At 33.7% G+C, this 70,030-nt stretch overlaps 9 protein-coding genes and 1 pseudogene across 12 annotated transcripts; 7 read left to right on the forward strand and 3 right to left on the reverse strand.

The window, feature by feature from the left end:
- The first annotated feature begins 1,030 nt into the window (after positions 1-1,030).
- On the forward strand, positions 1,031-4,314 carry LOC114724182 (acyl-protein thioesterase 2-like). The gene is made up of 9 exons (XM_028910489.1): positions 1,031-1,305; positions 1,503-1,617; positions 2,604-2,640; positions 2,783-2,852; positions 2,968-3,072; positions 3,275-3,425; positions 3,506-3,588; positions 3,708-3,801; positions 3,892-4,314. The coding sequence occupies exons 1-9, from the start codon at positions 1,275-1,277 to the stop codon at positions 3,974-3,976; spliced, it is 771 nt and encodes a 256-aa protein (XP_028766322.1). The 5' UTR covers positions 1,031-1,274; the 3' UTR covers positions 3,977-4,314.
- Positions 4,315-5,399: 1,085 nt separating this feature from the next.
- LOC114724191 (late embryogenesis abundant protein 2-like) lies at positions 5,400-6,033 on the reverse strand. The gene is made up of 2 exons (XM_028910501.1): positions 5,924-6,033; positions 5,400-5,778 (listed from the first exon to the last, which is right to left on the reverse strand). Exons 1-2 carry the CDS (start codon positions 5,975-5,977, stop codon positions 5,458-5,460), a joined length of 375 nt encoding a protein of 124 aa, XP_028766334.1. The 5' UTR covers positions 5,978-6,033; the 3' UTR covers positions 5,400-5,457.
- Positions 6,034-15,084: 9,051 nt separating this feature from the next.
- Positions 15,085-21,807, forward strand: LOC114724190 (uncharacterized). Its single transcript, XM_028910500.1, has 10 exons — positions 15,085-15,337; positions 17,047-17,172; positions 17,456-17,543; positions 18,285-18,370; positions 18,462-18,674; positions 19,393-19,580; positions 20,278-20,436; positions 20,525-20,605; positions 20,709-20,763; positions 21,551-21,807. Exons 1-10 carry the CDS (start codon positions 15,227-15,229, stop codon positions 21,695-21,697), a joined length of 1,254 nt encoding a protein of 417 aa, XP_028766333.1. The 5' UTR covers positions 15,085-15,226; the 3' UTR covers positions 21,698-21,807.
- A 1,435-nt stretch (positions 21,808-23,242) lies between these two features.
- Positions 23,243-24,778, forward strand: LOC114724189 (protein kinase PINOID 2-like; annotated as a pseudogene).
- Positions 24,779-36,035: 11,257 nt separating this feature from the next.
- On the forward strand, positions 36,036-37,261 carry LOC114724192 (uncharacterized RNA-binding protein C17H9.04c-like). Of its 2 annotated transcripts, none has more exons than XM_028910503.1 (4): positions 36,036-36,115; positions 36,224-36,627; positions 36,865-36,966; positions 37,089-37,261. In XM_028910503.1, the coding sequence occupies exons 2-3, from the start codon at positions 36,245-36,247 to the stop codon at positions 36,938-36,940; spliced, it is 459 nt and encodes a 152-aa protein (XP_028766336.1). In that variant the 5' UTR covers positions 36,036-36,115; positions 36,224-36,244; the 3' UTR covers positions 36,941-36,966; positions 37,089-37,261. The 2 variants fall into 2 exon arrangements, with proteins under 2 accessions (XP_028766336.1, XP_028766337.1); XM_028910504.1 differs by having other exon boundaries at positions 36,059-36,115; positions 36,214-36,627.
- A 4,245-nt stretch (positions 37,262-41,506) lies between these two features.
- Positions 41,507-46,403, forward strand: LOC114724188 (biotin carboxyl carrier protein of acetyl-CoA carboxylase). 2 transcript variants are annotated; one of them, XM_028910498.1, is made up of 9 exons: positions 41,507-41,789; positions 43,537-43,725; positions 43,856-43,935; positions 44,812-44,871; positions 45,040-45,270; positions 45,350-45,412; positions 45,768-45,836; positions 45,938-45,983; positions 46,076-46,403. In XM_028910498.1, exons 1-9 carry the CDS (start codon positions 41,780-41,782, stop codon positions 46,141-46,143), a joined length of 816 nt encoding a protein of 271 aa, XP_028766331.1. In that variant the 5' UTR covers positions 41,507-41,779; the 3' UTR covers positions 46,144-46,403. The 2 variants fall into 2 exon arrangements, with proteins under 2 accessions (XP_028766331.1, XP_028766332.1); XM_028910499.1 differs by lacking the exon at positions 41,507-41,789 and adding an exon at positions 42,856-42,922.
- A 5,039-nt stretch (positions 46,404-51,442) lies between these two features.
- Positions 51,443-53,642, forward strand: LOC114724187 (zinc finger CCCH domain-containing protein 56-like). Its single transcript, XM_028910497.1, has 2 exons — positions 51,443-52,247; positions 53,239-53,642. Exons 1-2 carry the CDS (start codon positions 51,656-51,658, stop codon positions 53,436-53,438), a joined length of 792 nt encoding a protein of 263 aa, XP_028766330.1. The 5' UTR covers positions 51,443-51,655; the 3' UTR covers positions 53,439-53,642.
- Positions 53,643-54,197: 555 nt separating this feature from the next.
- LOC114724186 (uncharacterized) lies at positions 54,198-56,668 on the reverse strand. Of its 2 annotated transcripts, XM_028910496.1 has the most exons (3): positions 56,517-56,667; positions 55,708-56,442; positions 54,198-54,738 (listed from the first exon to the last, which is right to left on the reverse strand). In XM_028910496.1, exons 2-3 carry the CDS (start codon positions 56,440-56,442, stop codon positions 54,457-54,459), a joined length of 1,017 nt encoding a protein of 338 aa, XP_028766329.1. In that variant the 5' UTR covers positions 56,517-56,667; the 3' UTR covers positions 54,198-54,456. The 2 variants fall into 2 exon arrangements, with proteins under 2 accessions (XP_028766329.1, XP_028766326.1); XM_028910493.1 differs by having other exon boundaries at positions 55,708-56,668.
- A 5,178-nt stretch (positions 56,669-61,846) lies between these two features.
- On the forward strand, positions 61,847-63,183 carry LOC114724185 (F-box/kelch-repeat protein At5g15710-like). The gene has a single exon (XM_028910492.1). It carries the CDS (start codon positions 61,902-61,904, stop codon positions 63,021-63,023), a length of 1,122 nt encoding a protein of 373 aa, XP_028766325.1. The 5' UTR covers positions 61,847-61,901; the 3' UTR covers positions 63,024-63,183.
- A 330-nt stretch (positions 63,184-63,513) lies between these two features.
- LOC114724193 (DNA replication complex GINS protein PSF1) lies at positions 63,514-67,408 on the reverse strand. Its single transcript, XM_028910505.1, has 7 exons — positions 67,166-67,408; positions 66,876-67,045; positions 65,514-65,581; positions 64,962-65,075; positions 64,703-64,865; positions 63,864-64,016; positions 63,514-63,786 (listed from the first exon to the last, which is right to left on the reverse strand). The coding sequence occupies exons 1-7, from the start codon at positions 67,377-67,379 to the stop codon at positions 63,760-63,762; spliced, it is 909 nt and encodes a 302-aa protein (XP_028766338.1). The 5' UTR covers positions 67,380-67,408; the 3' UTR covers positions 63,514-63,759.
- Positions 67,409-70,030: the final 2,622 nt, after the last annotated feature.

Consider the following 70,030-nt stretch of genomic DNA (forward strand, 5'->3'; position numbering starts at 1 on the left):
TTCTTTAGGCTACGTGGGATATGTAGGCCTTTTTCACTTTGTCATAGAAATTAGAGAATGGCCGTTACTGCGAGAATCAAAGCAGCAAATATCTGCACAACTTGGGGACGCTAAAATAGGGAAATTTATATAAATCAAAATCAAAGAGAAAAGATGGGCAGTAGTGGGATATATTCTAGTTGGAGTCCACTAAAGCCATATCTAGAGCAGACATGAGAAAAGGCGTGCAGCTATCTGCTAATAAATTATAATACTGATTTGATAAATAATGAACTCTTTTTATGCTTCTTAAGATTCCAAAATAAAATTATCTATATGAAAAAGTAATAATATTTAGCCGTTATGTTTTTCAAGTATTGGGTTTGAAGTTTTCTTTTTTTATTTTGTCACTACGTTTAGGAGGAGGTCTAGCATTTGTATTATATGTAGTTTCTCTTGAGTCTCCAGTATGAACAAACAAAACTTTTCTCATAGTGGGGTTTGAACAATGAGTTAAGTGGCAAGCAAGAAAGCAAGAGAGAGTAAAGTTAGTGTGAAAAGCTTATACGCTTTCTTCTTGTCAATTCTAAAATGGAAATCCAGTTTAATGAGAGAGCTTAATTGTTATACCATTTATCAAACTACGGAAATCAGGAGGAAATTCCTAGAAGAAGCTTACTTTCGCTTTCCAACAGTCACAAGTTTTATTTATTTTGTTCTGGAATTTCCTTTTGTCCTCAAAATTTTAAACTTTTTTTTTTTTAATGTTTGAGGTTAATGGGCATCCATCAATCATGCAGAAATGTATAAAATGATTGTAGCTAGGAAAAATATATGCATAACTATTTTTCTTTTATTGCAAGCTGAGGCTTTTCTTTCTTGTTTTCAGTAATATTCTCGGTAGCTGTTGCTGGGATTTGCTTTATGTTCTGGCCACTGCCCTCGGCATAGATTCCTCTCTTTGTGCGAGTACTCAGAGATAGATAGATAGATAGATAGATATAGAGAGAGAGAGAGAGAGGGAGGGAGAGAGACTCTCTCCTAGTTGGGAAGCTCATGGGCGGATGAATGTGCTCTCTCTGCTAGGATTCTCTTATAAAGGCTTTCTGCTTTTGTCTCTATCTTTACCTCTCCTTTTCACAGATGCTCTTCTAGGCGGTTTTAGGTGCAGTATCTATACACACAGCTTCCATATTCACACGTTCTGTATAAAGGGACATCGCCATTCTGCATCTTCTTCACTGCAACATTGCATTAGCTAGCCGGGGTGCTTCCAACTCTTTGCAAGAGGCAAAATGAGCTATGCACATTCTCAAATGGGCTCCGGTTTGTTCTTTACTTTCTTGTCTTCTAACTGTTTGTGCCATGTACTGTATTAGATAAGTCATATTTTTAAAGTTTTTCCTCTGTTTCTGTGAGCCGTATACAGGATCATCTTTATAGTTTCCCTTTCAAACTCTACGAGCTATCTTCAAAGTTCACATAAGTCGCTGGGTCTTAGTTTTCTGCCTTCAAAATTGCAGGTAGTAGAACTGCTAGAAGAAGTTTTGAGTTTGGGAAGACCCATGTGGTGAGGCCCAGAGGAAAACACCAAGCTACTATTGTTTGGCTGCATGGTCTTGGTGATAATGGTTTGAGGTATGGATTATGCGTGCTCACTTTTGTTATATGTCTTCCTCACATTGTCATAACTACCAGCCATTCATCTTCTTTAACGTTGTTTATTGCCCTATTTGTACTCCTGAGGATCTCTTCATTAACTTCTCCCACCATCTTTGTTTTTCAATCTTTAGTTCCTTTTTTGTTGTATTCTTTAACATGTCATCCTTTCTATTTATGTTCACCACAGTATGAGGGATCAGGAAGTTAACAGCTTTGAGCTAAGTAAATTCAATTAGTAATATTCGGTTAGAGATGAAAATAATTTTATACTCTGTATCTAGCACTCACTTCTTCTCTTCCAATAAAAAAGGTTGATTATATTCCCGTTCTTGTTGTGTACTGCCCCTTTGCATCAAGTACGTGACTCGTACATGAATGATAAAACTTTTGTGAGAAGAACGTGAAAAATTTTGACAGGTTCCAAATTTGGGTTTTCTTATGTTGAATGTTTTGTCTCTTCCTGCTCGGATTCTAGATGGAACAAATTCTGTATGAGAAAGTTGTGGTATATATTGCGAACTGGTATATATAATCTAGTTTTAATTGCTGGTGTTCGACTTCTGAGAGTATATGCTAAGTTCTCAGTTGGGGACCACATGCTCATATGCTTCCCCACCCCATTGAGCAACTGGGCATGACTTTTTACCGAAGAACCTCAGCACCCTATTACATTCCAGAATTATTCTCTTAATCTACTGTGATAAAAAATAACAGCTTGAATTTGAACATTTTAATGCATGGTTTAGTTATGCTGGACAACTTTAACTAGCAAACTTGTGGTTCGACGCTGGCTGTCTTCTTTAGAAATATATTCTTTTAGCATGCCATATGAGACATCCAGAAGAGCTAAAATTGCCTCTTCTCCTGCTGCGAATAATGATGATTTTGTTGGGTGCCTTATTAGACGACTCAAGTTTTGCAACTACCCAGAGGTTCTGATTTTCTGCTTTGTTTCTTTGCAGCTCATCTCAACTCGTGGAATCCCTTCGACTCCCAAATGTAAGAACTCCTATGCCTTATCCTAGTTTGAGCTTATCTAACGTGCTGTTCTCCACACGTATTCTCATCTCCTGCCAAATAATACTTTTGATAAATCTGAGATGCTATCATATTTTCTTCCTTATGATCTGATATTATGCAGGTAAAATGGATTTGCCCTACCGCTCCAACACGTCCTGTGGCAGTACTTGGGGGTTTTCCTTGCACTGCATGTAACACCAAACCCTTCTTATCTCCCTGCTCATGTTGATTAAATCAGAACTATGTAACTAGTACTTTACCAATGGTGAAATGATCAAATCTGTAAATTTAATATTAATCAATCAGGGTTTGATGTTGGAGAACTCTCAGAGGAAAGTCCAGATGATTGGGAAGGATTAGATGCCTCAGCTGCACATATTGCCAACTTGTTGTCAACGGAGCCAGCTGATGGTACTTTCTGGGATCATTACTTATCAGTATCACCTACTTCAATAGTTTTACATTTTCAAATATATATTACTTTATCTATGACCATATTTCTGGGTAAAGAATAGGAGTGGGAAAAAAAATGATCAAACTATACAGATTAAGTTATATAACCTTTCAGTCTTCCTCTTCTAGCTTCAGTATTGACATCAGTTTTTTGTGTCAGTGAAAGTTGGGATTGGAGGCTTCAGCATGGGTGCAGCAACAGCCATATATTCTGCTACTTGTTTTGCTATGGGTAGGTATTCAAATGGCATCCCATATCCTGTTAACATCAGAGCAGTTGTTGGACTAAGCGGCTGGCTTCCAGGATCAAGGTATGATAGCATTTAAATTGTATGCTCTTTTGGGTTCATTTTTGCAACCATCATTTTCTAAACGGTGAGTTATTATGTAGGAGCCTAAGGAACAGGATTGAAGTGTCACATGAAGCCAGAAGGCGAGCTGCTTCATTACCCATTTTGCTGTGCCATGGAAACAGTATGTATCTGCATGACTATTGTGCAGAAGTCACCCTTTGTTTTCCATCAGAGTCATGTTTATTACAGCAGCAGTAAAATTGTTAATTCACTAAGCCTGACTTGAATTAACTTTTGTAGATGACGACGTAGTCCTGTACAAACATGGAGAGAAATCAGCTCAAACCCTAATTTCAGCCGGATTTCAGTACATTACATTCAAGTGCTATGATGGGTAACTTGTTTTCTTTTAGCAGGAGTCATCAGAATTTAAACTGATCAATTAAAAACCATGGTCTCACCTTTTGGTTTGGCTTCTGTGCAGTATTGGTCATTACACAGTTCCCAGAGAGATGGATGAGGTCTGTAATTTGCTTAGCTCAAGGCTTGGGCTTGATGGAACCCCATAAATGGGATGATCAGTATCAATGGGGGTATGGAGGAAGAAAAGGAGGAGAGACAGAGGCACATGATAAGCGAGTAGGTAGATTCGTCAGTGAAGGGTTCATGGGTAAATAGGGTATAGGAGATTTAATTTTCTGAATGTGCTTTTTGGCGTATTACTCTATTATATCATATTTTATTGAATTACCCCTAGAGACTCAGCTAGTTGTACTATTAGAGCGTTCTTTTTTTTTTTTTTTGCCTTTTAAGTTTTGATTATTGTAACAATACAGAGGCTTGGCCTGCTTATCTATGAGGTTTACTCTGAATGGTGGGAGTAAATAAAGTTTCTGGCTTATCAAACTGTCCTTCTTTTACTTACTTTTTTCAGTCTTTAACTAAATTTATATATTGGCTTTGGGAATTCTTTGGCATTGACAATACATGATGAGGTATAGCATAATATGTATTGATTATCAGGACACTGTAAAATTAATAAACACGTTGTAATACATGCTATGTTAATGCGGACCTTTTATTTTTGTCTCTATCTGGTGAGCATAGAGTTAAAGTGGCCTTGAGTTTAGCCCAATTAACTAAATTATCCTCCCAGATCTTAGTTAAAGATTAGAGCACTTTTCCATCTTTCTATTTGAAAGGCAGGCTAAAATAGCCCCATGAGATCAAAAACACCACGATACCAAGAGACAACTATGCCACTAAGACAATAAGTGATTTTGTTCAATTGATTAAGAGGGTGTTTGGTGTTTGGATAGAAACCAAACCATGGTTTCAAAAGTGTTTTTACGAAATAAATATTTAGAAGAGGTTATTTCGTTTTGCGGAAAAGTACTTCTAAAACCACGGTTTTGAGAATGCTAAACACTCTCTAAAATAGCGTTACCACGAGAACTTCAGTTTGCAATTCAGACTATTATGACTAGATTGGATCACACACATTGAAGAATTCGCTAGGCTTAGCATTCTATGTTATCATTGCTTAAATTAGAAGTTAAAACAACTTTGCAGGATTTCTGCCAAGGCAATTTCCCCTTCTCTGCAGAATTTTTTTTCCCTTCTCTGCAGAATTGTATCCGTGGACTTTTGGTAAATTGTTTATCTGAGTTTAGGATTTTTGGTATGTTTGGATTGTTTGATTGAGAGAATAGAAAAGTAACGTTGATCTGGCTTATACACCCACCATATCAGTCCTGCAAATCTGACACGTTCTGCACTATGAATAAAGTAGAAAATCAGTTTCACTGTCACTTGGTCTTGTCATTTTTTGCTTGTTTGTTTATCCTTCTGCACGCAAGTCTATATATATTATCACATCTCTGATATTATTGAGGACAAAATAATGCCCAAGGAAACACAAACTGACACCACACACTGATCATGAGACACGACATCACAACATAGTTGAGACTGAAATTTGAGAAAACATCACGACATTACATATGAGGAAATGACTTCACATTCACAACATTAAGAAGAAGAGAGTCTTCTAGTAAGTTGTGGGAGGGTGGGGAGGGTAGTCGTCATCTTCATCATGGCGGGCCATACCGAATGTATTCTTCACAGAGTCAGTGGCACTCTGTGCCATGCCCTTCACCCTCTCCCCTGCCTGCTGCATGAACCCTTCGCTATTGTCCTTTCCTGACTGGGCCGACTCCCTCGTGGACTGGCCCATCTCCCATGCCCTGTCATTTGTTGCCCCACCCTTCTCTCGGGCCCTCTCCCTAACACCTTGGGCCGCGTTCTGGGCCTTCTCCTTCACCTCCTGGGCTTTCTCCCCAATGGTGCCCATCGCCTGGTTTGCCTTTTCCTGTGCCACCAACACACACAAGTGAGTCTTGCTGTCTTGCTGTGATCTTAAACATAAAAACCAGTGAAGCTAATTTTTGTCTTCAAAATTTTATAACTTTTCCCCAAAACTTAATTAGAGAAGCAGAGGTAGATGGATTCATTACCTGAGTTCGGCCTTTGGTTTCACCAGCTCTGAAGCTCTGTTCATGGGACGACATTTTTGTGTGCGCTTGAGAGGTTGGAATACCTTTGTGTCTGTCTGAGGTTGGGAAGTCTCTGTCCTGAGTGATCAAGATCAAGAAGGATTGGCTGTGTCTGTGGGGAGGGTTAAGGTGTGTTGCGGGGTGTATTTATAGTATTTCATGGTTGATGTGTGACAGACACGTGTGCAGCTTCATGACACGTTTGAGGACACGTGTCAGGATCAGGGGAAGTGATATCCGACTTAGGACTTCGAAAGGATTTGATTGAGGAAGGAGCCTTCTGCATATATAGACACGTTCAATGGCGGACACTAATGAATGAAAACTTTGTGATCCAGCAATCTCATTGTGTGCGCATTATTATTCCCCCAAGTTTCAGTCGGAGCAACCTAATTGGTTTAGCTCAATTGCATATTCTCCCTTTAATTCTAAATATAAGACCCATTTTGTAGTGTAATTTACATTACAAAATAGATACTCCTCCAGTCTTTAATATAAGATTCATTTAACTAATTTGATTAAATTAAGGGAGTTAGGTAAGTTAGTTAAATAGAAGAAATGTGACATGTTTTTTCTAAAATATCATAATCATCTTTCTTAATACCCCATCTTCTTTTTCTACTTAATTATAGTTGAAGAAGTATTTATAGGGGTAATTTAGAGAAACTTGATAAATCTGAAAAATAGATCTTATATTTAGGACCAAAACCAACTCAACAATTGAGTCCTATATTAAAAACCGGAGGCGTATTATATTTATGACTGGAGCAATATTATATATGGCTCAGAAAAATTAATCGGGGCAAAATTTATTGGCAACAACAACAACCTCTTCTCGATTCCCTGAACTGCAAGACCTCGCTGTATTAATCTTTGATGATATATTGCTAATGAAAAGACATTGTTCGATGATTTCATTGGGTGTTTTTTTTTTTATTATTTGGTCGCTCTATCCCCTTTTATACCATTTGATCTATCCTTCTTCTCTCTTTCTCTGTCCAAATGATTCTCTATTGTTTTCTCTTTGGTAGATGCCTCGTTAAACTTAATAGGATCATCAGAGAGTGCATTTGCCAATGGCTAGAAGATTGAAATGACCTAAACTATCCTGTTTAATCACGTAAATTGGAATTATATTCTTAATAAGAACCTATATTATCAATAGGAATATTTTTTTTAAGAAAAATCAAATATTTAAAAACAAAATACATTGAGATATTATATTTATAATCAATTTCAATCCTCATGTAGCTTTTAGATTAAGAGCTAGAAGTAGCATATTTGGATGTGTTTGTCAGTTAAAAATGCCATAATAACCCACAAAGACAGTAACTGTCAACCCTTCACTAATGACCACAAAATATCATCTCCCTATGAATCTCCATTGGCCCTAAAATCACTCTCTCTTTCTCTCTACGACGCCTCTTCCTTCCTCACATAAATTTGATGCTTCCTTCTTCTTCATCATCTTCCTTCTTCCCATACTGTGTCAATCGGAGCATGACTAACTTCGGCCTCTTCAAACTTTTATTTGTCTTCTAAGACTCAAATCTCCATAATAATATGTAGATATCCTTCCATGGCCCAAGTCTCCACTTGCGCCCTCCACAAACTATAACATCCAAATTATCGTTCCTATAGCTTGGAATTGGGACATATAACTTGAGAATGAATTTGGGTTAAGGTTTAATTAAGTCTAATATAATTAGGTAGCTAGTAAATAAGATCAAACAGGACAAAATTGAGAGAAGTAGTAACATATACAGGATCAAATGTGAGGACTTAAATTCCGGGGCTTTAGGGCCAGACGGAAAGACTTGGATGGAAACAAGAAGATGGTTGTGGAGGAGGTCTTGTGTTGTTGCTCATGGTGCTGCTAACAGTGCTTTGTGTATTGATCATCCTATCATGGTAATTAAAACAATAAACAATGAGGAAAGGGAGATTCTTTTTCAAGCTAGTTGTAAAAGAGCCATTTCACAGTTTTATGGCAACAATTGAATGCAATATAATCCATCTTGTTCCTATTATAAATCACATTCTAAAAAGTGTGCTATTGGTTCTTCTTATATAGGGTATTTGGTTTGGTAGTTTTGAGAACTGTTAAATATTTTTTTATCATACAGGTTCATATTTAATAAGGATAGTCAAAGAGGACAAAAATTCGTATAATGTTAGATTTTAGTATATTTAATAAGAATAGTATGAAAAATTATTTAAATTTTGTAACAAATTTAATATCATCAATCATCAACTATTACCAACTATTAACTATCAATCATCAATCATCAACTATCAACTATCAACTATCAACTATATACTAGAAATATACTAGAAATCTTGTAATACCCAGATATTCAGTCAGGTCGGATCGAATTTCACAATCAATGTATTTTGCTTGGTGTATTATTAATAAAATCATATTACAATTCAAAATATATTATTTTGAAAGAACGTGTTATTTAAATGTATTAATGAGAAATTATTAATTAGAGAATTAACCAATCAAATTCAAGTTAATAAAATGATTATGTTTCAAATGGATTTCCAAATTTATTGATTGGGATATTAATACAATAATATCTTTTATGGCATATATTAATTATATTAGATTGAAAATGGATTTTGAAAATTATATTAGTTGTAATAATAACATTCAAAATAACATTTGAAAAATAACACGTTCCTTCAAAAAAATTATATTTTGTCAATAATAAGGACAGTTTGATTATAAATTAGTTCAATAAGGAATGATGGCACCCGTCCTAATGATTGACTTAAATTAAATGATGATTTCAACGTCCATCCAAAAATATTTAATTATATGAGATTTGTACATATTAAATTAAATAAGGTGCATTATAATTATAATTATAATTATAATTAAATGAGAATTCAATTGGACAATCAAATAGAGAAATTAGAATCCCCATTTCCATTCAAATCATATGGATTAGAGAACATTAAGGAAAATTTTAAATTAAAATCAAGGTAATGAAGTAAATTGATTCTCATATGATTTTCAAATAAAAATTTCTCTAATTAACCCATTGATCCCTTTGGCGTGCACGATATTAATTGCATCATCTTTTTGACTAATTAATTTCCATTGTGAAGACTATAACATGATAAAAAGAGCAATGTTCCCCACCATTTCTTTCACGTTATTTACAATGCTCCCCATAATTAACTCATTCTTTTCACGTAATTTACAACGCTCCCCATAATTAACTCATTCTTTTCACGTTATTTGTCTACATTTCTCTTAATTAACCCACTCTCACACAGCTTCATAATTCGATGTCAAAGCAAATGGTGAACTTCCCTCATGATCTGATCAAGGATGTAGATTGTAGCAAAGAAACGTGGTGCATTATTGTTAGAGTGCTAAGGAAGTGGAGAGTAGCTAAGAAGTCCCCACCCTTTGATGTCTAGAAAGTTAGTATGATTTTGTCCGATGTTTGTAAGTAATAATATTGTTTTGTTCATTGAAAAAAAATATCTACAGTGAACTCATTTCATTGTATTCTATGCAACTAGAGTGATGATAGGATTGAAGCTTCGGTTGCTCATAAAGGACATATACAAAGATATGTCAAAGATTTTGTAGAGGGTGGGGTTTATCAATTTGAGAACTTCGAAGTTGTGGACAATGATGACGACAATTACAAAACTTATGACTATCCTTGCAAAATTATGTTCCATGCAATGACATTTTTTTAAGAGCATGATTTGCCAATCCCCCTGTATGCATTTAACTTTGTTTCAATCAAGGACATTGCCAACAACAATGCCAAAAACAATGAATTAGTTGGTTAGCATTCCTTTCCTATATTGTTTTCGTTGATTGTGTCTAATGCATGTTTATGTTTTGAGTGACATTATATCTATTTTAGCTTCTTCTTACCAATTCAACAAGTTCACGCAGATATTATTGGATTTCTACAAGCATTTGGGAACTTGGTTGATCATAAAAATGATTCTGGAATAACAAAGAAATTAGCTCTCACCATTGCTGATCAAAAGTAACATACTTTTTTTTCTCATCTAGGACCTCCAACAAGTAAGGATAAAAATAGATGATTGGACGTCAATTTGACATATTCTTATCTTATTATCGTTTATTTGCAGTGAAATCTGGGTAAATGTATCTCTTTTTGGGAAGGTCGCAAAAAAAACATTTGATGCCAGGACAGATGATTTAGAAGTCCCCACCATAGTTGTCATACGGTTTGCTAAGATTGCAAAGAAAAAAAGTATTTGTATATTGTTAGCAGTATCTCACTGATCATGTTTTTTTTTATGAGACTTACGCTTCAATTTCAATTTTGGTTCAAGGTTATGGACACATATCTAATGCCTTTTATGTCACAAGAGTTTATTTCAATCTAGATTTTCCAGAGGTCAGGAGTTTCACTGACAGGTAAAAACTTATCGTTGTTTTATATTAATCAAGCATTTGTATTGTAAGTGTGTGTGTGTGTATCATAGTGTTCCCAAACTTAAATCTCAACTTCCCTTCACAGCCTCAATGTTATGCCTGGAGCAAGTTAGGCTTTCTCACAGATCTCCTCTACTATATTGCTCGAGATTACTAGTGACCGTCTCTTAACTTTCCCTACTAGAATTCCATTGGGTGAAATTTCCAGATTAACGGAGGCCAGTATTTTCATTTCATCAACTTTTTGTCGTGGTAATTACTTTTTAAATGTTTGAATGTTTAAATTACTAACTTTATTTCCATATAATTTATTAGGCATCAGAAGTTGTTACCAAAGTAACCATCCAAAAAGTTGAGACATCTCATGGTTGGTACTATGATGGATGTCCATGCGATAAAAAACCAGCATAGGAGGGTCATAAGTTGAAATGTAATTCTTGTCATAGGGAAGTGCTAATGACCAAACCCAAGTAAGTTTTAACTAATGTCAACATTCTTTAACTATGGGCTTTCATAACACTTCATGTTAACAGTTGAACCTTTGTTTTGAAAAGATTCAAGCTTCATTACACAGTTTTTGATTCTACTGCAAAGTGTTCCATACTATTCTTCAACCGTCATGCATCCGAACTCATACATTGTTCAGCAATTGATCTTAGGAAGGCAGTAGTCAAGGTTTGCAGTTATATATATAATAGGATATACTTCTTTTAGGCTATTGTTTGTTGTTATATTTGTTTCAAAATGTCTTGTAATTTCAGAAAGGAGCACCTCATTCTTTCCTGAAAGATTTAAATCAAGTTGTTGGAATGGAAATCATTGTTATGCTTAAAGTCAAGGAACACAACTTGAAATACCCTATGAGTAGTATGAGTGTCTCCCTTTTCTCTACAGAGAAAGATATCCTTGAAAAGTTCACATATTCTAGTGCAAATACCCATGAGAAGGTAAGCAACATACCAACTCTGTCTGATTTACACATGATATTATCCTATCTCATTGTATATAGTGACATTAAAATTTTTAGTCTGTTAACCTTAATGTTCTTTGATTATATTTCATAGAGTTCACCATTGGAGTCATCTGCATCAAGATCATTGGCATATCAGAACTATCAACACCAAGCTTTAGCACCAAAAAACCAGTTAAGAAGATCAAGAAGAAAAATAAGCGGTTATCATTTAGGAATTCCCTATGAAGATCATTGTTTCTATTATTTTTTGTTATTTTACTTATTTTGCTAGGTTGGATGTGAACTGCTTTTTATGACTGTCATAATTGTAGTGTAACGGTGCTGTTTTTCAAAATATACTCAAACCTTCATTGTCATCTTAACTTCTTGTGTCTTATTTATATTCATGTTGTGTATTATTTGCACGAATGATCAACATATCATTACGAATCAACTAACTGGGCAAACTCAAAATAGTTTGGCTCAATGTAGTTTTTTAATAAAGGCATATTTAACTACTTTATATTAAATTATTAGTTTTAACCTACTATATTTTATGGACATATCATGTTTTTGACAAAATTATGGTTATAAATTATAATGACATATGTAAAAATTTAAATTTTAAATTACATTTAAATACTTTAAAAAACATTTTTAAAATTTAAAACCCAATAAATATGTAGAATCACCACTTCTTTTGTTTTATATTGACATTGATGATATGGTGCACTTTGATAGCTTCTTATTTTACATTTTTTATTTTAATATCCTTTCCATAAAATCAATTAGATTTAAATTCAATTATTTTTTTAATACTCAACAAAAGAATCTTGTGATATTATTTACTTTCTATCTGATATATGGATTTATGTTGATTTGATCATGGTCCCTAAATATTAAAATGTCAGCGTACACTTTTATTAATTAATAGCGTACACTTTTATTAATTAATACAGTTTTGTTGAGATTTTCTTCCATTTACATTACTACAAAAACTAAGCAACATATTCTGGATTCTTCGCTCACTGAATTAGGGCATCTAAAAACGTAAAATTTATTACATATAGAATTAAAAGATGATTTCAATTCAATGTCTATTATGGTATCCAAAAATATTCAGTTATATGGGATTTGTACATATTAAATTATTAAATTAAATAAACTAAATGCGGTGCATTATAATTAAATGAGAATTCAATTGGAGGTTCAAACAGAGGAATTTTTTTAATTAAAATTCGCATCTCCATTTGAAATTGTATAGGTTAATTGAATGACAAAGAAAATCAAGAATTTGCATCCCCATTTCAAATGGTATACGTTAATTAAATGACAGAAAAAATCAAGGAAACCTTGCAAATTGTCTTATGATTTTCACATGATCTTCTGCACAATTTCATTAATTAATATAGTTTTGTTAGGATTTCCTTCCATTAACATTCCTAAAATTAACATTACTAAAATAATTAATCAATATAGGGTTAAAGATCATTCATTTAGGATTCCACATAAAATTGATTCCATACATAATCAAAAGATGATTTCAATATCCATTATGGGATCCAAAAATATTCAGTCATATGGGATTTGAACATATTAAATTAAATGTGTTGCATCATAATTAAATGAAAATTCAATTAGAGACTCAAATAGAAAAATTGATAATTTGGGATGAAGCCCCAATGGTGAAACGTTTTTGTGCAGAAGCTGTTGATAGGACATTCAGAGATATAATGAAGTGTAATCGTCCTTTGCAGGCAAATGTATTGTCATGGGAGGAGATTTTAGACAAATATTGCTTGTCATCCCAAAAGGTAGTCGTGCAGATGTTGTCAACTCAAGCACCAACTCTTCTTATCTATGGAGTCATTGCAAGTTATTCCAACTTACCAAGAATATGCGGTTATCTTCGAGTTCATCCACAGATAATTCAAAATTGAAATTATTTTTAGATTGGCTTTTGGATATTGGTGATGGTTGCATTGGCTTACCTCATGATGGAATGGCAAAGATAGAAGTCCCTGATGCTTTTTTAACTACGGACTGTCATGATCCTCTGTAGTCGATTGTCGAAGCCACATATCCTGATTTCTTACATCATTTAGCTGATTCCAAGTATCTCACTAATAGGGCTATTTTGACACCGACAGTTGAATTGGTTGACCAAATTAATGACTATATGTGCTCCTTACTGCTTGGCGAGCCTATTGAATATTTTAGCTCTGATTCTATGAGTACAGCTGATCAAGGTTGTGCATCATTTCAAGAGTTGTATACTACCGAATTCTTGAACACAATAAAATGCTCTGGCTTGCCTCCACATAGACTTTCAGTGAAAGTTGGAGTTCCCATAATGCTGGTGAGAAACACAGATCAAGTTGCAGGACTCTGTAATGGCACAAGACTAAAGATCACATTTCTTGGTAAACACTTTATTAAAGCAATAGCTCTTAATGGTACAAGCACAGGTCAAGAAGTTTTGATCCATCAAATGGATATGAATCCATCAGAATCTAGACTACCATTCATAATGACAAGAAGGCGGTTTCCTATCATATTATCATTTGCTATGACGATTAACAAAAGTCAGGGACAATCAATGACTAATGTTAGCTTATACCTACATAGACCTGTCTTCACACACAGTCAATTATATATTGCACTGTCAAGGGTTAAGTCTATGGATGGCATCAAGATTTTAATTCTTGATTCGGACAAAAACCCAACAAACAAGACGACTAATGTGGTCTACAGAGAAATATTTCAAAACATCATGTGAAGCTTATTGGTGATTAAATGTTTCTTTACATCTTCAAATGTATTACTTTATAAGGTAAAAATTTTTGTTGTTCTTTTTTGTTAATTTTGTTGGTACTTTCAGGTTACTCTTATATGTCTTTTTTTATGTTTTAAAAAACTATTTTCATTAATTTATTGTCAAAATATCTATGCTCAAATTTTGTGTGCATTGTTATGACAAAATTATTCATAATTCATAGCTCATGCGTTTTCTAGTTATATTTTTGAAATCTTGTGATACCTGATTCATTTAAAAAAGGTTTGGATTTAACATTATAGGATCCGAATATATTCAATTAATGAGATTTAAACATCTTGATTGAGATTTGAATATATTAAATATCCTAATTAATTTTATTTATAAGTTTTAATTTAAGTTTGTTTTCATATTTGATGTGTGTGTTTTTTTAAATTTTATTCTTAGTTATTTATTCTCTCTATTTTACCACACTCTTTCTCATTTATTGTTGATTTGTTTCTTTTATTAACCTCTTTACAAATAAGGACATACTTAATATATATTTCTTACTTTTTTTAGTTAATATTATTTTTGATTTTTAATACAAGAGCTAGTTGAGAATTTTATTTGATAATAAATATAAGATCTTGATGTATTTTATCTTTCAAATTTGTAGTTTATTTTCTCAAATATGTCAAGAGTTTTTATGTTAAAAATATTTCCATCAATTGATATTTCATGATTAAAAAGAGTATTTTAAAAAATCTATTTATATTTATAATAAATAATTAATTTAACTAATTTTTTGTTGAAGGAAAAAAAGTTGACTATTTATTACCAATGTATCATTTTAACTATTTTTTTCCCCTAAGCAAATGAGAGGATGTACTGTTACAGTGCTGGACCATTGCATGAGTACCAAACGGGTAATTTTTCTCGATTCCACCCGCCCTCCGCCCCAAACAAAGAATAGCTGGAAAATAGAATAGAAGCATCATCGCCTGGAAAGAGAGCTGTAATTGGCCTGTTGACGGACTCTGGGGTTTCTCCGACGTGTACTCAAGGTTCAGTCTTCGTGTCGCTTCTTGGGAGGAAAAGGGAGAGGTATCGAAAATGTCTCTGACTGGCGTGAAAATGTCGGAAGACGTTTGGTTTACTTGTGTCACTCATGCATTGTCTACTGAGACTGAAGAGATCATGGGTCTTCTCCTGGGCGATATAGAGGTCATTCATATTTCAATTTCCACTATTTTCTTTTATCGGTAATCATTTTGTGCTCAATGGGCATTGATCTATGCATCAATTTCTTGATGCTTTTTGGTGGGGTTTGGGTATTTCTAGTTGGGGGTGCTGGGATTCTCTGCACTTGGCATGTATTCGGTTGTTCACTTGAATTTAATATTCAAACTCCTATAGTAATGCTCATTATATGTGGGATTTGCGTATTTTTTTGGCATTTCTTGGTGGGGAAATATAAGCAGTTCCTTTTATTCCTTTTTTCGGTCAATGAAGTGAAATGGAGGGTAATTTTTTGCAAGTTAAGTACCATATTTTAAGGAGACTAATATTAAATGGAGCTCTAGAAGATTTAATACGAGTTTGCTCCTTACTCGAGTGGGTTAGGAAGATCTATGCTCGCGAATCAAAGGCTGGAGAGGGTTCTTACCGTTACTCTAACTGAACGAGGCGGTTTCACTATTAGTAATCAACCATCTGGCTCCCCAGGAGCGAGAAGGTTGCTTGCTGTATGAATAAGGATTATAGCTTGGCCATTTCTAAGACATTGAAAAGCATGGTACCAAAGAGGAAACATAAGATATTAGTTTGTTTTTGTTTCACACTTTCCTTCATGGCACACAAAGTGGTGATTGCTGCACCCTTCATTTCCAATATTCTGTCTATAATATGTATGTATGGTGTTGTTCTTGATTCTTGAAGATACCCTTCAGTTTTCTCTTGTGATTCTGCTTTTTTGCATGACCTACTGTATATTTATTTTTGCTTGAGGTTCAGCACGTTGGGTTTTGATTACTTAGTATATGGCCTTTGATTTGAAAGACAGCGCCACAAGTTAGAAATTTTGAGCACTTAGGACCGGACAAACTGGCGTGACCTATTCATTTCCAGACATTCCAGTTTGTGCCTTACCTCAGATCTGAACGAGGCGGTTTCACTATTAGGGGTGGTAGATATATTGAAATGGGAAAAATTCATCATCTGTTGTATTTTTCTTTCTAAATGATATACTCAAGCCATCCTTATCTATCTCTGGTGGAGTTCCCATTTCTCAGGGATGTGATAAGCACATAGATTCACGTGAATTTTCATAAATAATAAACCACTGTCGTCATGGTAAACCCAATGCTTTCCTACAGTTCAACCTGTTATCGTGTTATTAAGATCTACAATATGCTTAAAGTGAGTGATCAGCCCATGATCACTTTTGTCTCTATCCATTGTCTTGTATTTTCAAGTTCACAGTATTGCTAATTTGGCTATTGATCATTTTTGCTGATCAGTTTTCACTAAACCACTCCATTGTTCTTTTGATGATAGAATTAAATCATTTTTCTTAAGAAAAACAGAGCATTCAACTCAATGACATAATACTTAATACCTTTGAATTATTGCTGAATGACAAGGAGGGGAGCACAGTAGTTGAGTCGTGACTCACGAGACTTTTGCATTCTTTGCTTTGCACAAATTATTCTGTGTGTCAAGATTCCTTGTAGTTTCTAAACCTAGCTTATGTCATTTTCATCCATGCAAATCTGTCACTGCTTTATCAATCTTTGGTTTGCACAAATTGAGTACACCTAGTAGACTTATTTTAAGCAACACGGTTTATTCATTATCTTCCTACATTCAGTATCTTTCCTGTTTACCAGGATTTTTATCAGGCTGTGTTTTAACTTATAGTTTTGTGGATTCAGCATTCAAAAAACGGGAATGTGACAGCGTTAATATGGGGAGCATCTCCTCAGACAAGGTCCGATCGGCGAAAGGACCGAGTAGAGACTAACCCTGAACAGTTGGCAGCTGCATCAGCACTGGCTGAGATATCCTAATTCGTTCTTGTTGGTTTTGTGCATATAATATCTATTTTAGTTAATTTTATTTTGGTTTTAATTTCTACATTATTTCGTCTTGACACTGCTTCTTTTATTCTTTGGCCCACCCTGAAAACTCGATCAACTTTTACAAATGTCTCATTCTAGCGACCTTTTAACTAGCAGCTGATCGTGAATGACAATCTCTTCTTGGTTGTTTTTCTTTTTCTTTTCTTTTTTTTTTTGGTTGAATTTTCTTTGGTGCTTTGTTGTGCCATTAACTTTATAGCACAGAATGACCATATCTAGTGGTAGAACAACAAGGGTGATCGGTTGGTACCATTCACATCCTCATATTACAGTTCTTCCTTCTCATGTTGGTGAGTGCTGGACGATTAAATCACTTGAACTTCTTCCCTTTTCGTCCCTTTGTTTTATCTTCAACAGTCTTAAAGATCATGAACGTGTATGAGAAAATTATCTGTTCTTTTCATTCAATTGACATAATTAGCTTAAAAGGATTATTGACTATTTTATTATTAAGTTGTTCATATTTCATGCTTCATGTTTATGGTATGACATTGAGTAGTTATATGTTCCCAAGTATGGAATGACAATTTCGTTGAAGTGGCAAGTCGTGATTAGTCTGTTTTGACACAGATTGAATGACAATTTTAGACATGAAGCACTGCATTACTTGCTGCTATATTTTTGGAATCATATTATTCTCTATTTTAAGTCAAACTGAAGAGTTAAGTTTATAACTGGCTCTATTACTAGCATGAGCATGTGACGCAAATCTGATTTACTTTTGATTTCACCATAGCTAAGTATGACTTTGTGCTGTACGTACAAGTAATGTGAAGGAAAAAAAATTCTACCATATGGCAAGAGATATTGAAATCAATTGGAGGGGTACATGAACAAAAGATGTGAAAATGATACAAAGACAATATGTGTGCCATCCACATTTCTAGTTCTTTTCCTTTCGATTCGTAACATTTACTTTAGAGGTTACAGTGGCCTTCTATGCAACTTCTATCTTTTGAATTATTTCCTACTACCTATAACTGTTTTTATGCACAAACACCAAATATATAACCATGTCTTCACAATTGCAGATGTGCGAACTCAGGCAATGTATCAACTTCTTGATTCTGGGTTTATTGGATTGATATTTTCTTGTTACAGTGAAGATGCAAACAAGGTTTGTCTCAAATGTGTGATTGCTGTGAAGCATCTTTCATGCTATATTTATTCATTAACTATAACTTGAAATAATTTTCAACTGTATATAGGTTGGAAGAATTCAAGTAATTGCTTTCCAGTCATCTGACAGGAAGCAGAATCAAATGACAAGGTCTATACCTGCATCTCCTGTAAATAGAAGCTCAGTTATTGATCTTGATCCATCTCCTAGTTCCTCAGAGAATGTGTCAATAAGATCTGGTTCCTTAAAGGCGGAGAGTCCAGATCAGGATACTGGTGATTCGAAGATTACTGGAACTAAGGTACTAATATAGAATATTCTTGACTATACAACTTCAAAACCTGATATGACTAAAGCTTTTAATCCCTCCCTCTCTAAATTGTTTGTTTCTTTGCTCAATTTTTTTAATGAGTTCCTTTATTCTGACTCACTGTCAGTGAAGGATTATACCTGTCGGGAAATTGATAGTTGTAGGATCCTGTGTATTGGATATAGCTCTGCTGGCAAGGGGGTGATAGAGAATGCACAGTGAAGTTTTTCTTTCTTTCTCCCCCCCCCCCTCTGGGTAGAAGTCACTCAAGCGAAACTACAATATAAGAATTATTATAAACATATAGGCTTTAATGTTAATGAGAAGAGCTATTTGGAGATCAATCATCTAAGTGTGATGCAGCGTTTTAATGAGCATTAATTATTAATTTGTTTTGCATTTATAGTTTTCCCTGTATTGTAGCTATTTTATTTAGGATTTCTCATTTTTCTATTCAAGTTGTTTTCAAGATAATGCCTTAGTCATTTTAAGTTGAACAGATGACGTGTTGTTGGTTTTTCTTTTTGGGGTATGGTAAAGTATGGCTTGAGCAGAAATGCTCAAGGTCGATGTTGTGGGAGATGAATTCAGCCCTTTGAGTGCTGAGGCTATTCCTATCAGTATATTTGATATCTATATGCTTTACAGGATAAAAAAACTTGACTATGTGCTGCCATCATTTTTCTGACTATATTGCTTGCTTGGCTAGGGTGTGGGAAGATCTTCGGACTTGGGGAATTTCTTTGCTAATGCTGATGCTGCCAGCTATCTAGGGAGAGAAAAGGATGGAGGAAACTACAATTCCAACACTTTGGACACTGCCACTGTTGATGTTGATCCAATGGATATGTCAGAAAGCATGCAGGAAGCTATGCATCGTTCAAATTTGGACATGAGGTACAGATGAGTATGTACTTGACCAATAATGTCTCGTTAATCATTATTAGCTTAGCTTTATGATTTTCAGATCTCAAGGATGAAGACAAAAGTTCACGATAGCTGTTTATTATTGAGAACAAAAGCCTACTCTTTTGAATATAGATTGTCACTGTTTTAATAAATCCCTGTAAATAATTTTAATGCTCCGCAGAGTGATAATTCTCCTGCACTTATGTTTCCATTGGTTAGCCAACCCCAACTTGGAAAATATCTAGATGGGTCATTCAACTGTCATTTTTACACATTCGATGTGTCTCACAATGTGCTATCAAAGGATATGCTATAGCCGATTTGTGTGCCTAATTTGCACATAGCCTCTATGATTTACATCTTTATAGTATGTTATACACCATAGTTGTCCTAGGGAGAAGTATTATCGGGTAGTTCATGCGAACACTTGCATTCTCGTGTATGCTTTTCATCATCTCTATAGTTGAGCAGTAACCTTGTTTGTCAGAACTCTAGCTCTGGATGGTTAGATAGAACCATAGGTAGATAATACTAAATGTAAAAATGGTCCTGCTGGATATCTCATTCTGTCTTGATGTTCTTTTGAGAATGCATGTTGATGGGTCAATTATGGTTTATCTTTGAAGAGCTTGATGAGAGACAGTTCTTGATCTTGAGGCCTCAAATGGTTTTTGTTTGGTGACAGTGGTGCTGAATATGTAAGAAAAGAAATCCCTCTTTATGTTTTGCCAACCTCATCCCTTATCAACATTGATTCACCATTATCATCATATACGGATCTGCAACATGTACTATTCGATGAGGAGCGGACTGCATATAACCAGGCCATTTTACAAAACATGAGGTGAAGATTCTATGTGCAATATGCCGCTATCAAATATATGCATAAAAGATTTACTGAAGAATTCGATTATTATTTTTCTCAATCTCAGGGATGGGAAGGTGCATCCGCTCGCTTTCATCCATCATACTTCAACATACCAGGCTTCATTATGCAAATTGATTGAATATTGGTCAGAATTAAAAAGATATCTTTCTTTTTTTCTTTTTATTTCTTTTAATTTTTATAAATTTTGGTTTTTTTTGGGTAATAATTTTATCTCTTTGACATTGCAGTCTAAGTCCTGCTATGCAAGCACTACAAGATCGATTGAGAGAAAATGAAATTCGGGTATGTACTGATTTCTTAATTTCTATGTCAAGGTAGAAACATTCTCTAGTTTTCGGGGAACTTGGATATATTATAATCTCGTATAATTTCATTTCATGCTTTACAAAGGCCCTAGTTTGGATTGGAAGTTAAGTTGCCCAATTCTATGTACGACCTTTGCTTGCCGTTCAACGTTTCATGAGCTATCAATACAGGCTATGCCTTCTAATCAAGGGAGGTTTTCTCTATCATACCGGAAAGCCTCTGGTGGGAGAAAGAGAGAGGAGCCATGGGGTCCACAGGATGGATCTCACTAGGTGCTGCCAACCCCCCCTTCACAGTACCTCTCTGGTGCGGGAGAGAATCCGCGGTCTCTAATAAACCTGTTCAACCTTGTAAAACCATGAGGCTGGATCAATAAAATAATACCCTTCCGATGCCAAATATAAGGTCTATTTTCTATTGTAAATCACATTACAAAGTGGGTTTATATTTAGGATTGGAGGAATAGAATATATTTGGAAGCGATTTTTATAGCTCAGGCTCAGTCTATTCATCCATTGTTGACTTAAAACAAACGCCTGCATTTTGAACCTTTTAACAAGGATTATTGTGGTTTATTCATTGATAGCTCATATAAGTTGCATTACAAACTTAAATTCTTTTAATGGACAGCCCCAACTTCCCGCCGTAGGCTAAACTGCATTTAGAGCTCCATGTTGACAGCTCTTATGTTCAACTTGCCTATAACTTCAGTCAGTCATGCTCATTCTGACAGTGTTTGACACATCTACTCCTGTTGCAACAGTTAGGAGTTCTGAGTGCTGAGGCCGCAAGTCTGGAAGGGGAGGCATTTAGACAGAGTGAAGCAGGTTCTGGATCTCCCCGTCAAGTTCAATCTCCTATTGCCAGGAATGTACCCAGTCCGGGAAGCCGCAGCAGAAAAGGGTATTAACCTGAAAACGTCTTTCTTCCAAAGGTTCTGCTTCAATTCACATACACCACCACGGTGATTGGCATTATTTTTGGTACAAGAAATATGGCTGCTTCAATTCACATACACCCCACGGTGATTGGCATTATTTTTGGTACAAGAAATATGGCATGTAACGAGAAAATGGTATTGAGTTGCCAAGTTTGCTATACTGGGAATGATCGTATATGTTGAATTCTGCTATTGTATAAATGATGCTTCCAACATTTTGTTCCGTCTGGCAAAAGAAGAGCATTTTATTCAATAAAATGCTGATCTTAAGGAAATAACAGGCTTAAATTAGGGGGGGGAAAACAGAGAGAAAATGCATTGTATATAGGATAATAGGTATAGGTTGTGGAATTTACTATGTCGCGTGACTAATATTTATTGTGAGAAATAGACAAGGAGAAAAGAAGGCTGCCTCCAAAAAGATGTTCATGTTAGTGTACGTGGGGCATCACTGTAGTTGTACAGTCTTCTGGAGATAATGTTGAGTCTCATTCCTATGCTACGACCCGACTGGTCAAATATTTTTCCTACTCATAGCCCTATGCCCTACTTTCAATATCATGCCAATGCTTTGTCCAGAAAAAATCTTGAAAATGATTGGCTCTTTTGTATAAATTATTATAATAAATAAAATTAAAACTCACTATTTGTAGATATTTATTATTATATAGTGAAAGTTTTCACTTTTCAGGATTATACTACACGCATATATATGCATCATAATATATTTTTAAAAAGTGCAAAATAAGATAAATATATGTATACTCCTTGTTTCTTTTAATTTTTATTTTACTTGTTAAGTTATTAAATGTGCTTATTCAGGTTGGAGCTTTTTGATTCAACTGACATTTGATTAAGGATAAGGTTGTGTATTCTTTTTTTTTTTTTTATGAGCATTGAGCTTTTTATTTTTTGTATAAAGAAATTTTTTTGGGCCCCCCGGGGGGGGGGGGACAAAAGTGGTTGTCTGAATCCGAATTGTCGCCCAACTCATGCACTTTTGTCGCCTCCTCATGTAGCCGAGTGATGGTCACAGCCAACTCCCGACACATAAATTTAATGAGCCAAATATCTAATATTCAGTAGCACTAGATTAGATTTAACCATTGATGCATCTAAATTAAAATCAATCCATTTTATTATTATTATTATTTAAGAAAAAACCGGGTTTCTTCCAAAGTTGTTGATAATTTAATTTAAATTAAACAAAGTAGATTTATACAAGATATTATAAAGTGAATAATGATTGTATCAGCTAATGTAAAGTCGTCTAATCTACTATTAAAAACCACCGAAACATGCAGCCAAAACAAAAATCTCAATAATAACCCCACGAGCCATTTTTATTAAAACTTGCTAGTATGTGCCATCACCCCCACACGGCATATATATCCACTCGCTAAAATTCAACACCTGATCTAATCATGGAAAAGCGTTCCTTCATATCCCTTCTATAAATACAACCAACCCACGCACACCCAAAAATTAAAGTAGCAAACTTGCAAGAATATAGCTTTAGCCATGTGCGATTTGAGTCATATCAAGAGGCCTCACAGAGCGAACCAGCCTGCTTGGCAAGCAATAAAGCAGCTTTGCTCCGAGCAGGGTCAAGTTAGACTGGACCAATTCCACCTCCTCCGCCGGCTTGGCTCCGGCGACGTTGGCAAGGTGTTCCTCTGCGAGATCAAGCACACAGTGACGAACGACTTTGATCAGTACGGTGGCGGTCGGGGTTGTTACTATGCCTTGAAAGTTGTTGATAGAGAGTGTCTCAGAATGAAGAATAAGCTGAAGAGAGCTGAGGTTGAGAGACAAGTTTTGAGTGTTCTTGATCACCCTTTTCTTCCAACGCTATATGCTAACTTCGATGCTTATCACTACTCGTGTTTGCTCATCGATTACTGCCATGGCGGTGACTTGTTCAGGCTTCAACAAAACCAGCCACGTCTTCGTTTTAGCGTCTCAGCTGTTAAGTAAGTTCCTAACAAAACTTATTCATTAGAGTCCACTCATATACATATATACTTAACAAATCCTAGCTAACAGTTTTATTACGTCTTTTGAAGAGTGATTTTAATACTTCATATACATGTGTTGACAGATTCTATGCAGCTGAAGTGCTTCTGGCTCTTGAATATCTGCACATGATGGGAATAATTTACAGAGACCTAAAGCCAGAGAATGTTCTTATTCAAGAAGATGGCCACGTCATGCTCTCTGACTTTGATCTCTCACTACATCACTGTGAGGCTCACCCACAGCTTCTGAAAAGCAGACTCGAACACGACAAGACTGCAACAACGAAGAAGAAGAAGAAGAGTGCTAGTTTCTGCTGTGAAAACTCAGTGGAGGATGGGGTGATAATCAGGAGGAGGAAGAACAAAGCATATTCCAGCATAGTTGATGACGTGGAGTTATCAGCGGAACCAATGAAGGCAAGATCCAACTCATTTGTTGGGACCCACGAATATTAGCTCCAGAGATGATACTAGGGTTAGGACACGGGGGTGCAGTGGATTGGTGGGCGTACGGGGTGTTTCTGTACGAGCTGTTGTATGGGATCACGCCTTTCAAAGACAAAGACAGCAAGAAGACAATGAGGAACATTATAGGGAAGTCGTCGGTGAGGTTTCCGACAAGTGATCATCGGTTCAGAGATGATGAGGAAGAAGAAGAGATAGCGAAGGCACATGACCTGATAAGAAAGCTTCTGGTGAAGAATCCTGAGAAGAGACTAGGATCTATGAGAGGGTCTTGCGAGATTAAGAGACATGAATTCTTTGAAGGCACGAACTGGGCCTTAATTAGATCGAATAAACCACCTCTTGTCCCTAAAGAAGAGAGCAATAACGATGTTTCGGTATTATCAGCCTTGGTCAAGCAGAAAGCTACAATGGAGACCCCTCAGAAAATTGATTTCTTCTGAAACGGAAATTAAAACTGGGAATATATATTAGAGAGAAGGCTTCAAGGCTGTATTATGCGAATTGTTGTACTGTGCTAGCTTTGGATGTTTGTACTTATTTTTTTTCCCTATATACATATATATATTTATCAAAAATAATAAAAGTTGTAGGCCTAAACTTAGCGTTTGGAGTTCAATTGGCACTACAAAATATGGATGAAAAATATTACTAGCCCGTTCTCAATACTACGTCTAAAAAACTAGTTGGCAATGTTAAAAAAGAAATTAGTTAAATCGGTTAATTATAATAAATATATATTAAATTTTTTAATTTAACATCCTTAATCATGTGCATTATCATAAAGAAATTAATAGAAATATTTTGAAAAAAATTATAAATTTAGAAGATAAAATGGATCGAGGTTTTGTATTTCGTACAAAATATGATAACCAGGAGTAAAATTTAATTTTTTAAATTACGACAAGAGCATTGAGTAGGATACATATTTTCATAAATTAAAAATATGTAAGTAAATTTTACGTTCAGTCATTAACGAAAACTTTCAATTGATTGAATCTAATTAATTAGATGTGTTAATTTCACTCTTTAACTGCACTCTATGCGAGCTAGAGTGAATTCATTGCTTATACTCAGAAAAATATAATCCCTTTTTTCATTTTTAGGTCTTCTAATTTGTCGATCTGCTCACAAGATTAATAATAGCAAAGTTAATTTTTGTATTCTTCCTATCTTTAATATATGACCTAATTTGAGAGTTAATGTTGGTTCTATATATAAGACCTATTTCATATGTTTATCAAATTTTTTTCAAATTAATTCTATTGATATTTTCTCAACAATAATCAAATAGGAGAAGAAGTGAGGGAATTAAGAAATATGATTATGGTATTTGAGAAAAATATATCATATTAACTAATTTAATTAATTAACATTCTTAATCTATTTAAAGTAGTTAATTAGGTCCTATATTAAGGATCTAAGGAGTATATAATTTAATTATATACAATCTCTGTCTCTCTCTCTCTCTTTTTTTGGTAGATTAAAAAGAATGCTGTCGTTTTTTAATAATAAATTCTCTGCTATCAGTATGGTCCGTATATGGACGACTATAATAATGTACACGCACATTCTGAAATATAAAAGACAAAACTGAAGACATGCAAGACTGAATGAGAAGCATAGGCATATGCTAAACACACACGTCTTCCTTGTAAAGTTTTCTATCTTAAAGCTTTTAGTCTAATTGTCCTTTTTCATTTCTTAATTACTCTTCCGGTACTTAATATACGACCTAGTAGTTAAGTTGATTTTGATCCTGAATATAAGATAGGGGAAATGACAAATAAAGACCCTTGAATTAGCAAAATCACAAGGAGGTCACCTGAATAAGCTAAATTACCAAGAAGGACCCGGTCTCAAATTGTAATTATGAAATCAGGCTAAAAAGACAAAAATACCCTTCTTCTCTTTCTTCCATCATCCCATCTCTTTCTCTTTCTCTTCGTCTCTGTCATTCTCTCCCTCTTCATCTCCCTCTCTCTCTTCTTCCTTCTGTTCCTCTCCCTCTCAAAAATATTCATCTCCCGCCTATGCATTTATCAATATGATTAAGGTTGTGGCCATTCCCATCAATCTCTATTACAAAAAAGATGGTGACCCATCGTTAATGCTAGTTGGCAGAGGTAATCAGATTGAAGTTGATAGCAATAGTGTTCTGGAGATGGTATACAGAATCAATGTTGGAGAGGATGAGACTCAAGCTACCCAAGACACTACATGTATATATACTTCATGATTGGCACAAGCATCATTTGGTGGGTTGCGGTGTGGTCACTGGGTTATACGGTGGAAGAGAATGAAACGTGAAGTTAATGATGGAAAATGTTAGTTGGAGGATGTTGTAGTTAGTTTGAGATACACTTGTCACCGAATCTTGCAGAAACTAGTTGCTGTCAAAACACCTCTAGTTTTTTGTTATTTGACTTACTATTGTTGTAATTTTACTTAGTAGTGTTGTAACTACAGATTGGTTAGTTTGATCACAGCAACATGATATGACAATCTGAAAATGTTAGTATTTTGTTTATGGGCAGAGCAATGTTAACATTTAGTATTTATAGTTGTTAATGGTATCAATGTAGATCCATTTAATATTCTGAATTCATGACAAATCTCCTCACAGACTTATAATGTCACTTATCACAGTTGTTATTTGGCTTTCCACTCTTGTCAATTGATTTTCATAACTTGTCATTCGCCTTAATCAACTTGTCATAAATTACTTATCAGAACTGGTCATCTGCTAAAGAAATCTGAAAATTCTGTCATTTGAAAAGAGAAAATTAAATTTTTATAAATTGCTTATCAGAAGTTGTCATTCGTCTTACTAAACTTGTTATAAATTGTTTATCAAAACTTGTCATCTGCTAAATAAAACTAAAATTGTCATTTGCCAAGGAATTGTGCAAATTGTCATTTTAATCCAGAATCTTAAATTCCTATGAGTTGCTTATCAGAAGTTGTCATACACCAGTTTCTACAAGATTTAGAAATTGGTTGCTGTCAAAACACCTCTAATTTTTTGTTATTTGACTTACTATTGTTGTAATTTTACTTAGTAGTGTTGTAACTACAGATTAGTTAGTTTGATCATAGCAACATGCTATGACAATCTGAAAATGTTAGTATTTTATTTATGGGCAAAGCAATGTTAACATTTAGTATTTATAGTTGTTAATGGTATCAATGTAGATCCATTCAATGACAAGTCGACTAAAACGAATGACAAATTTAGTAAGGCGAATGACAACTTTTGATAAGCACTTCATAAAAATTTAATTTTCTCTTTTCAAATGACAGAATTTTCAGATTTCTTTAGTAGATGACCAGTTCTGATAAGTAATTTATGACAAATTAATTAAGGCGAATGACAAGTTATGAAAATCAATTGACAAGAGTGGAAAGCCAAATAACAACTGTGATAAGTGAAATTATAAGTCTGTGAAGAGATTTGTCATGAATTCAGAATATTAAATGGATCTACATTGATACCATTAACAACTATAAATACTAAATGTTAACATTGCTCTGCCCATAAACAAAATACTAACATTTTCAGATTGTTATAGCATGTTGCTGTGATCAAACTAACCAATCTGTAGTTACAACACTACTAAGTAAAATTACAACAATAGTAAGTCAAATAACAAAAAACCAGAGGTGTTTTGACAGCAACCAGTTTCTGAATCTTGTAGAAACTGGTGTATGATAACTTCTGATAAGCAACTCATAGGAATTTAAGATTATGGATTAAAATGACAATTTGCACAATTCCTTGGCAAATGACAATTTTAGTTTTATTTAGCAGATGACAAGTTTTGATAAACAATTTATAACAAGTTTAGTAAGACGAATGACAAGTTTAGTAAGACGAATGACAACTTCTGATAAGCAATTTATAAAAATTTAATTTTCTCTTTTCAAATGATAGAATTTTCAGATTTCTTTAGCAGATGACCAGTTCTGATAAGTAATTTATGACAAGTTGATTAAGGCGAATGACAAGTTATGAAAATCAATTGACAAGAGTGGAAAGCCAAATAACAACTGTGATAAGTAACATTATAAGTCTGTGAGGAGATTTGTCATGAATTCAGAATATTAAATGGATCTACATTGATACCATTAACAACTATAAATACTAAATGTTAACATTGCTCTGCCCATAAACAAAAACTAACATTTTCAGATTGTCATATCATGTTGCTGTGATCAAACTAACCAATCTGTAGTTACAACACTACTAAGTAAAATTACAACAATAGTAAGTCAAATAACAAAAAACAGAGGTGTTTTGACAGCAACTAGTTTCTGCAAGATTCGGTGACAAGTGTATCTCAAACTAACTACAACATCCTCCAACTAACATTTTCCATCATTAACTTCACGTTTCATTCTCTTCCACCGTATAACCCAGTGACCACACCGCAACCCACCAAGATGATGCTGTGCCAATCATGAAGTATATATACATGTAGTGTCTTGGGTAGCTTGAGTCTCATCCTCTCCAACATTGATCTGTATACCATCTCCAGAACACTATTGCTATCAACTTCAATCTGATTACCTCTGCCAACTAGCATTAACGATGGGTCACCATCTTTTGTAATAGAGATTGATGGGAATGGCCACAACCTTAATCATATTGATAAATGCATAGGCGGGAGATGAATATTTTTGAGAGGGAGAGGAAACAGAAGGAAGAAGAGAGAGAGGGAGATGAAGAGGGAGAGAAGGACAGAGAGACGAAGAGAAAGAGAAAGAGATGGGATGATGGAAGAAAGAGAAGAAGGGTATTTTTGTCTTTTTAGCCTGATTTCATAATTACAATTTGAGACCGGGTCCTTTTTGGTAATTTAGCTTATTCAGGTGACCTCCTTGTGATTTTGCTAATTCAAGAGTCTTTATTTGTCATTTCCCCTATAAGATATATTTCTCATATTTATCAGTTTTTTCTAAATTACCCTTTTTTGATACTCCCTCAACATAAGCAAATAAAAGAGGGAGGGAGGATATTAAGGAAGATGATTATAATATTTTAAGAAAAAACATGTTATATTCTTATAATTAAATAACTTACCTAACTTTTTTAATTTAATCAAATTAGATAAATGAGTCTTATATTAAGGACCAAAGGAGTAGTTTGAAGTCATGAATATCCAATACATAATATAAGAGTTAGTTAAGAGTTGAATTTGATCTTATATATAAGATTCTAATAACTTTGTCTTCCAAATTTATAATTCGTTATGCAACATATCTTATTAATTGTACATATTAAGAAAGTTTTCATTGGAAGGTAGTTTTAATGTATATGATTAAATAAGGTGGTCTAAGAAATACAACATATATTTGTTATAAATAACCAACCTAACTAGTTTTTTTAAACACTTGTAAATTTGTTAATACCTCCGGTCTTTAATATAAAGCCTAATTAATTAATTTGGAAATACTAAGAAAATTATTAAATTATTTTAAAGTGTTTATATTTATTATTTTTTCTAAACTAATTTGACTCATTTATCAATTGCTATATAATCTAATGATGCATATGAGTATTTAAAGAGATCATATAATAATAAATTATAATTAAATAATTTAGTAACTTTTTTAATCTCTCGAAATTAAATAATTTTGTTAACAAGATTTGAAATTCTGAATATGTCGACCGCAGCTCATGAAACTCCTTTTTGTCTTTACAATTTTTTTTTTGGAGCTGAAGCTCTACAATTATTTTAAACATAATATAGCATAATCTATATAGTACCTTTTTTTTTGGCCTGACATCATCTATATAGTACTATAGTATATTTTAAAACCCCCTGCCCCCCCCCCCCCCAAAAAAAAGGAATATGCATGTGATTACATTATTGAACGGTGTGAGTGTATAAATTTGTGATGTTTTGGAGGAGACTCTGTGTAATTGAATTATTGAAACGGCGCGAGTAGGAACATAAACATCTTACAGCTGTGTGTGTATGTGTGTCTCTGTGTGTGTGTGCGCGTGTGTGTGTGAGCTGTGAGATATTTTGCTGCAAAATAAATGAGTTTGCAAATATCTTAAAGGAAGGTGAGGGAACAATGTCAATTCATGCATGTCCAAAATAAGAGATTGATGGATCACAGGATTAGAACGTGGAATAGGATAGGTGACGTGATCGTTATATACTCCTCCGGTTCTTAATATATGATCTAATTATTGAGTTGATTTTGATCCTAAATATAAGATCTATTTATCATATTTATCAATTTTCTCTAAATTATCCCTGGACATTCTCTCAACCATAATCAAGTAAAAAAGGGAGATGAGGTATTAAGAAAGATGATTATGGGGTTTTAGGAAAAACATATCACGTTTCTTATAATTAACTAACTCATCTAACTTTTTTAATCTAATCAAATTAGTTAAATGAGTCTTATATTAAGGATCAGAAGAGTATTTTCTCAATTACGTTAGTATAATATGTTTTGTTGTCTAAAGAAATAATCTTTTTTTTTTCATTTAGCATTCCTAATAAACTACAAAACTTGTCAATTAATCAATCAGACTCTTTCATCTAATGACTTTTATTAAAGACAATTTTAACATTTTATTAAAAAACTAATTTTAGTAACTTCTTTTTAGTTACATAAATTTGTTAATAAATGCTTATAAATACGTGAAGGGAATAGAAGCAACCAAAAACAAAACCAAGAGGGAAGTAGTATTATGCTTTCATTAAGTAATTAATTATTACTTTAGGAAGCTGGCAAATATATATATATATATATAGACACTCATAAAGATATATACACAAACACAAAATTTAATTCTTGCAAGAATATATATATATATATATATATATAGAGAGAGAGAGAGAGAGAGAGAGAGAGAATAAACTTGAAACAAAAGAGCATCCTATGCCAATGTGTCCGTTTGGTTTTGTACGTTAGGTTATTTTATCTGAGCCTACATACCAAATAACGACAATGGCATGGCAAAGTTTGACGTGGATGGCCATAAAAAGGAAAGGAAATTAAGTACTTACTAGCAATATTTCTTTAATAAAAAATAAGATAATAAGTATAATCTTTATAAATAAACTAGATACAAGGTCATACATTGTACGTAATTTGAAAAATGAGTAGACAGACCCATGCAAATATATATATATATACACACACACACATTCGTTTTAGGACAATATATAGAGCATTATAAATATAACATACTACAATTGCAAAGAATGAATATATGGTTGTAATCACTCAGCATATCATGCTTCCTCTCACCCATAATACAAGAAATTAGTTAACTTTTCTCATGTACCAAAAAAAAAAAAAGTTTAGTCATTAAATATGTCCTAAAATGATATGGTTTTTCCATTTTATCCCTAAAGAATGAAGTTCAAAAATAATAAATAACTTTAAATATATTTTTATTATCTCTCATCTCTCTCCCATATTTAATAGGGGAAAAGTGAAAAAATGACATTAATTATTCTAACGACTTCTTCTAACAAACTTTTTATATTATGGACAAAAGGGAATATAATTGAACTGGTTTTTTTTTTAAAAAAAAGTACACGTTATATTATAATTTTAAAAGTAAAAATAAAAATGCATTTAAATCTAGTATATCCCCTACGCATATAAGAAAATGTCTCTGTGTAATTTTTTTTCCTTGGAACCGAGTCTATGTATAACTGGCAAACGTGGTAATTTGTTGAAGACACATTGGTTGTCATGTTATTAAATTATGTCGACAAAATTGAGCTGTGTAATTAAATGAAAATGGTCCCTCCCCCTAATTTTACAGTGAAACTGATGTTGAGTTATTGTCATACCTTTTCAACTGTCATGTCCATATCCATATTTCTTATCTCTTCCATTTTTGATGATTATTTCACTTGACCACACAATGTTCACTCTTTCTAATTTTAAGTATATGAACTTGCATGATTTTACATATTTTGGCACTTTCTTTTATGCTCCTTTGGTTTCACCAAAAACAATGTGAGGGGAGGAAAAAAAACTCTTGACGTGTTACTTGACAGTTAATAGACTACTTCCAATTTTAATATAATAACTAGTTAAAAATTTGATCTGATTCTAAATATAAGAGCCTAATTTACTTTGTCTCTAATATTTATTTATTTTTTCTTCAAATAATCCATGTTGATTGCACATGTATGTTAAAGTCTTATTAAGGGTAATTCATTTGCACATGATCCATAAAAATATTTTAAGAAAGATGACATCTATTTATTAGAATTAACTAATTCAATTACTTTTCTTAAAAGGGTGTTTGGTATGCGTCAAAAACACTTTTAAAAAATGCTTTCACTAAATCAAGATAAAACCTTTCTCACATGGTTATTTCGTGTATCATAAAATTATTTTGAAAATCATGGTTTAATTTCTATTCAAATATTTTCTTAATATTGGCAAATTAGTTTTTTTAGTTGTTATATATCAAGTAGTGGAGGTAGTATGATATACATGTGAACCTTTGATTTTTTTTTTTTGCTATAGAAATTTTTGGAAAGGGGTTGGGCTCACCCACGATCTAAGGGTAGGGCGAAATCTCTCTTCCTCCTAGGTCATACCAATGTTGGGCAGAACGAGCCGTCAATTACCCTTAGGCGTTTACCTAGACACCCAGGAGCTAGGATGCCTCTCCAAGCACCGTGACTGGAACCACAATAAAGTGATACCCCCCAGGGATCGAACACATACTAACTTGGTCATATGTCTCACCCTTTCGCAAGCTAAACCCATGGACGACGGGTGAACCTTTGATGCTTTTCTTCGAGAGGACTATCCATATGGATGTGAAGTTCTCAGCTCTGTGGGCCATTATTGATACAGGGCCTTGCTCTTTTAGGTAGAAGCCCAATTAGCTCATTCCCTCACTACACCTATTAACCTTTCTTATTTATAATGTTTTGATTTTTAATTATAGTGGGTCCTGTCATCTTGCATGGACAATATGGACTATGGAGCAAGTCCAGATTAAAATTAAGTTGTATTATATTTATAATATGCAAATATATAAACTCATATAATAGAGAGAATGACAAAAAAAAATCTAAAAACTGCATAATTCCAAATTAGGAATTTCTACAAAAACGTGATGTTATTTGCAAGCCAAGTATAGTCAAAATCTATTAAAGTGTCAGAAACAAACTTAATTTGGGATTTAATCATTTTCATGCTCCTTTTCTATCTTTTTCTTTGTATAAAATACACAAATGTAATTTATATATTTTATGCAATATCCAAACGACAGTAAAATATGCAATCCATTAGTTCTTTATAAAAATATTTGTTATTGATCAATATCAACATGGAATTGAAGGGAAAGAAGTAGAAGTCGGAGGGGAATTAAATATAAGTTTTAAGCCAAGCTCATAAAGCTCTTCATCTTACTCTTACACAATGAATTTTATAAACCTTTTGATCACTTAATTTGTTGAGCAATATGTTGTTGTCTCCCCAAATCTACTTCTTCAAGCTCTCTCATCTTCTTTTCTTGGACAATCCTACAATAAAGATATATTTTCTCCAAATCCAAGTACGTACGTAGTTAGTCTAATATTGATATGTATGATATATTATAACTTTAACTTAACTTTATATTTCACTATTTGTTACAAATATGGATCAAATAAACTTCTCACATAGACTCTTAGGTCTAACACTGATTTCCTTAAAAAAGAAGAGATTCTAATCATTTAGGATAATGTAATAAAGACAAAAACAAACGGAATGCTAACAACAACAAAATCAGTACAAACTATCTAGGATAACACATAATGCCTGAGGCCCAAGACCTACTTCCAAGAAAAACCAGACCAGAAAATTTGTAATAATACAAATGAAATCAAATGACTAAGAATTTCATATAATTAATAAAATGTATTCTTTAAAAAAATTAATATATATATATATATATATATATATCTAGGAGATAAGACTAAGAACACAATTCAGTAATATTATATTGAAGTCTTCAGTTATATATCTCCCTCCATTTAAAGGTCAAACAATTATGAATGTAATTAGCATCAATGCTTAACCACTAAGTTATGTTTAACTTAGAATAAAACTAGAGAGAGAGAGAGAGAGAGAGAGATGATCTTTATACAGTGAACACAAAATAGATGAAAGAAAAGAAGAAAAGGAACTAAACAAGGAAAAAGAAATCTATCTGTTACAAAATAGTAAAAGAAAGGAAACCAAGGCAGGAAGCAGTAATGAGAGTAGTGGATGCGTGTGTGAGTGTGTGAGAGGGTGTCTGTATATATGGTTGTGAAAAGTAGGCACACAAAGAGGAAGAGAGAGAGAGGGAGAGAGAGGGATGGAAGGGTTTTGCATGGAAGCGATTCTCCCAAGGAGAATCGAATCAGGCCACTTCCCTTATTATCACTTTATTCTTCTTTACAGTTTGCCTCTCCTTCTCTTTACCCTTCCCCAAGGGAATGGACAGACAATACACACCTCTCTCACATACATTCACAACAGAAAAAGATGGTCAAAATCACTCCTCCAACACTTGTTATTCCTTCATCATCACCTTCTCTTCTCTTTATTGAAACTCACCATCCCCCCTCTCTTCCTTTTCCTTTCTCTTTTCCCATTTTCTATATATCTTTCCTTCTCTTTTTCATTCTATTATTTCTCCTTCTTCTCATGCATTAATTTCATAGTGTCACTCTCTTGCATTATGGAAAAGATCAGTCATCCTAAGACCAAATTAAGTTCAACTGTTGGTGAAGATCTCAGGATTTGTTGAGTTCAACCTCTCAGTTCTTTTGATCGTGTAACTCTTTCTTTTAAAAGCTTTAGCATACATGGAGAATAAAAGAATATTCAAAATGGAAAGCAGCAACTATTTTTTCGAGCGTTTTGACTGTCCCAAGAGATAGTAATTGAAAGAGACTTGAATTGAATCCCCTCTTTTATTGTTGTTATTATTTGGGATAGCTTGTGGGCCTATACCTATATATATGTTTATATGATTTTCATGGTACGAATATTCATCAATTTACATGGCAGCAATATATATTGCTGAGTAGGATTCCGCATCGTCCAATAGCAGACAGACACCTTTATTTTTCTTTTAGCTTTTAGTTTTTCTTTTGCTTCTTTATCGTCTGAGATAGATTCTGTATGTGGGGCTGCGGCAATTCGAATTGAACCGTATTGCTAAATGCTATGGTCAAAGGGACTTTCTAGGGTTCATGGCGGATTTGATATTGATAAGATGCTTGGGACTATTTCTGTTGTGCCATTAGGTTACACTAACAAGCTGTGCTCCTTTTTTGTGTCTCTGAGTTTTTGACTTGCCTAGCTTGCCACGCCTATATGTGATTTCGTGCTCCTCTTTTGTCATAAAATAGTTAATTTATTAGTTAACATATATGCTTCATATATAGCATTACATATCATGATTTAATTTTAATCATTTTGGAGAGAGATATGAGAGTGGATTAAGAACAAAAATGTTGGTCCTTATCCTATAAAGACTTGAGAATCCAGAACCGTACAGTTAAAAACTTAAACAAATTACAAAGTTGAAGCTGCCCCACACCACACACACTGCCAAATTAAAGTAAATCTGTTCAAAATTCAAAGTACATAGTTCTCGTTGGAATTGTAGCTCGCAAGAATAATTTTGCCTTTATCTCTTTTTCCTCCTTTAGAATTCATCGATTCCATTTATCAAGGTTGCCCTTCCATGAACATACTCCAAAAAAAAAAAAAAAAAAAAGGTACTTCACGACCCCCATTTATTCTCTTTCTGCCAGTGATCTCTCCACCGTATATATAAACCTTCCTTCTCATCACTTTCCCTCATCACCATATCCCTTCACTCCCTGGTCACACTGCCTCAACTGATCTCTCGCATTATCTCAAGGTCTGTCTCACTACTCTTCTCTGCGTCATTTACACATATACACACATACACATGAAATGAATCATATATATGTATATATATATGTTGTAATGGAACAGTGATTTGCAGGGCAAGGAAGTGAGGATCACTATGAGCAGGCCGGGAGACTGGACGTGCAGGTCATGCCAGCACCTGAACTTTCAGAGAAGGGACATGTGTCAGAGATGTGGGGATTCAAAGTATGGAGATTTTGGGAATGGTGGGTATGGAGGAGGAGGAAGAATGATGATGGGATCTTCATTTGGGTTTAGCAGTAATAGTAGTACTGGTTCTGATGTTCGTCCCGGTGACTGGTACTGTTCCGCTGGAAACTGTGGAGCTCATAACTTTGCCAGCCGATCAAGCTGCTTCAAGTGTGGTGCTTTCAAAGATGACTTTGCTTCTGCCTTCACCAGCTCTGACTTCTCTTCCAGACCTTTTGGTTCGGCCTCTTCCAGACCTTCATGGAAATCTGGCGACTGGATATGCAACAGGTCACTTGAACATTACTATACGTAGCCTGACATATATAATATACGTACATTAATATGACTCCAGACATAAGTATATAAAACACTGACAAGACGGAATCTGATGTCACTGTCATGTTTTGGATATGTTGTCTAATTTGGACAGAAATATATGTGTTCTTTTGTTTTTGTTGACTGCTTTTTCGGGTTTAGATATATACAAACTTGATGAGTACTTTATTTGTTGGGAATATAATACAGGTCAGGGTGCAACGAGCACAACTTTGCTAGCAGAATGGAATGTTTTAAATGCAGTGCCCCGAGGGACACGTACTAGAAATGAGATTCTACATCCACTTTTGGGTATGTCCCACACATCATCATTCGAACTCTGCATAAGTATCAATTTTGATGATGAGAGAATAATATATTATGTTTCTGGTTAGAGAACACTATATATATTTATTTTATTTAACTTCTTGCAGGGATTTCATGGATTCAAGCAGGGGAGAGAGAGGGGGGAGAGAGAGAGATGTGGCCTGATTTCTTGATTTGTTCGTCAAAAGATAATTGTGAAAGCTTGTATTCGGATGGTTTTGAGGCCACGTAGTTAAAGATGGAAGCTGTATCAATCTCTCTTGTCCCTTTTTGTCAAATTACCAACAGCAATTAATGTTCTTTTGGTGCTTTAATATTAAACTGAGTTTTCTTTTGTAATCCTAAGTACTGTGGCGTGGTTTTTTCCGAATGAAGATAATTATCCATCCCCTCTTTTTTCTTCTTAAATAATGCCTTCATGCTTCTCTAAAAACAAAATAGAACTGAGCACACATATGTACACAAAGCTCGCACACACACACACGCGTATATATATTAACAGAATAATATCACAAAGGGAACATCCTTAAAATGTCATTATGCAGTACCTACTGTCATGAAAGAAATGTCAGGTTCTGCTAGAATTCACAAGCTTAGCCTTCTCTCGTCAACAACTTCAACCAAACCAACAGCTTATTGTCATCGTATTACGGTCACTACTTGAGCTAATACATACTTTATGTATATACATATTTGAAAGTCAGATTTGGCATTGGATTCCATTCACTGACTTAAAGTGTATGCCTTTAAAAAGGGATGCATATTGTGGATTCAAAAGATGACTTTAGAACTCTATATATTAATTAAATAATATAATAGCCTCTGCTTTTATGCAGATTTCTTTTGTTTCTTTTTTTATCTTCCTTTCAGGCAAGCTTTATTATCCTACTCGAGTACTCTCAAAACTTATAGTTTATATTCAAGTTAAATATAATTTTAAAAAAAGGAAACATGTTTTAATTGTCTGCGTTCAAAGTTGCATAACCTAACAGCTGTGGGTCCCTGGCTAGATGTTTTCAACATAGTTGAATACAATTAGTTCATCATCATATATTACATAACTATTAAAAGGGATATCAAATATATTATGTTTAGTATTTCTGTATATATTTTTGGACAAAACTTAGTTCAAATTACTTATATCTATTAAGTCAAGTTTTCCAATTACACTTGCTATATTACTATTGTTAGTTGTTAAAATGCATGTGTGTACTTGTATATTTGCCTATAAACTTAACCTAATAGATATAAGCAGCTTAACCAAAGTTTTTTCTTATATAGTCATTCACAAATAATATGAGAATATTTTATTGAAATAAAATTAAAAATTTTGCAATTTAAACTATTTAATAGTCTTGATAAAAATGCTGTTTAATACTTCTCCGATCTTAAATATAAGATTTATACTACGAAAGGGGTCTTATATTTAGGACCGGAGGAGTAGTAATGTTTACCCATTATTTTGGAAGCGATGGAGTAAAATAGTTTGTTTACAGAAGGAAGAAAATAGTTTTTTTATACGAAAATTTTAGGCAAAAAATCAAACTCAACTCAAGTCAAAGATATGGTGCTTGATCTAACTCATCCTATGTCATACCATGTTGAACAACGTGAACTAACAACAAATCCTTGGCATTTACCTAGATATCCCTGAATCTAGGATGTCTCCCTGCTCAACTCAAGTCAAAGACAGGACGTTTGAGCTAACTCATCCTATGTCATACCATGTTAAGCAGGGTGAACTTATAACAAACCCTTGGCATTTACCTAAGCACTCTGATATCTAGGATGTCTCTCCAAATGTGGTAATAGGGAATGGAGCCCCTTTCCTTATTTAATCAAAGGGTACAGTTCTTATTGCTGAACTCACTGATGATGAGTAAGGTAGAAAATAGTTGAAGAAATGAACTTTTTCAATGATAAATTGATAATGGATAAATTGAATTTGTTGGGCCTGAACATAAAGATTAGCTAAGAAGTGGTCAGTAAGTTTAGGGTTGCGATAATGGAATCCAAAGAGAGTCCAATTCTGTTACTTTTATTACTTGCATTTTTTGGCCCAAAGCCAGTTTAGAACCTTTTTTTTTTGTGCGTTTTTGTGCGTTTCATGTTTTGAAATTTTTTGGTTGAATATTGAAGTATTAACATGGAATATAAATTAGTTAGTCCTTATAATTTATATCGATTTTTAAATATAGTCTCACATTTGAAAACGAACAAATATTAATCCACCTGGTATGCCTATCCACAAGGGTATGGTTTCAAATTTTGTTACTGTCATAAGGAGTTTATTATTAGATAATTTATATATGAAACATGCTTTAATAGTCTCTTGAGATCTATTTCTCATGAACTTTGGTATAAAAAAAGAAAATTATTGAAAGCCATATGATTGCGGAACTTCTTGGTATTTTAAATGTAAACGTTCTCAGTTTGTGTTGGCAAAAGGATTTTAGAAAAATTGATGTTTATTGTGACTCTGTAGAAGCTCTTGGCATCATTTTGAGGGGATGTATTGGTAGCCACTCTTTTAGGGATTTTTTTTAATGATATTACATCCGATCCTTAATATAAAAATTTATTTGATTTTTATTTTGATCCTAATTATAAAACGCTAATCCACTTTGTCTTTCATATTTATCTATTTTTTTTTTCAAATTAGTTCTTATAATAACAGTAGTTCTAGCCAATAAACTTGATTAGCAAAGATATTTTAGGAAATACAACACATATTTATTACAAATAATTAACTTAACTTATTTTCTTAATCTACTCAAATTAGTCAACTAGCTTCTATATTAAAGACTAGATGTAGTATTTTATTTCTTTTCCATATGTCAATTTGTATCGCATCAAAAAAAAAGAACTTAATAAGCAATTTTTCAATTGTGATTTACGGAATACAAAATAAATAAGTAAGAAGTGTATTATCTTGATTTATGTGAAATATGTTCACAAGTACTTGTGATTGTGATTACAAACAAGCCTTGGCTATCTCATAGAACAGAGGATAGTTGATGTCTTCGTGATCAACCACCACTAACCAAAAAGGTGAAACTTGATGAAGATTAAGAGACTCTTGTTGTAACCCTGTTTGTTTAATATTGTTATTCAGTTTATATTTAGAAAAAGTAAGGAGACAGAAGAGCAGATTCGAGAGCCCCAGAAAACATACACATCTTTGCAGAATGTTGCTTACACACCTTTTTTCCCTTTTCCGAATGAGTTTGGACGCTTTGATACCTGCTTGAATGGCCAGTATTTTCTCTTACGAGTGGAAACTGAACAACATTCATAAAAAGACAAATTACAACGAGAGCCAACTAACTAATCCTCCCCTTCTCATCCGTTACCTCTTGACGAATAGGTGGGAGTTAATCAGGAACACGAAAATGACAACTATTTTAACATATTTGGGCGAAAGTTTAACAATGTACATAATATTTTAATGTCTTAATTGTATTTTTTTAATATGTATATTTAAAAACAACGTGTATTTTAAAATTCATAGAATATCAAAGCAAAACATGCTAATCCTTTTTATAAAGGTTTTTTTTGTTTTATTTTATATTTTCCTTTTTAAAATTTTAAATGGTAACTACTACCTCCTGTCCTAAATATAAGAGCTAATTAACTAATTTGAGTAGATTAAGAAAATAAGTTAAATTAGCTATTTGTAATACATTAGTGTTGTATTTTCTAAAATATCCTTGGTAATCAAGTTTGTTGGCTAGAACTACCGTTATTAGAAGTACTACCTTAAAAAAATGGATAAATATAAGAGTCAAAATAAAGTGAGGTCTTATATTTATAACCAAAATAAAAATCAAATAAGGTCTCATATTAAAGATCGGAGGTAGTATATATTAACATTTTTCTAGACTAGAGTAAATATTTGGCTCTTTAACTTTATACAAGATTTCAATTTGATATTTTAATTTTAAAAAAATATTTTTGGTCTTTTACTTCTAAAATTATTAGCTTAAATCATGATTTTTTATGACAATCATGGTTTTTTTTTAAAAAACTAAACTTAAGATATTTACATTTCAAAATATTTTATCAACATTCAAGATCTTAATATAATCATTTTTTGTACTAAAGAACTAAAGTTTTTTTTTTTTTAAGTCAAGAGATCAAAATAAAACATTGTATAAAATTAAAAGATCTAATTTATACTTTGGCTTTTCTCTTGTTACATCTTTATTTATGTAAGCATTGTAAAAACATTTTAAAGATGAATTTAGTAATATTCAGATTTTATTTATTAATTAGCGTCACAAAACCTTAAAAAATTATATATTGAGATCTAAATAGTATCATTTAATTATTAAGGGCCCTAAAAATTGTTTTCTGATTTTTCCCCTAGAATTTAAAATTATAGTTAAAAATTTTATTGAGGCAACATTTTTTATTATTTATTAATATTTAACTCAAGTTAACCTGTCTTCACAAAAACAGAGGAACGGATTCTGGAGACGTTAGGACCAACTCATCCACAGCGATTCCAGCTGTGAAGTGAAGTGTATCCAGCATTCCCTTCATTCAGTTCATTCAAGATTTCAAGGAAGTAGTATTGGTTGAGCGGCTGCGGGGTTTAACGGCCGTGTTTTCCTTCTTCTTTTTCTTCTCCTCTCTTTTTCTTGTGCTACCGGCATTGGCACTTCCCTTACTCCTTTTGTGAGCCTTTTGAGCCTTCAAATTCCGTTCTCGAACCTTCTTCACTTGCTTCCCAGATTCCGCAACCGCTTACCCTTTTTACGGTTTTCTATTTCCCTCCCCTTCCGGTCGATTTCCAATGGCTTCGTGTGAGTATTTCTTTCTTTCACTCTTTCTTTCTTCTTTGTTTGGTGACAACGAAGGTGATTCCATTATTTCGATTAAAGATTTACAATTGCTTTTATTCAAAAAAAAGATTTACAATTGCTAACTCTGGTCAGAAATTAATCTCTTATGCGTTCTTCTGTTTTTCCTTTGCTTTTCCCTCATTATCAGTGAGTAATGAGGGTGGGATATATCATCCTGATATTTATGAGAACGTCGAACTTAATCTTTATGCTAATCTGCCTGATTTTGTTGAACTCAACCTTTATGCTTTCTTTACGTTGCTGCTGTAATATCATGAAAAATTAGAGGCAGAGGTGATGTTGCCCTCTTTTAGAGATATTGAAGTCTTTAGAAAGCACACACCTTTTTATGAAGGGTAGGAAGTTCCTACTTCTTTATAGAAGCGGTGCTTGCTTACTGAGTTGGGTTATCCTTATAAAGCATCAATAGTTGGTTTTTACAGTCTGAGTATGAAGATAGAACGCGCAGTGCAATATACGGATGTCTGAAACTCGGTACTAAAAGAGTCTATAGAAAAGCGTGGTAACATGTTGTGTTCGTATTTTATATTAATAGAACGTGAATCTAAAAATTTCTTGTGTTCATGCCTCGACTCTTTCATCCACGGATGAAAATGTGATGCAAAACTGCAGAGCCTCCTTACAATTAAAGAAGCTTGAGTAGAAAGAAACTAGGTTTCATGTCAAGGCTTCAACTGTAGAAAATTTTTTGAAATTCAGGTTCAAATAGCAAGTTCAAAGTCTGAGGTACCGTCCCTATATACATTTTAATTATAAAAGAATCAGATTGTTGTCAAATTACACAGTAGGCAATACAAAACACAGTTATATTATTGTTGCTCATTAATATCAGAGGCATCAATTTTCATATATTTTCCATCATGTTTTTTAATTAAATAGACTGTTAACAGCATAATGAGTTTTCAAAAATGTTAGAGTAGATATTATTCTGGTATTCAAGCTTAATTTGTATGTCTTGCTTGATAACTTAGAATTGACACTAAAGTGTTCTTTGGTTAGTATATAGCATACTTAGAAGAGGAAAGCACATTGTTTAGTATGATTTTCGTTACAGTTGAAATGAACAATGCAAGGTTTCTGCAATTTTCTTTCAATTGATGCTGCATTAGAACAGTTCGTCCTTCTAGTATATGCTGCAAACATTCCTGTTGTGATTTAATTTGTGTTCTACTTGACGAAGTGTTGAAGCCAAAAGTAGATGCCTTTCTTTTATAAACCCAAAAAATGGACAGCGAGCAGAAGCAGAAGCTAGCATGGTTGCAATTGGGTTATGATAAACGGTTGCAAGGAGTGTCCACCTTCAATATTTTGAAGCTAACTATGATTAAATGTGCTGAGAACTGAATATGAAACTTCACAGCCCCATGATCATTTCTATTGCACTCACTTTGTTCATTTCAGTAAACTGTAACAAGGATGCTACAAATAAGCATATATAAGAAGTCAATTCTTTGTTTATTCCTTTTCTTCTTTCATTTTTATGTTTAACATTACAAAACGACTTCTTTCATGACTTTGCATACTGTAGATGATTGAGTCCTCTAAATTCTCTCCATTAGTTAAACTTGATATCAGCCAAAAGCTACTCTTTCCTGATTCTTCCTTTGAAAATTATTCTGTTGTGCTAATATTTAGGTACTGACCATGCCAATGTTGGGAGATTTATGTTTTTTGAATTGCATTGTAGGTAGCTTAGGGACGTCAAATATTAAACTGCTCAACTTAGGCACAGCTGGTAAACGAGTCGGAATATCACAACAGTATGGTATAAGAAGTTGGACCAGTAGGAAGTCACTACAAAACACCCATTTGATTGCATCACAACGATCAGTTAAATTTTTAACTGCATGCAGTGGCCCATCATTAAAAATCCAGTGTAAGTATGCTTTAGAATAATATTCAAATCATATAAAGCAATTTAAGCATTGCATACTTTAAGGTTCGTTAGCTTTAAAACAATACAATAATCTAGCTTCTTTCACAAGCCTTTATTGATTATTTAACAGCTGCTACAAGTTCAGAAGATGATTCTAAAGAGGTTAAGTCTTCTGGCCCAATAAGTGAACTTATTCCCAGTTTCAATGAGGTTAGCAACATATTTTTCAATCATTATCTTCTTAATCTTACACACCTATTTATAAAAGACAACCCAGTTTATAATGACATTATTATTATGCAACCTTCATATATTGCTGGCTATGTATGTGTTAGTACCATTTCGGATAAAGATGTTACTGTGCCCTGTGTTATCTCTCGTCTATTTGGGGATTTGGGTGCTGATCAATAATATGATTTTTTTCTAAATATAGCTAGGTTTTTTAAGACAGTCACTTGGACTGCCTAGTACCAACTATAAGACGTATGATTTTTAAACGTTGTTTGAACTCAATATATAGGCTTCTTCAGCATGTAGTTGCGCCTATTTGCTTGATCTGGTTTTACAGTAATTAAATTATATGACTTGACCCTTCATCATTAGGTATTTATATAAAATTTATTGCATGAACATGTTACCCCAGCATATGAGGTGGTCTATAACTGGTCATCATGTTGCTTGAAATCTGACACGATGTATTCAGTTCCGTACCTTGAGTTCTTTCAAACTGTGCTAGCAAAGCTCAAGCCACAGATACAGAGATGAATGTGGCTTCAAGCAAATATGCTTACCCGTTAAGATTTAAGCTGATCTGGCTTGTGCATTTATATTTATTTGATGAAAAATATTTTTTAGTCCTTGGTTCTGAAATTTTAGCACGCTGAAATCATTTTCTTTTATAGTCTTGCAAGAGAGATTTGAGTCTATTTTTACATTGTGAGATATAGACAAATTATTTATTTTGTCTTCAAATGTCCTTTTGCTGAACATGAACCAATCAAGATTCATGACAAACATGTCCTATAACGTGCTTGTGTACTTTCTTGCTCTAAAATGTTGAAACATATTACATCAACATCTTGGCAGGTGCAATTTCTGCTCAATGAAGTGTGTGACACAAAATCAGTTCAGGAACTAGAATTGAAGGTAAGCAAAATGAAGTTGAACTATGAGTTTTGATATCTTCAAAATATAATGTAATTCATTTCTCTCCGTCCACTGGAAATTAAGATATTATTTTTTAAAGCACTAAGTTCTTATTGAATTTTCCTTTCTTCACCTCCACCTTCATAATTCCCTAATGTTATCAATCAGCTTGCTGGGTTCCACCTGCATGTAGTGCGGAATTTTGCCGAGCAAAGTACAACTGTACCTCCTTCAACATCCCCTTCTGTTAGTGCAAACACTGTCACAGAATCATCTGATTTGAATGGATCAGCTTCCACGTCATCTTTGGCCATCTCTAAACCAGAAGCTTCTTCGGGGAGTAAGGGACTTCTGGATAAAGCTGCAGACGAAGGTTTGGTTATAGTTACATCCCCAAGGGTAAGAAAACGACTTTTATAATATTTATATTCCCTTCAAGTTAAAACATAAATTCATAAACTCATAAATCATTTAACAGGTTGGGTTCTTTCGGACATCTCGAACCATAAAGGGAAAGCGTGCCCCACCATCATGTAAAGAGGTAGTGTCATTCATTTCCCGTTCTCTTCTTGCTCTCTCTTTTCCCTTTTAGTGTTTTAGATGGTCAAGGATAATTTTATTACCTATTTACGTTCTGGGAGCTTATGTAGATGTGGATGATTCTATCCTTTGTGATTTTAGACCTGAATATTTGATTTTCCTCTCTTTTGAATCAGAAATTAGATTTTATAGCAAAAGTTTTCTATCTACAGAAAATTGCACTGATCACTGAAAATCTTGTTATCAGCTTTTAATTTTTCCCACGCGCTCACACACGTACACTCCATATATCGTATTGAAGTTAACTGAATTGACATGCTAGATTATGATTAACACTCATACCTGGGAATTGGCAGAAGCAAATAGTAAAGGAGGGCCAACCCATATGTTACGTAGAACAGCTTGGTGGTGAACTGCCAATCGAGGTTCGGCTCTCAGACTTGAAATATTTTCATATTCTTGTGGTGATCATGACTAGTATAATAACCATTGCAATGTCTGATAATTTGTTCATATCTGTTTCCAGTCTGATGTATCAGGGGAGATCGTGAAGATTCTTAAAAAGGATGGAGGTTAGTCAACTCAAACATTCCTTGGAACATATTAAACCAGTCTTGTGTTGATGTCATGTGTACATAATTTGCTTGTCTTGTTGCCTTTACAGAGCCTGTTGGATATGGTGATGCACTTATTGCAATCTTGCCGTCATTCCCAGGAATAAAGCTTCAGTAGCCATTATGGTGGTTGTTTCGTTGTGCTATTAGAATCACTAAACCGGGAATTGTGTATACAGAAAGAGATGATCAAATTTGCTGTTTCGTCCTTTGTTTTCTGTTACAGTTAGCTGTTAGCAAATTCTTTGCGTTTTATTACTTTGCCTATGGTTCTAGGAAGAAACTGAGAAACAAATACTCCCAAACATAACCGGAGATCTATTTCGATTTCTTTGAGTAATATTTGCATTTGGTTGTCCAAACTCCAACTTATGCTTTGCTAATTTTATCTACAATTTGTCAAAATTTTTAATTTCATGACAATACCAATGACAAGGATTGATGGTATCCTGTTACATACAACTCCAGCCTTTAATATGTAAAGAATTGAAAATTGGTTAGACCATTTTTTGTCAAAAATTCAAATAGTATTGTCCTTATTAATTACATCAAGCTTTAACATCAAGTCATCAACTTTTACGACTTGTTTGAAATAATGAATAAGTATATTTTATGTAAACTGAGATAAAAAATTTTTTTTTACATATTTATTTTTTATATTATAAATTTTGATTGAAAAGTTGTTTATAAGTCACTTTTAAGTGAGTTCTTAATTAATTGCTAGTTCTAGTATAAAGTTTCCAGCTTTAAGACTTAATTTGTGGGGATTTAGTTGATGGTTCGGATTTTGATCCCCTCATCATCCCATTTTTTTTTTCCCTTTATCTCCTCAATGAATGGTTGAAAATGTATATAGACTCCACATCAAATTTTTTTTAACTAAATAATAAAAATAATTTAAATCATGTACATTAATCATATTATTTTTTAGGTTATTAATCATGTTATTTTATTTTTTTAACTAAAATATCTACATTTCTTTTTTCTTTTTTGGCCCTATTACATTTCCTTTTTCTTGAATAAAACGACAATAAAAAAATATGCAATAATTTTTCTAGATTGCTTCTCTCTCTCCAAGTTTTTTTCCCTCCATATTGTTTCATTTCCCCAACAATATGTACATAAAAAAATTTCCCAACAATTGGAGGTTTAGACTTGTCATCCTACGCTGCACCGGACGTGAGGAGGAGAAAAGCAACAAAACGTTGCTTTCATTTTGAAAGCAATTTTGGGTCAGAAGCCAGTTGGAGAAAACGCGTTACCCAACATGAATTTGGGCTGGAAGTTGCTTGCGGCTGGGGGTACTCAAGCGTGATCCAAACACAGCCTGTAAACAATCTACATTTTAATGTCTTTTGGCAGTTTTTAACCTATCATGATTTATTATTTTATTACAAGAGTAAGAAAATACAAACAACCTAATAAGAGATAAAATTTTAGGAAGGATCCATAAAAAAATTAGGCAGGAAAAATTAGGGAATATCTTTCTCATTAAGTTTGACTTGTACTGTGTACACGATTTTGAGATATACTTCTATTTAGTATTTATAATCCTCCATTTATTATAATATAATGTAAATTTTCCCCAAAAAAAATCCTTGATGTCTTTAGTATATGGATGAATGTTCAGCATTTAATAATTTAGATTCATGAATGAAAGAGGAAGATAAGATGATTTATGAAATAATAATTAGCTTCTCTGAATCTTGAGATGTCTTGTATATCCATAAATTGTGATAATATTTAAAGCATTTTAAAAATATTTTCAAATGTCAAAAAATATCTTCCAAATTAAAATACCATAATAATCCACGATAAAAATTGAAAAAAAAAATCTCAAAACTCCCAAATGACAGAACTATTGTCCCATCACAAGATATAAGAATTTTGAATAATTTTTCTGATAACATATTATTAGAAATAAATGTTAATGTAGTTGTTTTAAATTTTTTTGTTAAGTATTCCGAATTTCCGATCCACCTAATTCATTTTTTTGCTGGTAAAAAAAACTTGTTTTTTTTCCCAATTTTCATCCCATTGAAATAGAATTGATTGAACTTAACAATCATTAAATCCACCATTAGTAATGAGTTGGTCTTTTAATCAATCTAACCCATTTTAATGACTCTAATATTAGTGTTAGAATGAACACGTAGGATGGATTTCATTTTTAAGATAAAATTAATATTCGAGTCCAAACTTTCAAAACAAAATTGGTGTTTCCACTTTCTACCACTACTACAGCATTTTTTTTCCCAAATGTATCTGAGTTATATATACTTCCTCAACTTGAAGTAATGAGCAATAGATTAACATAAAATTTGAATGAAAGGAAAGATCTTTTATGTAGGGATTTATACATTATATATTTATGCCGTATGGCATGTCAACCCAGAAAACTTAACAGTTCACTGTTCTTATAATCCAGTCAACTAGATCCTCGATAAAATCATGACATAATAATTAAATAAAAATTTAATAAAGAATAATTATATGCAAAATATATATAAGAAATAAATTCATAATAAGTCCAATTTTTAATATAATTACACCACAATATATGAAAATTTTCAATGATATGACGCCATGTGACTATAATGGAATGTAAAGCAATATAATGGAATGTAATGTAATAATAATTACATGAGTTTGTTTGGTACACTGTCAAGAAAAGATAATATATAGACATAAAAATGTTTGGTTAGATTACTAAAAATATGAGAATAGGTAATAATAATGTATTAAAAGACAAAATTACCCTTATTTACATATATATATATATATATAAGTGATATGATTATTAAAAAAAAGTGAAAAAGAAGTAATAAACTTTATATAAGATTTCAACTTATAAAAGGTCACTAAAAAAATAAATACAAGTACCAAACAAGATTATAGCACCCATTGCATACCCACAGTAAGGAAGTAATATAAAAAATCACAAAAATAAAAAGCAACTTAATCACAAATAAATCAATCAATGTAAGCTGTATGTCTCATAAAGTAGCACATAAAAGCATTCAAAAAAATTATTATTGAATTTTTTCAGAAAAAAAAGAGCTGTTAATTGTGTCATCTAATCCATCTCAGAAACATAAAAATAAATTGTTAATTATATCGAGATCCATTACTAGAAGAAAGGGTGGGGCAAAGAAGTTTAGAAATTGCTGCAAAAAATCATAGTGACTAATCGAGAATCATGGCAGATATATAGTATCAACATTGCTGGAGATTGATAGTCGCACTAATTAAGATGAGTTCGAAAAACATAAGACAAAGACAGTTTTCGATGGGTGAGAAAAGCAAAATTAAGCTAATTTCGGTGAAAGAATTACGAAATTGTTTCAAAGAGAAAAAAAATCAAAGAGACAAGTTGATAGTAGACCTTCGATTCATGGATGACAATAACGACGGTGCCTCTATTTATAGGCGATAACAGCAACAGTAAAGAGAGTGGGCCAGTAGTGGTTAAGTTTAAGGGTATTTCATTAAGGATTTTTTGATCCATTTAAAAATTATAACGGTAATAATTTTTTTTAATTTAATTTGATTACAAGAGGTCTGCATCTCCATTCATTAGTTTTATGAGTGTAATCCCTTTTATATTATTTAAGGTAATCAGGATTACAAAATGTAATTTTATTTACATTACACAAACCCAACCAAACAATTGTATCAATCAATTACATTATGATTACATGTAATCTCCTCACATGGAATCCAACCAAATGGGCTATAAGCTGTATGAAAAAATGTTGGGTTTCTTGAAAGAGTCAATTTTTTTTTATTGTTTTATCGGTTTTCTGAAAATCATTTCAATTTCGACCCAATTTTGAGTTTCGACTCAATGGTGGTCAATTTTAGTCTCACCAGACACTCAATTATAAAAACAGGTTTTTATGTTTTTATCTAAATCGAGTAATTCAAATGCTTGGTTGATAGTCCCACCGATCCGATCATTGAGGGGGTGTTTAGAACACCCCATAATCACTTTTCAAAAATATTTTCTGTAAATTGAGACAAACTTCTTCACATATTTACTTTGTATACCGTAAAAACACTTCTAAAACTATGGTTCTGTTCTTACCCAAACACCCTCTTAGTCTTTGCGGATTCTTTAATCATTGCTTAAAACTCTAAAATTCACCATCAATTCCCAAGAATGATAAGCTTTTATGAGATACTCTTCTAATTTTATTTATAGGATAAAGAGAAAAAAAAAATTTGATCCTATTTATAAGGTATTGAGAGAAATTTTTTGTGTGAATGTACAATTTTACCTTTCATTTATTATTGTGTTAATTATATTTACATGAGATATAATATATATTAAAGAGGGTTAAAGTTGAAAAGTTGTTGAATTTTAAACGAGAATTAATGAAATTTAAGATTTTCTTGATATATGTAAAATATGTTGGAAGTGATTTATAAATAGGATAAAAGGAGTATTTATTATGCTGTTTTATTTTATAACAATATTTATTTCCAATTGTTGCTATTTTTAATAAAGGTACAGCGCTAATTTCTCTCATATCTTTAAGTATTTTTATACTTATGTAAATAATTAATACTACCCCTGATTGTCAATATAAGACCCAATTGACTAATTTTAAAAAAATTTAAAAAGTTAAACAAATTACTTTAAAGTATTTATATTTATTATTTTTCTTTAAATTAATTTTCCTGACTTATAAATTGATCTAGTACAATCTAATGATACATCTAACCTAACTATATAAGTATTTTATAGAAAAATCACGTAACATATGTTATAATTAAGTAATTTATTTAGTTATTTTAATCTTCTCAAATTAATTAATTGGCTTTTGTATTAATTTGATAAGCCAAATGTAATTGTAAACGTTGAAGAAGTTGTCCAAAAACCTATTGAACTACAACCAAATCATTCGAGTGATCCTTTTGGCGTTAAGAAGAGTTATAAAAACTGCAGAACTCTATCCTAATGGAATTGCATGCTCAAAATTTAAATATAATTAATTAAAAGTACGGCTTTTACCACCTAAGCTTTATGCTGGTCAGCTGGATATGATAAAATTTTGCAAATTTTTTTTTCACAAAAAAATTAAAATTTTAGAAAATTTTACACGAAAGAATTTTGTTGTAGTCTTCCAATGAATCTACTAATAAGATTAAAATTTTCCTGATTTATATGTAAATCTAAATGGAAAACAACCCCTTTTTCTTTTTGCCTTTTGGACACAAAAGATCTTGGCAGTTGGGAGCGAGAAAGAACGCGGAGAGGCTAACCTTTGAAGGCTATTATCGTCTTTTCAGGAGAAATGAGCCCTCCAATTTTTAACGGGATTTGGCGATTCTGTTTTTCTCGAATCATGCGTTCCACCATGTCACCTTCTTCACAACGTATAGAAGAATCCTTCGTCTTCCTCATTTACTTTGTTCCTATTACGATGATCTTCCATCTTCTTCTCTAGGTTTCTCTTCTAATAATTTCCCATCTTCGCATTCGCCAAACCGTTTCAGTTTCTTTTCGTTCCCCGCAATCAATGCATCGTCTTCATCAAATGGTTTTTTCTGGGTGACATGAGCTTCTTCCATTTCTACTCCGCCATATAGGTTGATCCCTATCAGCAACAGCTTCACGACCATCCATGAGTAACGCTTCTTCTTCCGCGTGTCAATTTGATGGTGATGAGAAGTACCCTGCTTCATTTGACTTTGAATCCGAGCACCCATCGTTCAAGAGGCACGCAAATCCATCGACACTTTCGAATTCGAGGGCACAGGTACTGAACGATGCGAGGACCCGCTATTTCAAGACTCAACTCTGCAGAAGGTTTAGACAGGGAATTTGTACACTTGGGTCCGATTGTAGTTTTGCTCATAGCGTTGGAGAGCTTCGAAGGCAAGAATTGGGTAATGACGATAGAAGATTACAGGAGTCCAAACTATGCAGAATGTTCTATCAAGGGCAACAATGCTATTATGGAAACACCTGCCGTTTCCTTCATACAAGACCTGGCAGTGTGAATTCTAGAGGCAATGCAACAGTAGAAGTAATTCCTACCGGACACGGTAAAAGAAAATATGATCAAGTAGAATCCCAGAGCGGGTTTGATGAGAGTTCTGATGCTGAATTGAATCCTAGGAGAGAGCCGCTGAAAACGAAGCTGTGTATCAAGTGGGACATGAAAGGACATTGCCCGTATGGACATATGTGTCGCTTTGCTCATGGGCAAGCCGGTAAAATTTTGATGTTTATCATTTCATTTCTGTTTAGTTTTCCAGATATGCCTTGGTTTGGTCCTTGAAATATGCATGGAGAACGATGACCCTTGATTCTCTGTCAGTAATTGGTTGCTAAAGACAAGGAAATTATAACTCCAATATCAGCATGTGCGCTATTAATTTTCTACATGAGTAGTTGGGACGTCAAAGGTGGACAAAATTTATGGGACCACAACGAGAATACTGTCATTTTAAAATTGTTAACTGGTCAAGATCATAGGGTATTTGCATCATTTGGTAAAACTCTGATTACATTTCATTCAGCAAACATGCCATGGAATTATAAAATCCATACATGGGAAAATGTAAGGTGCATGATTTAACCTTCCCGAATGGAGGACATGCGAGAGATTTCTACAGACCATGTACTGCAAGATTGAGTGAACTGGCTTTAGACCTTCATTCTGCCTTTATTTTCTGATTCTACAAAGTAGGAGAGATTCAAATGTTGTCAATATTACATTTTATCATTTTGTCAGCAGCAACCTTGAGAAAAGTGAAATATATTTTGGTCCAAGAAAACATAAATAGTTTTCAGTTTTGGTAGGAGGAAAAACAGAAACTACATCACTGAGAACTAAATTTGAGTCTGGTAAGCTTTACTCTTTTTTTCTCCCCCTTGGTGTTAGTATTTGATATTTGATGTTTTCTGTAAGAAAATCAGAATGACATAATCATAAGATCCAAGTAAATTAAGTTAATTGTGAGCATATAACATATCATGCACACTTTCTAAACGAGAATTATCTCTTATATGCTTACTCATCTAGTCATGATTGTATTGATTCTACTTAGAATTTGTACATATTCAATTATAACTAATTTGCGCAGGATGTTGTTATTGACATGTATCACTATCCCCCTTAATGATCTGTTGAGGATCCTAATTAATTGACGAATAGAGATGATCTTCTTAAATAATCCCAAATTCCTCTACTCAATGCAGAATTAGGGAAGACTGATGGCTACTCAACTGCTGAAGGAAGGGTAGTGCGAACTTCTGCTACTGCTACTACAAAAGTGTCGAGTGGTGTAGTATCAACCAGTAGTTTGCTTCAAAATTTGAAAGAATCATTTTCAGGAAATTACAAATTCAACAGAAATGAACTACACAGGATCAGTCGCATCTATGCTGATTGGATTTAAACATATAACATGTTGCTCGGCCTTGTGTTCTAGGGAGATTTGCTTCTCAATTAGCCTGAACAGAAATTTGAGAAATTTGATTCACTCTTTTGTATAGCCCCCGACAACTTCATAACTTTTTTATGTGGCTATGATAACCTTGTAGATTAAACAAAACAACACCTTTCAAAGTAATAATAGCAGTGCAGAAGAAATTAGAATTCTGAGACGCTCATGCTCTCCCTGCTTCTTGTGGAGCAAATATCCACTGCTTAATTTTACTCGATTCCACGACATCATAAATGATTTAAATATTTTGAAACAAAACATGTTTTTAAAGTAACGTTTACAAAATCAAAACATCAACAAAATATGAAGTACATCAAAGATTTCGAAACTTTTTATTTTAATAATCTATAAAAATTTTCCGATGCCAAAAAAAAATCTGTAAAAATTTTCCAATGTTCTTGAATTAGCGATGAAAAGGATAGCAACGTAATTAAGAAACAGAGAATTGGAGCTGCCTTTATATCATACCCTCCTGCCAGTTAAACTCCCGGGATTTTCTTAGAAATTCTGAAAAAATACAATATGAGATCAAACCACTAAATTCAACGTAGAGGTTATTAACAAGGTTGTCCTTCTTGCAACACTGGCCTAGATATAACTAGCCAATTATCTCTTTGGTTTGGCTTTGCTTGTGAGCTTTACATCGAAAAGGGCAACTTTGATTAAAAGAGAGATACATGTGACCCGAAGCTACATTATTGGGAAAGAAAATTCAGGTACGGCAAGTTTCCATCTGCCCCCCGAAGCCAACATGTTCAATGTGGGAGAATCTGATGTAGCATTTGAGCACCTCATTTTTTATTTTGAAAGCATAGGGGTTTATTTGCAAGTAACCCCAAGTTTAAAGAAAACTTTACATACTACTATACAGAAAGAATACGTGTTTAAGTTCACTCTAACGACAGACAGGTGATCACCAATATAGCAACAGACTGAAAATACAGGAACCACTTGGGCATTTTCCATTTTCCTATGTTTTCTCTGCAGAAGATTTTACCCATTTGACAGTTGACCGAGCCAGGGCATCCATGGGATCGATACATTTCTTAAGAACAGGATCATCTTGAGGCAAGAGATCCCACATGTCGTGAGAAGCAAGGACAATAGAGCTCACTGCCCGGACCAGAAGAACTTGAAGAGCAATTCTCAATAGATTGCATGCACCTTCCATGTCCCTTCTGTTCAAAGCTTCGATTGCAGGTATCACTGTATGTTCCATGGTTGCTTTATCTGGCTGCACAACCTCAAACCCCTACAGACAAGTAATAATATCAGAGAGTATATTTCTGAGGGAAAATACACCAATGAAACTAAACCTCGTCGAAAAAACTAAAGTGTTCAAGAAAAGTAGATAGATTCTATCACTAAGCTAGCCGGGCCTTATGGATCATAATGTTCTGGATTACAAAAGGAACAATCAAATAATTAGAACTTATCCACTTTGAAATTTGTTCTTCAACTGCCATCAGAATCAAAACAGTACTAAACTACTAATGCACATGAGGCTCCAGGAACTAGAGGCTAAGAATCTCGTCATCCGAGGTTCAAGTGATTCATATTAGACACAAGAAACGGGCTAAGGATAACTGAAGACATTGCTACTAAAAGCTCATTTTCAAATGGTTACTTGGCACAAAAATAATATAAACAGATATACACACAGTGAGTCGTAACAAGAAAACATGTACACACACAGTGAGTCTATGTATGCATAATGACCCAGATAGAGTCAGAATATAAGATCCCAGCGAAGCACAAAAGTAGGAAAATTGAAATTTCATATGCAAGATAATTGATCAAACACGAAAATGGACATTTCATGTTTGACATAAACAGTCTCAAACATCCCTCGCTTAAACGACTTCTAAGGCAAATGCCTCCAGCTATTGCACCTTCTGTTGAATTCTAACCTAAAATGTATTTTCAAGTATCTTGAGATTCAATATAATGCGTTAAAATTCAATCATGAAAAAATTCAATTCAAACAATCTAGCAGAACCAATGGAATTTTAAAGATAGATAAGCAACCCTGCATCACAGAGCCCTAACAACTGGACTGTTACAAAGAAAAACTAGTGTCATGGGGAAAAGTTAGAGGGAATCAACGTCAACCTGTCATGCCATTAAAGAATATATATACATATATATATATGATTCTCAGATTTGGTGCATCAAGTTATTAAAATGATGTTGACAGATGTAATATGCGGAGATTAAATACTTGATTCTGAAGCTTCTCCTGATAAAATCCGCCTGCTAGAGTAGCGTTGGTTGCGAGCAATCCGATCCGCAAGGGGCTACCAGCTTCAAGTGGCCTTAATTTAGCTTCCTTGAGCTCACTAGCAACACATTCTGCCATGTGAAGAAAAGGAACAGAACATTCCTGAGATACTTCTTCATACCAAGAATGTGACAAGTGACAAGGCATTACTATGCAACAAGCCCCAGATTTCTCAAGAAAAATCCTTTTATTCCTAATATTACGCGCAATTGGAGAAGCATCCATGTTCAAACTCTCGGCTTTACTTCTGCCAGACAAGAAGTGACTCTTCTCATATGACATAAGCTCCTTATTTAACAGAGGATCAGAACAAATTACAAAAGGAAGGGAACTTATTCCATCTTCGTCTTCTGAAGAACTCAACTCCACAAGCTTTCTCAAAAATTTTAGGGTAGCATCAACAGAAGCGCCTCCAACTATGCCCACGGTATTTGCTTCACTGATCAAAGGAATAACAGATTCACCCCTTCTGGAAGTAAGATTTGAGCCATAAGCCTTCTTATTATCAGAAAACTTCCCACTTTCATCTGCACTCAGAATAACTGATGATGGAGGTATAGCTTGAACTTGATAAGACCTTGCCTTGTACTTGTTTCTTGGTGTGTTTGCATAGCAAAATGTCTGAGATGGATAGTTCAGCGTCTGGAAAGACATCGTCAGGATTGCATCCAACATTTCCAACGTGAAAGCCAACAAGCCAAAGTCAAATCTCTGAAAATTTTGCTAAAAATGAAGAGGAAGTTGCTTACAGGACATTGTAACCACAATCCAACATGCCACAAGGATGCTCCTCCAACAAGGCTCCTGGTATTTCAAATGCTAAATTCCCAGAACCACCCCATTTGGGTTCCAGAGTCAGAGCTTCAATGAGCAAGAACCGACCCTGAAAAAAAGAGTAAATCTCTGATGCAGACGCCTTTTTCCACTTAAACAGAACACCCACGAGTCTCTTTCAAGAGTGAACCACACAGGAGAAAGGAGCAAAAACACAGCCCAATAATGCAGTCCCTCTTAGTCGGAATAGAAATGGTAAAAGTTAAGTAATTTTAGCAAAGTAAAACGGGCATTATAATGTCCTAATCATAAGGGTTATCACTTTTCACCGATGCCAATTATTCAGAAATGGAACAGAGAAGCAAGTGGGAAGGACGAAATGAAGAATCTTGGCGCCATGCGTGTCACGTTTTCACAACGATTGTGTCATTCAGGCCCTGGCCCTTGACCTACCAACTTGTGAAAGCTAAGGTGGAGACACTGAACCAATAGAAAAGTTGCTACACAGCCAAATTCTTCCCTTGTCTTCTGCTGGAAAGGCCCCACCTTTTCCCTTTAGGCACACCCCACTTGCCCCCACCTGAAATTGCAAATGCCACAGCTTTCCCAAACACACTCTTTTCCTTCAAAGTTGAAGACGAGATCAATTGATTAATAATTTGAATAACTTATAACGCTAGAGTTTATGCAAACTAATGTGAGATAAATATAGCAAAAAAACACATTTTTGCAATTAGTCTACTCTGATTTTTAATATAAGGATTAAATAATTAATTTGCAAATATCAAAAAAATTAGTTAATTATTTATAATAAATGTGTGTTAGTTTTCATAGAATACATGTGCATTGTATACAAACCCCTACAATATAAAGATACTTTGAGGCAAATATTAATAAATTTGAAAGATTAAATAAATTGGAGTCTTATATTTTATATCAAAATAAACTCTTTATTTCATTCCTATATTTAAAATTGGAGGCGGTATAATATATATCTTTCTTCACCTACATGAAAATTAGGGATTCAGCCTTTTACTTGGAGAAAGTTAAGAGTTGGATTGCAGCGTATTGCTTTTCTTCTATTTTTTTAAAACAGGATCAATTATATTAAAAATGAAAAGAGGATTATACCTTTAGGAGAATAGAGAAATAATAAAACATTAAAAAAACATTTATTTTGTAAAAAGAATGAAGAGAGGAGGAGGATTTAAGTAACATATTAACATATTTTTAAGGTGCTGTTAAAATTAGAATGGGTAAGAAAATCATTCAGCAAAATTCTTCTTACATGTGACAATATTAACATGTCCAAAGATGCAAAGAAAGTGAGGGAAACTTGAATAATGCAGTGCAGCATTAGTCTCCACTCTCCACTAAGAGACGCAGAATAAACAAGAATTAAAAGAACACAGTACAGTTTCATTCATCTGAAAGTTTGGATTTGATCTTGACCAAGAAAAAAAATAGCAATGCAAGAGGCATCCTTTGGAATTTTGATTATCCAGCAGTATACAGAGAATCTACATGAGCAACACTGGGTATTTTTCTTTGAAAATTTTAAGGTAAAATCCAAATTTAATTTTTCTGCCTATCCTGTGAAGCTATTTATATTATTATAATAATCGAAAATTTATCTGTATACTTCATTTATCTTGAGACAAATAATTGATTAATTAGAAGGATATAGTGCAACATTAAACAAATCAAATGATACTGCAGTCATTAGGTAGACTATTGTTAGTCAAAGGATAATAATAATTCATTGCCCCACCAAACTCATCTTCAAATGATGTTCCACCCAGAAAAAGGAGACATATGTTGATAAGAACAAAAATTAATTCCAAATACACACACACACACACACAAATGAGTCTTTACTTCATTCGTATCCAAAAGAAAATCAGCCTCAAACAGCACAGAAAATGATAGATTAATGATGTAGGAGACATATGATGATGAGAACAAAGATTAACCTCATGTTTGTGGACACTAAGATTAACCTCAAACCAGAAGTTGTTAACTTTTTTTTAATGATGTGAACATTTTAATAATCTTCATCATATTAATCATTTGGATTAAAATGTCTTTTGTTTGTTTATTCAGTAGCATAATATTCCCTTTATTCTCGTAGAAATTAGATAATTAATTTATAAATATTAAAAATTAGTTAAGTTAGTTATTTTTTAAAAAAAATATGTTAGTTTTTATAAAATACCCATTTTTTGGGTAAGAAAATACCCATTTCAATTATTTCCATTGCAAACTATCATGTTAATGGGAATTGCCCTTTAATATGTGCAATCAATAGAGGTAGTCAGAGAAAAAAATTACTCTTCCCATCTTAAATGTAAGACTTATTTTGTAATATAAATTACACTATAAGATGAGTCTTACATTTAAAATTGAAAGAGTATTTAAAAAAATATGTTGAGGTATGATATTTGAGATGAAAATAAACTTCTCAATGATTAGCCCCTATATGTAGGGTTGTAGGATGTACAAGGAGTGCTATGTACAAATTATTGATGGTAAATGTGAAATTAATCTAATTAAGGATATCTAATGGCCAGAAATGAATCTAGATTAGTAGCGACTTTTTCTAACAGTACATGTGCAAGTATCTTTTGTTATATGTTGCAGAAAAGTTACATCATCTATGTCCTTAAATAATTCTAAATATCTTTGCACAATCAATTTTCTAAAAGAATGGCTGCAAATAGGTAGTGGCGGGTAAATGTAGAACCATCATTTATAAAAAAAATATTATAAAAAAAAAGAAATAATTGTAGTGGTTCTAACCGTTGCTAGTAGTGGTGGTTGTGTTTTGCTGCTATACATGTAATTGTCACTAAAATTGACATTGATAAACTATCACTAAAACTTATTACCTCCTATCCTAATTATAAGAACTTGTCTATATACTATAAATGAAGTTTTATAATTAGGATTAGAGATCTACAAATGAGGTCTTATAATTAGAATTGGAGATACAAACGAAGTCTTATAATTAAGATCGGAGATAATATTATCCAAATAAAAAAGTTAGCCTTTTTAGGCATATATATATATATATATATATATATAATCTTATTGAAAGAAGAGGCATTTAAATAATGAGAGATAGACATAATCTTTGGATTATATTCTATTTACAACGAGCTTCGAATATAAATTGATGGGATTACTTATATTAAGAAAAAATAGTACTCCTCCGGTCCTTAATATAGGACCCAATTGTTAAGTTGGTTTTGGTCCTAAATATAAGACCTATTTTTCATATTTATCAATTTTCTCTAAATTACCCCTATAGATACTCCCTCAACCATAATCAAATAAAAGAGGGAGAGGAGGTATTAAGAAAGATGATTATGGTGTTTTAGGAAAAATGTGTCACATTTCTTATAATTAACTAACTTACCTAACTTCATTAATCTAATCAAATTAGTTAAATGGGTCTTATATTAAGAACTGGTGGAGTACTTCCTTTCTACCTATAAATAGATTAAAAGGGTAGTCATAAATTCCCCTATTGAATTGCTAAACCTACTAATGTTTATTTCTTATTAATGGGGCACAATTCTGGATTGCATAGTATTACTTTTTCTAACTGGAATTCCTGGCCTGGCTTTATTAATAATCTTCATTATCCTCATATTTTCTGATTATGAGATAATCTGTAGAATTAATTTTTGTAATAAAATAATTTGTTTTTTGGTCCAGAAATTGAGTCCACCATATGTATCTAGTAATCTACTCCTTGCCAGGAGAAGGCGTTTTGGTTTTTCATTTGCCGCAGCTTCACCGAATCACCACCTGCCCGGTCCCCTAATCAAGGGACCACATCGACCTCATTCAGTGCATACAAATTAATTTTTTTTATTTTCATGATCAAATTTTTTAATATCAATTAATTTCTCTTGTGCGAATCAGCAGAACCCATTCTGGACAGCCCGAATTTAATATTTTTAATTTAAAAAAAAGTGATAGTTAAGAAATCTTTTTATTTTAGACTTTATACACATTCAAATAATTATTTTAAAAAATAAAAAGAAATTATGAATCATTTAGATCAAATTTGGATAGTCCAAATGAGAACCGGTTCCGCAAATCAACACTTAATTTTTATCATTTCAACATTGTTATCCTTCAGATTTTTTAGAAATATGCACGCATATTATGATCATAAAAATATCAATATAAAATATAAAAATTATAGCAAGGTACATTATATATAAGTTATATATAATATAACTTACTTAATCCAAACTTTATGTATTGTGAAAAAGTGTGTAATTATATATGACTTTTTTTTGTTTTGAAAAGACAACTATATATGAATTTAATCTCTTTAAAAAAAAAAAAGAAAAACTCCCATAGTAAAACGAATCTCCGATGTCCTAATAGTATATTTAAATCCGAAGAGCACATGACTCAACGCCCATTCTGCGGTAGATCTTTGTTTCATTCCAAAATTACTGCTCATCAACAGGAGGCACTGTATAGTTTGTTTCAGGTTAATTATTCTACCAATGCACTTATTAACATCTCAACCAAAAGCAAGTGGCAATATTTTACTCCAAAAGGAAAAAGTCCGATGATAATAATGGTTATGTTTTTTGCTCATACGTTGTTCCTTTCATCACTTGTGGGTATGTGACACTCGCGTCCCAAATTCATCAGGTTTCCATTTTCAAAGACGATTTGGTAGGACAGGACCTGCCCAAGTGAACTCATCAGATACAAAAAAATATCAACTTTAACATCAATTCAGCAAGTCATTTTAGCGTGTGAACATCAACCACATCACTTTATCTTTGACAATATATCAGTATCAGATTCCAAGCACAGCGCTGATACACACACACATATATATACATAAAATTTACCACATATTGCTTTCATGATAACTTGGCCCGTCAAAACTCATAATCATCATCACTCTCTTCGTATTCTTAACCCTTACAAACCGTTGGTTTTTATTATATAATGATGAATATAACAGTTATACGATTCTCCAAGATGAGCCGTCATGTGCAATTAAATGCAATTTGTAAAGACAAGCAAAGGTGATAAGTTCTCTCTCACCCTTTGGACCCTCCAAGAGGAAGAAAGAAGTATCAAATTCCTTTTTTGTTGTATACAGTGAAGCAAGGAAGTACCAAAGAAAGGGATCAGATGAAACCGAAGAAAAAGGACAAAGTTCACATGGGGGTGAGAGAGAACTCATCATCATCGGATGGCAGAGACGGTCACGCATCCCTATATACAATAATTTATCTACAATAATTGCAAGGTGAATGCCACACACCAAATATATTCAAAGGCTTCATCTTTAAGCTCGTTTCACTGTTTCAGCATCTATGTGGAGCAATCTTCCCTTTGATGTTTTAGCTAATATCTTCTCCTTTCTCTCCCCAGATTCTCTAGCCAGAGCTAGATCAGCCTGCAAGAATTGGAACCTATGTTCCAAGACTTGTAACTCTTTTAACTTATCAGCCTCAAGACCACATTCTACTCACCAACCGTGGTTCTTGGGTCTTCCAATTAGGAACCAGAAGCCATGTTGCTATGCTCACAATCCAGTCCTCAACAATTGGTATGAGTTATCCCTAGAGTTTTTGCCAGTGCCTGTGAGAGCAGTTTCTCCTATAGGGAGCCTCCTTCTGTTAAAAGTCTCTCATTCTATTACTCTCCAACTTGCTATATGCAATCCCTTTTCAAGGCAGTTTCGTTATCTTCCTCAATTGAACATTTCAAGAACAAACCCAGCAGTGGGAGTTGTAGTTTTGAACCAGGGAGTTCAATTCCCTTCCTTTAGAATCTATGTGGCCGGGGGGATGTCCGAGGCCACGCAAGGCGGTGGCGCCACCTATGAACGCACGACAGAGATGTATGACTCACAGCTTGACGAGTGGCGGATTGTGGGGTCCATGCCGGTGGAATTTGCCGTCAGGCTTACAGTTTGGACTCCAAATGAGAGTGTACGCATTGAGAATGTTTTATATTGGATCACTTCTGCGAGAGTTTACAGTGTAATTGGGTTTGACATTGCCACAAACACATGGGAGGAGCTAAGTGTGCCCATGGCAGAGATGCTAGAATTTGCCACACTCGTTCGGAGGAATGGGGTTTTGGGTTTGGTTGGAGGGACAAGTGGTGGGGATGCTTGTATTTGGGAGATGAAGGAAGGGAAAGTTTGGGGTTTGAAAAATAAGGTACCAGGTGAATTGGGGTGGAAATTGTTGGGAGGAAACAAGAGGAATTGGGATGGTACAAAGTGTGTGGGAAATGATGAAGCTATTTGTTTGTACAGAGACCTTGGTTCAGGCATGGTGGTTTGGAGAGGAGTTAGAAATGAGAGTAGTGAATGGGAATGGAATTGGGTTGAAGGGTGTGATTGCATCAAGGGTAAAAAGGTCCACAGATGCTCAATAAGGGGAATACTAATTCACCCAAGCCTTGCTTCTACTTGCATTTTTTGATTGAGGGACATGGCATTCTTGACTATTTTCATGTCTCTCTCACAACACCTAGCTAGTTGCGTGATTTTGTAAGCAATAAATCGAGAAGGCCGAGTAATATATATCATTCAATATTTGTAAAACTACTTGGTAATAATTCTATGGTGTTTCTTCAACTGTACATGACTGAGTCTTTTAATCTCAAGCAATCATATTCAAGAAAATCACAAAAAAAGACTACCAAAATTAAAAAATTGCACCCAAAAATTAATTTATAAAAATTGTTATCAAAACTCGTATTAATATTATAACAAATTCTTATTTGTAATTTTTCAATTTTGACAGTTTTTTTTTTTTTGCAATTTTTTATCATGTTTTGGGAGATAAAATATCTAAAAGTTTTATCCTTCAAGACCGTCCGATTTAAGCATCCTTGAATTCTTGAAGAAGTTTTCTGCCGAAAAGCTCATGTTTTTAACACAAGTACCTCAATGGCCCAAAAAGACAGAAAGGATCACAATTCGAGCCAATGGACTCCGCTCAACAGTCAATACATATAATCTTCCTAAATATGCACATGTGCTCAAAGCAACATCAAGGGATATTGCCACGGGGCATTATTGATAATAATACATTTTTAAAAGGAAAAAATGATATAACAGTTGTAACTTGGAATTTCACACAATGTTCGCTGATTTTCTTATTATCTACATTACTTTAACGTATAAAACAACATTAAAACAAGAATCGTATCATGTCAGCCTGTGAGCTCCTCCATTAAACCCTGTTATGAAAAAGTAAAAGTCAGTTGGCATTTCACTTAAGTGTTGCCACAGGAATTTGAAGCAGGAGACAACTAACCCGTGAGATAAATTGCTCCGCGTCAGTTCGCTTCAGAAAATGCATTGAATGGCGGGCAAAATTGGCAGTCTTGTCATCGCTAAGCACAATCCCATCACCAATATCATCGAGGACCCTCACTTGGATGTAAGGATCTTTGGGCGGCACCATATCCTGTCAAATGCAGATTTCAGCAAGGACAATTCAGCTATTTGCAGCCTCCCAGAATATGTTTTCATTTGCTGTTTAAAGACTAATAAAACTATTAATGGAGTCACATTAGTCCAATTTGTTCCTGACCCTCAGCTTACAGCTTCATGGTTCTCTAACAGTAAAATTAAAATATGAGACAAATCAAGAAGCAAAAAGAACCGAAGATGAATGACTGTCAATTACAATGTGCATTACTGCAATACCGTTTTGAAAGAATATGTATTCAAGCTGTCCATGGGAATAGAACTAGAGGTACATTCACACAAACATCCGCATCATTTATTTTAAGAAAAGGTAAGTTTCAATTTCTTTTTCCCAGCAGATGCTTTACCAGAAAAATCAGCTCTTCATTTTCCTAGGAAAATTTAAATGACAAAAGACAAGGGATGAAGTAGCGTAATATCACAAGGTCAGTGGTCAACCAAGCGGGCACCATAAAAAGGAAATCATCCAGGGTAGTGTAAATGGAACTACATAACGGTTTAAAAATCGAGTCCCTGGACTACACCCAAAATTAGTTCCACAGCACGTTCTGGACAAGGACTGAATATTAGAAGCAGTGATGCGGGCTTATGTATCTGTCACTGTATGTAATGAAGAGATAGAAAGACGTGATGGAGGAAGGAGGAAGGGAGAAAAGAAATTACCACAGTCAGATCAAGTTGCACTTTTGACATATATGATTTCAAAGCCGCGGAATGCTTCTTAAAATACTCCGCCTCCGCATGACAAAGTTTCTCCTCAATTTCTTGAGGAAGTACGTGTCCAATTTTCCATAACAAACTCTGTATTGCCTCTGCTCGGTTGTAACTGCATTGAGATAAGTTGCAGAATATATAAGAACAGATTAAAAAACTATGTTTGATGGGGAAAAAAGAATGAAAGATATTTAAAGGAGGCACTCACACATAGGCCATTAGGCAGCGTTTATTGCGAACTAAAGAAAGATGGTGGATAAGGGCTCCATGGTGTTCAGCATTTCTAGTAGTTTGGACATCCAACCCTTCTTCCTGCATCTTTCTGTTGCAGCAGGGCACACCATATTTACATGTTCCGCATAGAATGAAGGTGATACAACTATGAGTGGAAGGAAATATTCGACAAGAGCAATGACGATATTTTTCAAGATTCATGCATATGCTAGCAGGAAAATTTGTTTGATCTCGAAGTTCATGCTCATAGATTACATACCTTAAAAAATAACATAATCAGAGTTCACAGAAGAATGCATGGGGATATAAAACAACGATGTGGTCATACAGTTAGACACATTTTTTGCGCATTGCATACATTTCAAAAAACGAATCGCACTGTTTACCGTGCCTCTAAAAGAAATTTCAAAATAATGTCGTTCCACTATAGATAAATAATTTTTATAACCATATGAAGGAACAATACTTCCATGAGAAGTGGAATTCTCCTGGATAAGGACTATTAAAGAATCCACATAATTTTTACCTTATCAAGGACTGAAGCTCAAGGTGATGTTGACTGCATTCTGCAACTACTTGTTCAAATAGATCGCTCTGTAAGGTTATTTAAAAAAAACTATCAAGCCAAAGCTAGCATAATACAGCACACAGATAGAGTGGAAAACAAGTTTCCGATCATAGGATGGGAAGAAGTAGTGAATTGTGGTTCTGTTTGGATTATTAGTTTATGACCATTGCTATCCGGGGAAAAAAAGTATGACCATGATGGATAAAATCAACAGGAAAAGAAGGCCAGATAAAGAAGGTTAGATTCCCAAGAAATCATATTTCCAGGGCCCAGTTGTTCCAACCCCGGAGCATCATGCCATTTCCCAACAAGTTTTTATTATTTTCAAGGCTATGAATTTGGTAGAATTACATAAGAAAGCTAGACAGAAACTATACAACAGAGCTAACAAGCCAAACAGACCGGCCTTGTAAAAAAAAAAATTAGTAAATGAACTGCTGGACAAAACACATTACAAAGGATGGTAACATGGCACTCAATTGCTCATATTTTAATGCACAGTGTCTAGAGACATATGAATCGACGGAGAATTTATCAATAGTTAAACCAATCCCAACATAGTTTATAAGTGATGCATATAACAGCTGATTTTTTTTTAATTGAATAGATTCACATGTAGCATTAACACCTAAGGTCCATCAGCAGTAAACCTTATCATACCACCTAAAAACCAAAGTCAGATGCAGTTCAAGTGAGGGGGCAACTGAGGACCAAAACCCAGTTATAAGCTTTCTCCTTTAACGATGCTAGGGTTGGCATGCTGGATATTAGCAAATAGTTTCATTACGAACAACATGGAAAGATTGAACTCGTGCAACATTGATTCCACTAGAGACTAGCAGCACTTGATGTGGACAAGTCACATGAGTTGGCACTAATTAACAATTTTTGCAGCCCAAATAAGCTAAGTAAAAGCTAACAGCATCCATCCACTTTTTTTTTTGCATTATCAAAAGCGTGCGCTAGAAATCACTTGATGTGCATAACGTAGGAAACCTTGTAGACTTGACACGAACATTACCAACCAAATCTAAAGCCCAAAAACGCATATTCCCCACTTTTGACAAATTGAGCCTTGTAGTTAACGATTCTAGTCACAAAAATCTCCCCTTCTTCCCGTTTGCCCTGTGTCCGTGGAGGTCTCCCCTGCAGTTGCTGAAATTTATCGCAGTAGTTGAGCATAGCTGCCTCCACAAAGATTTCTGTCCCGCCTAACTAATATCTATGTGAATTCTGTAAAGTACTATAATGCTTACCGAATCCAATTTCAAGGAAGGTGAAAGATGAAATTGCTCATTAAAGACCAAGACGAGGCCTTACATTGAATGGCGTCAACTGGCCTTTCTCCCCACTTGCTAGCTCTTTAACAAGTTGGCAGGCTTTTCTCCCGTACATTTTGCAATTTCGAAAGAAACAACCTTTTGCAAATAGCTTCAGTGATAGCGAGAATTGACCGAGTAGATTGTGCGCATAAAAATAACCGATCAAAACTGCAGAGTAAACACTGAGGAGAGTTCAGAACGATATGCAAGTATATGCCAGCGTCAAGTTGAAGGATTGAGGCCAGAAAAGAAGAGGTGGCTTCAAGAGATTGAGAATGAAAAGCTAACCTGGATGACAGATTGGTACTGCTTGGCCCTGATGCAGTGAGTCTATGGCGGCAATTGAAAACTTGAAAAGGAAAATTCGGAAGAAGAAAATGAGAAGAAGGAAACGGAGACTTGAATGAAGAAAGCGAGATCTCTGTATTTCAGTGGTGGCGGGGCTTTTGGTTGGAAATTCAAAATCAACCGCTAAAAATTCTGTGCTTCGCGATTCCCTCATCCCGTACGCGTGTGCCCCAGGTGGGCTCCTGCCCGATTCCTGCTTAATGAGTACGGGTTAGCCTGTTCCGGCACACGACCCGTTTGAGCCCATAATAAACGGGCTGGATTTGAACGGTGCGGGTTAGCCCGTTTTCATCATGCATTTGGGCTGACAATGGCAATGCGTTCATTGAAGAACAAGAGGTAAAACTCTTATCTGTGGGGCCGAAACGATTCTTTTCTTGAGACGAAACAAGAAGCAAGATACCTTTTGTTACCAAGGATTAAAAATGAGATGAGCACTGTAATTGTTATTAAGAAAAATTATTAAAAAACTATTTAATATGAGTAATTACTTATTATATGAATTTGAATAAACTCATATATATGAGATTCAGAAATATCATAGGAGGAGATGGTATTCCCCAATTTCATCTTCATATGTTTATCGAATCCATATAACAAAATATTTTTTTAATAGATTTTTTTAATTTTTAACTCTCATTTTTAATATTTTGTACCAAACAGACGTAACATCTTTAATTTTTCGTACGACTCTTCTCCAATCCCTAGGGCTATCCTTAATCACTGGGGAGGATAGTGGCTTTTGGAATGGCTTACAAAAGCTGGTTTTTAGTTATGATTTACAGAATACAAAAGAAAAAAATTATCTCAATTTATGTAAAAGTTTTATAAGTATTTATTAAAAATGGCTCTAAACAAACCCCTATTTTTTTTTGGGTCAAAAATCAAAATAAACAAACCCCTAAATTGTTAGCATTCTAATGGCAACCTTTTGGTAATACTACGCTGTCTGGTATTTTCGGCTTGTATCGCTTAGTTCGGATTGAATTGAGTGTCGTCACAAAAATTAACAAAGTTCCCTCGCTCTTACTAGCTGAATCAATCCGCCAACTGGTATTTGCACTGCTTAGTCCAGATTCAAAGAGCGAGAGTGTATTGACTAAACAAGTTACTCATCTGGTCCTAGTTATAAAATAGAGAGAAAATATATTTTTCGATCCTATTTATAAAACACTGAAAGAAATTTTTTAAATGAATGTGCAATTTTACTTTTTATTTATTATTGTATTGACTTTGTTTACATGAGGTATAATTTATATTAAATAGAAATAAAATTAAAAAATTATTAAATTTTAAATAAAAGTTAATGAAGTTTAAAATTTTTTAAATTTGTATAAAATGTATTAAAGTAATTTATAAATAAAACTAGAAAAGTTTTTTTTTTTTTTTTTGCTAATAAGTGCCAGCTTGTGTGATAAAACTACTCACCATCACTGCCCAACGCTTGGCTGCACTGGCAACCTTTAATGTATAACTCATGGGCAGCTTCGTATATGGTGAATGTGAAGATATGATCAATCAAGAGATTGGGACCCACGTGCGATCGTCAATGCCATACGAACTAATGCATCGACGTTAATTAATTAATAAGATAAAGTTGATGATATGGTGATGATAAATATGAGGGCAAGACGCTTGAGTTTTTTATTGGAAAAAATAATAACTTGCTTCTATCATTATCCTTTGACAATTTCTGCAACTTTGTCCCTTCTTTCTTTCCCCTCATCGTAAGGCACCCCCAGCTGCCAATTTTCAAGATCTCAACATTGCGGACCAAACTAGCATTTACTTTATTATTATTATTATGGCTGCCTTAATTTCTTCGAGGGTACGACCAAACTGAGTTTTGTTAACCGGGGGATCTTTTTGACCAAGAAATATGAAAGCAATTAATTGCAGGCCAGTTGCCATTTTTGAAATTAAATGCCATATCTCTCCATGCCATGCACTTAACTGCTTTTGGGGGAAAAAAATCTGTACTAGTGAGTTGGCCCTTCATTTTATAGTACTTTTTGATGAATTTTTTATGTAATTTTTTAATTCTGCTGTGTTTATTGGATGAGTGATGCTCCTCTAATCTTTAATCCTTAATATAAGATCTATTTAACTAATTTGATTAGATTAAAGAAATTAGATAAGTTAGTTAATTATAAGAAATGTGACACTTTTTTTTAAACATAATAATCATCTTTCTTAATATCCCCTCTCCTTCTTCTACTTGATTATGGTTGAGGGAGTATCCATAGGGGTAATTTAGAGAAAATTGATAAATATGATAATGGGTCTTATATTTAGAATCAAAACCAACTCAACAATTAGATTCTATATTAAGAACCGGAAGAGTACTATAATTATAACCGCATATATCATAAAATAGTAGTGTTAACAACAACATTTACTATGCACTTTCAAACATGATTACAGTAAAAGGGTGCATCTATATATCGTTTGTCGATTTTTTTCACTACATATATATATATATATATATATATATATGGATATAGTTAAACTCAAATAACCTGCAAGGTTTATCTTTTAAATCAAATAATGTTCGTCACAATTTTAAAGCAGGAACAGAGTCCAACAAAGAGAGTATATATACTAAAAATTGATCACAGTCAAGTTTTTATTTTATTTTATTTTTTATTATGGCAATTTGACAATGTTCATTTGATCAATTCTTGTTTTTTCATATATATAATCAAACACATCATCTCTTCTCACTGAAAAGGGAAGAATTCCTAGAAAAAAGAAGGCAAAGTTGAATAAAAAAAATTACTAGAAAAAAGAACGCAAAGTTGAATC

Source organism: Neltuma alba, unplaced genomic scaffold, assembly GCF_004799145.2.
Source record: "Neltuma alba isolate B1F8T4 unplaced genomic scaffold, ASM479914v2 tig00012176_pilon, whole genome shotgun sequence".
Classification (NCBI taxonomy): Eukaryota; Viridiplantae; Streptophyta; class Magnoliopsida; order Fabales; family Fabaceae; genus Neltuma; species Neltuma alba.

Excerpts from the sequence above, each read along its gene's own strand:
- LOC114724188 (XM_028910498.1), top strand. Across the intron at positions 45,413-45,767 it reads CCCCACCATCATGTAAAGAG|AAGCAAATAGTAAAGGAGGG; the intron begins GTAGTGTCATTC and ends GGGAATTGGCAG. Across the intron at positions 45,984-46,075 it reads GATTCTTAAAAAGGATGGAG|AGCCTGTTGGATATGGTGAT; the intron begins GTTAGTCAACTC and ends TTGCCTTTACAG.
- LOC114724190 (XM_028910500.1), top strand. The coding sequence starts at position 15,227 with ATGTCTCTGACTGGCGTGAAAATGTCGGAAGACGTTTGGTTTACTTGT. Across the intron at positions 15,338-17,046 it reads TTCTCCTGGGCGATATAGAG|CATTCAAAAAACGGGAATGT; the intron begins GTCATTCATATT and ends TTGTGGATTCAG. Across the intron at positions 19,581-20,277 it reads CGTTCAAATTTGGACATGAG|TGGTGCTGAATATGTAAGAA; the intron begins GTACAGATGAGT and ends GTTTGGTGACAG.
- LOC114724187 (XM_028910497.1), top strand. The coding sequence starts at position 51,656 with ATGAGTAACGCTTCTTCTTCCGCGTGTCAATTTGATGGTGATGAGAAG. Across the intron at positions 52,248-53,238 it reads CTTTGCTCATGGGCAAGCCG|AATTAGGGAAGACTGATGGC; the intron begins GTAAAATTTTGA and ends TACTCAATGCAG.
- LOC114724193 (XM_028910505.1), bottom strand. The coding sequence starts at position 67,379 with ATGAGGGAATCGCGAAGCACAGAATTTTTAGCGGTTGATTTTGAATTT. Across the intron at positions 65,582-66,875 it reads GCCAGTTGACGCCATTCAAT|AGCGATCTATTTGAACAAGT; the intron begins GTAAGGCCTCGT and ends ATAACCTTACAG. Across the intron at positions 65,076-65,513 it reads GAGCTTCAGTCCTTGATAAG|AAAGATGCAGGAAGAAGGGT; the intron begins GTAAAAATTATG and ends CTGCTGCAACAG.
- LOC114724186 (XM_028910493.1), bottom strand. The coding sequence starts at position 56,442 with ATGTTGGATGCAATCCTGACGATGTCTTTCCAGACGCTGAACTATCCA. Across the intron at positions 54,739-55,707 it reads AGGAGAAGCTTCAGAATCAA|GGGTTTGAGGTTGTGCAGCC; the intron begins GTATTTAATCTC and ends ACTTGTCTGTAG.
- LOC114724191 (XM_028910501.1), bottom strand. The coding sequence starts at position 5,977 with ATGTCGTCCCATGAACAGAGCTTCAGAGCTGGTGAAACCAAAGGCCGA. Across the intron at positions 5,779-5,923 it reads AAACCAAAGGCCGAACTCAG|GAAAAGGCAAACCAGGCGAT; the intron begins GTAATGAATCCA and ends TTGGTGGCACAG.
- LOC114724185 (XM_028910492.1), top strand. The coding sequence starts at position 61,902 with ATGTGGAGCAATCTTCCCTTTGATGTTTTAGCTAATATCTTCTCCTTT.
- LOC114724192 (XM_028910503.1), top strand. The coding sequence starts at position 36,245 with ATGAGCAGGCCGGGAGACTGGACGTGCAGGTCATGCCAGCACCTGAAC. Across the intron at positions 36,628-36,864 it reads GGCGACTGGATATGCAACAG|GTCAGGGTGCAACGAGCACA; the intron begins GTCACTTGAACA and ends AATATAATACAG.
- LOC114724182 (XM_028910489.1), top strand. The coding sequence starts at position 1,275 with ATGAGCTATGCACATTCTCAAATGGGCTCCG. Across the intron at positions 2,641-2,782 it reads AATCCCTTCGACTCCCAAAT|GTAAAATGGATTTGCCCTAC; the intron begins GTAAGAACTCCT and ends GATATTATGCAG. Across the intron at positions 3,589-3,707 it reads TTTGCTGTGCCATGGAAACA|ATGACGACGTAGTCCTGTAC; the intron begins GTATGTATCTGC and ends TAACTTTTGTAG.